This window comes from Rhinolophus ferrumequinum, chromosome 3, assembly GCF_004115265.2.
Source record: "Rhinolophus ferrumequinum isolate MPI-CBG mRhiFer1 chromosome 3, mRhiFer1_v1.p, whole genome shotgun sequence".
In the NCBI taxonomy this organism is placed as follows: Eukaryota; Metazoa; Chordata; class Mammalia; order Chiroptera; family Rhinolophidae; genus Rhinolophus; species Rhinolophus ferrumequinum.
Window position 1 is genome coordinate 71,047,085 of NC_046286.1, and position 72,089 is coordinate 71,119,173.

The 72,089-nt window shown below is 36.8% G+C and overlaps 1 long non-coding RNA gene across 1 annotated transcript; it reads right to left on the bottom strand.

Moving 5' to 3' along the window:
- Positions 1-17,966: 17,966 nt before the first annotated feature.
- Positions 17,967-34,416, bottom strand: LOC117020536 (uncharacterized). The gene is made up of 4 exons (XR_004422717.1): positions 34,338-34,416; positions 31,338-31,488; positions 25,504-25,661; positions 17,967-19,694 (listed from the first exon to the last, which is right to left on the bottom strand). It is a non-coding gene; the product is annotated as an uncharacterized LOC117020536 (long non-coding RNA).
- Positions 34,417-72,089: the final 37,673 nt, after the last annotated feature.

A 72,089-nucleotide genomic window follows, 5' to 3' on the forward strand; every position in this document is an offset into this window, starting at 1 on the left:
GGTTTTTACAAGGGTTATTCTAAGGTTTGGCAGACATAAAGGAATATTTTATAAAGCAAGGCTTGTAGTGGGCAAGACCTCAAATGAAATTTCTGGAGTATATCTAAAGTACCTTTAAATTGTTGTTCATTCTAAGGTGATTTAATGCTTTTTCCCCTTCCCCATTGATCATAGTCATCAGATTTAGAAGAGAAGTAAACTCTTTAAGCTAGGGTGCTATTACTACATTGTAATTTTAAGTTTTTTTTTTTTTTTTTTTTTTAAATCAAAGTACATTTTGTTGCTCCTTGAAACTTAACCAGCCTAAAGAATATTTAAGTTTATCTCATCGTTAGCAAGTATTTCTAAAACCTTGGAGTCAGAGCAATATCTAATCTTTGGAAAGTCCTCTCTCCACTGGCCAACCAAATCCTATAATATCATTTTTAATGGCTTGTAGTTAACACCCTGATGCTTATGAATGGGAGATTTCAGAAAGGTATGTTTGGGGAGATGCAGTGAAGTGCCAAGTGTCTACTAAGAATTAGTTCTTTATTCAAACATTATTATTTTATTGTTAGCTTCATTGGACATTTATACCTAACAGTTGTTACATAAATCTCAAAATTAATAAAACAGAACCTCAACACAAAAGAGCGATCACTTTATATGTCTTTGTTCTAAAGCTAATTTAATGTCCTTGGGTATATAAGAACCATTTTATGAGCAGACAACTTCTTCTATGGTCTATTTCCAATGACACCTAGTGTATTTTACACGTTAACATGCATCTGATTTAGAATGTCTCCACCTGATTAAACATCTTTAAAAAAAAAGGGTAGTTTAGGTTTGCTTCTCAGTCCCAATCCAGAAAAGTAAATAATTCCATTTAAAGGAATTGTAGCATATTAACATAAGTAAGTTTTAGAAGTCCAATCAATTTTGGGATGCTCTCTATAAGCTTATCATGGAATAAAGTTCAGTTTTTCGGAATTTATTAGAAATCGTGAAGCCTCTTCATCTGTGATAAAATAGAGATGAAAATGGCAACCCTACCCTACACATTTATATTTCTGAAAACTGCAATACACCTTCTATTTTATGACTAAAACCACAATTTAAGTATTTCCAAAGAGCTCCCCATTTGGAGGAATATTGATCAATACTCATGTAAAGAGTCACCTTTTGAGATACCTGTTTTATAAGATGATATTTTAGCAAAGCTGGATAAACTGTACTACAAAGTATTATTAATTTGCAATCGTGCAAAACAAAGCAATGAGCCGTAAATGATGAGTTTGAAATAACTGAATTATCAGGAAAAATTAATTGGTTTCCTTGATGAAAAAATTAAGGAAAACAAAAAACTGGTGATATTTGCAATTGACTCTTCAAGGCATAGTTTTCAATAAGCTGAGAAGGCTGCAAGAATATCTTAACACGTGAGAGCAAAATTTTTGTTCAAGAAATCGCTTTCATCTACTAATAGTTTCTATTTGCATATTTGCATAGCCATCTCCCTGTGCATAATTATAACACATTTTTCTTTTTGTAGTATCTCAAGAAATGGCTTCCAACACTTGGTGAGATTGTGAACCTTATTATCACCATGATGTCCTTTTTTATTCATTGACCTATACTTTGAGTTTTTCTTCTTAATACATTTGTGTTTTTCTTGTTGTAGATAAATAAATGTGAGATATAGGTAGTATCTCAGAATAAAAACAATTCCCAAGAATTAATGAGCTAGACCAGGGGTGTCCAAATTTTTTCAACGTTTTTCGACAAGGGCCATATGCGGTAAAATACACAAACAGCCGGGCCACTCACTCGAGGGGAAGTACGTATTGCCTCACCTGGTTTATTTAAGTAAACTAGATATATTTTTGGAATTTGCTGCGGGCCAATTAAATGGATCATGGGCCGCAGTTTGGACACCCCTGAGCTAAACTAACTTCATGGAAGATGGAATAGAATCTAGTGTCTGACTTTTTCTGTCCTTCCAAAATTTACCCTATTTATAACAATACTTCATCTATATAATGGTATAAATAGGATGAATAACTTTTATTAATATATTATAATATAATAAATATAAACTAATATACATATATAACTGTTTATTTTAAAAGAAGTGCTTTATTAGTGTGTGTGTGGTGTGTGTGTATGTTTTATAGCAACATTCTTAGGTCTGACACAATTCAGTCAAATTCTAAGGTGCTAGCCCTAGAGACATAGTTTGCCATTTACTCAAATGACAAGCATCTATAGTACATTGTCTATTCTGCATTTTCCCTTGCCAAGCTCTGTGGTTGTGAGTGGAGGTACCAATCAATATGCATGGACCTCACAATTGTGGAGCTCAATCTAGTGGGAGGTGGAAGTAGGGATGAGTAAAAATCTCCTAATTAACAACTATACTGCAACATAAAAATAACACACACACACACACACACACACACACAGGCACGCGCGTGTGCACACACGCACAAACACCAACATTAATAAAAGGAGTAGTTGGAGATATAAGGTAAAATGACGACTTATAAATGCCACAACTTAGTGAGACATCATACTCATCAATATACATTGTTAAAGTGAAAGGAGGGAAATTATATATTATCAAAATCTAAAAGCCATAGTGTTGTGACAAATCAAGCATGAAATAAAAATATAGTACAACAATAAAAAATATATATAAGGTTCAAGAATATAAATGGAGAGACTCCAGATGGTGGAGTAGATAAACACTGTGCCTGCTTCCTTCCGTGAACACATTAAAATTACAACTAAATATACTACAATCAACCTACAGAACCACCTGAAGTCTAGCAAACAGAAGTCATATAACTAAAAATATAAAGAAGAAGCCACAGTGAGGACTGGTAAGAGGGATGGAGACATAGAATGGGCCCCAACTTCCATGTGGCGGTTGTGAACCAGAAGGGATATACCGGCTGCAGAGGTTCCCCCTAGAGGAACGAGGGAACTCAGCCCAACACACCAGGCTCCACAGCCTGGATATTGGTACCAGGAGGAGCCCCCCACAACATCTAGTTGTGGAAAACAGTGGGTGAGATGGAAGGTTGTGGGAAAACCCAGGTGTCCTTTTAAATAGCCCGTGTGCAGATTCACTCGCTCATAGGCACTCACCTTGAGCTCCAGCGAAGAGACGGTGGCTCGGGGGAACCTCGGGTGCATGCGGTTGTGGGGTTGGGGAGGGGGCAGACTGAAGCCTGTGGCTTCACAGGGAGGACTAAAAGATTATCTGCACGTCCCCCATGAGTGTTCCTCCTCCTGTGCTGCTGGCAGGCAGGCGCCATCTTTCCTATATTGAGCCCATCCCCACAGGCCAAATCTGAATCTGATTGGTCTGGTGAGCTCTCTCAGCTCCGCCACTGCTGACTCAGCTGGGACCCCACCTCACTCAACTATCACACGGCTGGAGGCATTTTCTTTGGAGCAGTGAGCCCCCACCTGCATTACACTCTTTCTGAAAAACTAATCAGAGTCCAAAGGCCCCAAGCAGGCAGCAAACTGGCCTCCATATGCTCTGAGACGTTTTTGCGGGGTCATTTCAGGCTCAACACTGGCACCAAACCAGAGTGGGATATCAACCTGGTTGACCACAGCTCTTCCCATTCTAGTAATTCCCTGAGACCCTGCTTCCCCCAAGTCCGTGTATCACACAAGGCTTTATCATGGTGAAACTTAAGGGAACTGGCAGGTGGCAGCAGGCCTCTGGCTGTAATGGCTTTTTGCAAAGTTATTCCAGGCCTGGAACAGGTGGCAGCCATCCTCGGTTTCACAGCAGGGGGGCTCTCCCCGTGCCTCCAGGTGTAGCACAGGCAGTGAACAATTGCGGATTGCTTTGTACCTCCTAAACAGGTAGCCCTCGGCTTGTCACAGGCAAGTGGGTGCCCTGTGTCCTGCACCAGAGCCCCTCCCCTAATTAACCCCAGAATATATTTGGAGTTTGGGCTTCAGACCAACAGCAAAGCACTGCTTAATTAGCCTCACCAAGTGGCACACACAAAGGGGTGGCCTCAACAAGCAACTGAGGCCACTTGGGTGAATCCCTTCGGTGGGGTAAAGCTTTTTGCACAGCAGCCCATAAGCTCTAGACATGGCCATAACCCCACAGCCGTCAGTCTGAGGGTGAGTTTTTACCAACTGACATGCCAAAGCAATCAAGGCTCAACTATAACAGGAGAGCACATAGAAATCATACAAGGGACCACTCCTGGAGCACCTGGCTCAGGTGAACAGGAAGACTGCCACCAGACCCCACAGGACACCTACAATATAAGACCACCCAACCAACACTGGGAGACATAACAGATCTGCCTAACACATAGAGACCAGCAAAAGGAGGAAAACAAGAAAGCATCCCATATGAAAAGAACAAGAGAAAACTCCAGAAAAAGGACCTAAACAAAACGAAGGCAAGCAAACTACTAGATACAGAGTTCAAAACAATGGTTATAAGGATGCTCAAGGAACTTACTGAGAACTTCAACAAAGAGATTGTAAGCATAAAATAAGATGCATAAACCATAAAAAAAAAGTCAAAAGTGAAGAATATAAAAACTAAAACGAAGAATGCACTAGAAAGAATTAACAGCAGAATAGATGAAGCAGAGGACTGAATCAACAATTTAGGAAGACAGGGGTAGCAGAAAATACCCAATTGGAACAGCAAAAAAGAAAAAAGAAATTAAAAAAAAAAGGAGGACAATTTAAGAGACCTCAGGTACAACATCAAGTGTAACAACCCTTTGCATCACAGAGCTACCAGAAGGAGAAGAGAGAAAGCAAGAGATTGAGAACCTATTTGAAGAAATAATGACTGAAAACTTTACTAAACTGGGAAGAAAATAGACATACAAGTCCAAGAAGCACAGAGAGTCCAAGCAGGATGAACCCAAACAGGCCCACACCTAGACAATTATAATTAAAATGGCAAAGGGTTAAAGACAAAGAGTGAATCCTAACAGCAGCAAGAAAAAGGCAACTAGTAACTTATAAGGGAGCTCCCATAAGACGGTCAGCTGATTTCTCAACAAAACTTTGTATGCAGAAAGGATAAGCACAAAATATTCAACATGATGAAAAGTCAGGACCTATAAGCAATAGTACTCTACACAGCGAGGCTATTATTTAAAATCAAAGGACAGATAAAGAGCTTCCCAGACAAGAAAAAAGCTAAAGGAGTTCATCAGCATCAAACCAGTATTACATGGAATCTTAGAGGGACTTCTTTAAGACAGAGAAAAAAAAAATCAAAATATGAATAATAAAATAGCAACAGCTACATCTCTATCAACAATTAACTTTCAATGGTAAATAGATTAACGCTCAATCAAAAGACATAGGAAGGTTGAATGGATAAGAAAACAAAACCCTTACATATGCTGCCTACAAGAGACTCACTTCAGATTGAAAGACACACAGAGATGGAAAGGAAAAGGGTGGAAAAAGATATTTCATGAAAATGAAAATGAAAAAGAAAAATTTAAAAGCTGGGATAGCAATACTTATAACAGACAAAATAGACTTTAAACAAAGGCTATAAATACCCAGTAATCCCATTTCAGGATATTTATCTGAAGAAACCCAAAACATTACTTTGTGGGGACATGTGCATCTACATATTCATTGCAGCTTTGTTTACAATGGCCAAGATGTGGAGGCAGCTTGAGTGTCTGTTGATGGAAAAATGGATAAAGAGGAGGAGGTTGGTAACATGTATACTTTGAATATTGCTCAGCCATGGAAGAGAATGGGTTCTTGCCATCTGTGGCGGCATGGATGAACCTGGAGGGTGTTGTGCTGAGTGGAGTATGTCAGACAAAGACAGATGCTATGTGATTTTGCATATATGCGAAATCTAAGAACAAAATTAACAATCAAAACAAACTCACAGATGTAGAAAACATTTTGATGGTTGCCAGATGGGAGGGGTGGATGAAAGAAAGGGAAGGGATTAAGATGTACAAATGGTTGTTACAAAGTAGTTGTAGGGATATAGGGTATAGCATAATGGATATATTCAACAGTGTTATAATAACTATGTATAGTTTCAGATGGGTACTAGATTTGTTGGGGTGATAGATGAGAGGCTGGGTTAGGGGCAGAGTGAAAAGGGTGATGGGATTAAAAATCAGTAGTTACAAAATAGTCACAGGGATGTAAAGCATAGAGAATATAATCATGAAATGGTAATAACTATGTATAGTGGCCAGGTGGGTACTAGATTAGTCAGGAGGATAACTTCTTAAATTATATTAATGTCTAACTACTGTGCTGTACCCATGAAATATAAAATAATATTGAATGTCTACTGTGATTGATAAATTTAAAAGAGGGGAAAGGAGAAGGAGAATAAGAGGTCCAAACTTTCAGATATAAAAAAATAATTCATAGGGATGTGATGTACAGCATAGGGAATATAGTCAATAATATTGTGATAGAAATGGTACAACATTATGTGTGTCAGATGGGTCGCTGGACTTTTCATGGTAATCACATCTTTCTGTATGTAAATGTTGATAACTATGGTGTACCCCTGAAACTAACATAATATTATATGTTAGCTATATTTTTAATAGAAATCTTAAAAAAACTGCATAAAAATGAAATTCATTGATGCGCTCTCTGCAAGATTCACATTGCAAACGAAGTGACACTGAGAGGTTGAAAATAAAGGAATAGGAAATTTTATATTAGACTATCGCTAGCAAATAGGAAGGCAAGAATAACTAAAAGAATTTTGATAACAGAGAAAGACAATAGCATAGGATATCACTTAGACGTGGAATCTAAAAAATATGAACTCATAAGACAAAACAGTAGTATGGTGGTTACCAGGGGCTACAGGGTGGTGGAAATGGGGATAGGTTGAACAAAGAGTACAAACTTCCAGTTAGAAGATGACTAAGTTCTGGGGATCTATGCACACCATTGCAATTATAGTTAACAATACTGTATTATATAAACTTAAGTTGCCAAAAGAGTAGATCTTAAATATTCTCACCACTAAAAAGTTCTGTAATTATGTGGAGTGATGGAGGTAACTATGTGTCTATAGTGGTAATCGGAATACGATATATAAATGTATCACATCAAACACGTTGTACACCTTAAACATATACAAGGGTATATGTCAATTATATCCCAATAAAGCTGGAAGGAAAAAGAATATAAATGGAAATGGAACAATTAGAAACCATGAAGTAATCTTTCTATGAGATAAACTATTCATTATATTCAGTGTAGGTAAGGCTTTTATTATGCATTCATTATAGTCCCCTTAGGGTCTTACAACTTACGTGATATTTGGAGAACTTAAATGAGATATAAAGTGAAAACAATATAGGTACATTCAAATATGAGAAAATCTATTTGGTCAGGGATGCGTATATAATTTGCAATTACTTGTACTGGAGAAGGGACTAGTAGAATGAATACTGTAATTTAAAAACACATGAAAACTTGTAGAAAATAACAATTAGTTATCTCTAATATAGTTAGAACAGAGAAGAGAAGAAATCTTTTAGATGAGTGCAGAAGGTTATGCTAGTCATTAGAAAAAGTGTTCTGAGAGTGAGAGTTGAGAGTGACTGGAGAAGCACAATTTGAATAATTAAAGTTGAGAAATAGTCCTGGGAGAAAAGACTAAATAAAATGACAACACTGTTTCATCTGTGGGAGAGAAAGCTACACTTTGGTTTAAATGACTAAAGAGATCAGAAGACAGCTCATCTGTTGCCCTGTCTCTTCCTCCCTGCCAATTACATTACAGTGATATAAATGATAATGAAACAATTCTATACTGAGTCCAGATGTATCCCATTTAGACAGAATGACTTAACTATTTCAGATTCCAAATTTTCTCCAATGACAGAATTGTGGGAGTTGGGAGTGTGGAGAGCAGTTTCATTTGAGCTTCAGGGAGACATTCAATGTGTCTCAGTGATGATGATGTTATAGTTCTGTCCATATGGTTCCTCTGTTTTGCCAGACCTGGGAGGGATGAAGCAGACTAGGGCGTCCGTGGTTAAGCAGTAGAGTGGGTTGCCCTTGATATTACTAAGTTCTTTCTATATGTCGTTGGCCCTTTTCCCAACAGCAAAAGATTAGCCTGGTTTATGTGGAGAAAATATCAGGTCTTAAAAGAGGATGGATCCTTACTTAAAATTGACTCCATAAAAGTTTTCTAGACTTATGAAAAAGGAAATATTTTGGTAATGTGTAACCCTTGTCCACACATCAAGAGACAGAATATACCAAGTCTATAGGTGAAAGTTATGTTAACCTCAGGTGAGAACTTTCTATGTCTACGGACTGGAGAAAATGAGAATGAATTTACAAGAGATATTGTAAATCTGTTTCTCAAGAAACACTAATGATTAAAATGAAAACAAAAGAATTTACTTAGGATGGTTTAATTAGTTCTCACACAAATTACTTAAAAATTACTGGAGCTTGCTGAGTAATGGCAATGCTCTAAGTAAGGCCGGGTCTATGCAAAGGGCTAACTCCAAATCTCCTGTCCCTTCTTACAGAGATGGATGGACATAACTCAGCACCTGAGTTTGGGACCCTGAAGGAATGCTGGCCCAGGAACCTGAAACCTGAGACCTGGAATCTAAATTTTTATTTGAATTTGGATTTAAAAAAAGATTTGAGTTAAAATAAAAACACATTGTGTGTCAAACTAAAGATGTTTGCTGGGCCCAAGTCTGTTTTTCTGAGGGTATGATTTGTGATTTCTGGTTTAAATTCATTTCTGCTTAGAAGGACTGAATGCCTGGCTCCTCACAGGGCCGTGCAGTCTGATATGTTTCCACAACCAAAATCTCTTCTCATGTTTACTATATCTTTAGAGGTCATCAGCACCAGGGTTTTTCCTTCTCATGATTGAACTCTGCTGGGGGAAAAGGGAAAGAGAAGTTTGGTACCAGCACTCCCAGAGCTGAGCTGGTTTTCTTTCACAGGTGCATCACGCCTTGGCATCAGAGCAGAAATCCTGTGGGGAGAGTGAGCAAATGGGGTCCGAATACTAGGGAGTAAATTGGGAAAATGCCTGACTGCAGTCAAGAGGTTGGGTTAAATGGCTCCTGGGGTCTCTTTCCAGGCTAGGATTGCATGATTCTGAGCCATTTCAGATGATGTGTTTTACTGTCTCATTATAAATATTCTTTCCTTTCTTTAAAAACACTTTTCTTCTGCCTTTAAAAAAGAATTATTGTTTCCTTCTTCCAAAGCCTTAAAAAGTGAATACAAAGAAATGTTGCTACTCCTCCTAAATGGACAATGAATCTCAAATGTTTTGTCTACGGGTTTTTTAAATCATTGGATGACTAACATTCCCAAATGATGCAAGTCTCTACCACTAGAGGTTTAATTCATACTTAAAATGGTGCCATTATCTTGGGTAATGATATATAATTAAGTGTGCTGACTGTTCTCATGCTTTTCTATCAGTGATTCATGGCTGTTGTCAAAAGCACCCGCATATCAGAGCTCTTTTTGTTAAAGCCCTTGATTGAAATACCCAACAAACAGGGTTTTCTTGATTCATCCAGGTAGTTTATGTGCTTTTTTAAAAACCTGAATCTATGCCAGGTTCCATTTATATCCACTGCAACTTTCTTTGTTTTCCAAAAACGTTTATGATGCTACCATAAAGTATAAAAACAAAATAAGACTGGTTTACACTACATATATCTACTACTGTATATTCCACAAGCAACACTATAGAAAAAAAATAAGTTATGGGATCCAAAATCTTCTCTCCCTCAAAGATATGTGTTGGTATCCTCATAGCGACTCATTTCTCAGAGGACCTATCCATAGTGACTTGCTCCAGAGAAGTTGATCTTCCCAGCACTTTTGTAACTGGAGAATCGAGTAGTACGTGCCAGTTTCTCTGTACATATACTGCTAGAATAACTGATGTCTATTCCTTCAGTAACAAGCCAACTCATCAGATTAGAAGTCAAAAACCAAACTCAAACTCCGGTGTCCTCTCCCTTCCATGGCAGCAGCTGGGCCTCTAGAGGTGACAGCAAACCAGAGGGTTTGTTCTATGAAGAATGGATTTCTTAGCTAAGATCCTTGGTGTTGGATAAAAAGAAACCCAGATAGAGTTCAGATAACATAAACACTTTAAAAGGGTAATTTGACTCCTCACCATTTAATGTAATGGCATACAGAAAAAAAAAAAAGTAAAATAACTTTGTTCTTTTCAAAAGGGATTTTTCAACTTCAAAAAGTTCTCTCTGACTGTTCGATATGTATCTCACAAAACACAGCTGCTTTTTCAAATTACTGTCAGGGGCAAGACAGAGGTGTTTGTTTTCATAGCCCTGGAAATAGAAAGTAAGAAAGGAAAGAGTAAGGACTCACGTGGTTTTTCACTTGAGGGGGAAAAAAAAAATGAGTTTGATCATGAAAGAAGGATCTGTTTTCCCTAGACCCTGGATAATTTCTCTCAGCTTTGGCTTGATTTTTATAATGAATAGTTTAAACCCAAATTACAAGTTTGAATTAAGAGCTCTTATTCTAAAATCCTTTTAGTCCTCACAAGAAATAATTTAAGGGATTCATGTGCTGTTGAAATTACTACTCCGTATATTTTATTATGGTTAATCACAGCTACTATTAAAAGAGAGGTAATATATGTTTCCCTCTGCTAAGATCAGCTGGCGAAACTGTAGTTCTCACACAGTTGCAATGTTCTCGCTAATTATCTAATCATCGGGACAAAGACATACAGAACCAGGCAGGTTGAGACGGCTCCTAATGCAGGGTTCCCAGTCAAAGTAAAAGTTTTGTAGACAGTGTGACCTATTTATCATTAAATATGCTGAGTTATTCTAACTGGTGCCAGTTTTGAGAGTCAGTACTATTATTTCTCTGTTTGAATAACTGCTTTTTATGAAATACAGGCAACAACATTCTCAGGGATGGGAAATGATATTCATAAGCTTTCCCCTATAATCCTTTCTTTTATTACCCTCTCGTTGCATATAGCAACACAACAGACTGTCACTGAGTTAATCCTCACATTTCAAGAGCACTCAAGTATTATTTGCATTTTATAGATGAATAAAACAAGGTACTACTAAATCAAATGGAATCCTGTGAACATAACTAATTCAGTGGCATAAGCTAATTATTTTGTTTCTAAATGGTCCTCATTCTTAGGTGTGTGTAGTTCACATGACATCCTATTAGTTTATGTATTTCTGGACAGATCTCTGAATCTCTCACTGTCTTGGTATCTCTTTAGTTACTTCTCTCTTGTCTCATGGGAGTAAAACGTGGTCAGTGCAGTGATTCTCCGACAGTGCACAGGAGAACAACCTCAGGAGACTGTCAGAATGCAGATTCCAGGGCACCTATCTTCATTCAATGGACTGTGTTGGGACCCAGGAACTGGTAGTTTTTACGCATACCCCAGGGAGTTCACAGACAGTATCTTGATTCACCCTGATCTAGTTATAATCCTCAGTGAGGGATAATCATTGGGCTAATTTCTTTACTATTTGAGTTCCTGGAACTTAGTACACCACTTCAAGCTTTGGATCACTTTTTTTTCCCCATAAAATAGAAATTAGTTGAAATTCCTGTCTCAGAGAAGCCTTCTGAATTTATTGGTTGTAAAATACTTAGAGGCCCCTGAGTTTGAAAGGTTGTGATGATTTCTTAGAGCTGCAGACTCACACCATGGTTAGTATCTGGTTTGGCTCATGAAAACTTCAGTTTGAATGTTGTTAATGGAAGATACTTTCAGAGTATCCTCCTGTTAAGACCAACATAGAGTCTGGAAGGACACTGGAACAAGAATTGGAAGATCTGTCTATGTTTTAATTTTAATTGTGACCTTAGTTATAGCTAGTTTGTCTTTGCGTTTAGAAATTGGGAAAATATAAATCTACTCTGACAACCCTAAAGGATTCTAGTGTTTACCAAAGAAGATCTGTACATACAACTAATTTATAAATTTCACTTTGCTCTACAGTTATAATAATGACACATGGATACTAACCACTTGTAGAAGCACCTTATTTAAGACCGTATTTAGGGAGAGTCTCTACTTTTTAAGGACTTGTTGAACAGAGAGACTTGTCTTCCAGGAACACGTGGAAACCTGGTTGGGAAAAAGCTTCTCATAAACAGTCAGAAAGTAATTGACTATGTGGGAGCTTAGAAGTGTTTTTCTCTGAGTATTTCTCAGGAATAGACTAACAGAGTGTTTATATACCTAGTGAGAGTATGTTACTGGGAAAATGGCTGTGATATGTGATCATGACCTTCAGTTGGGAAAAACAAGAGGTAAGTAGAATCTATGACGTGATACTTCCATTCCTCTGTCTTGGGCCTCAGCCAAACTATAACTCTGGATTTACTCTTTTTCTTTTCATCTACCTGTAACCTGTGCTCTACTACACAGGTTAATTTGTGTCCCCTCCAAATTCACTTGTTGAAGCCTAACCCCCAAGGTGATGGTATTAGAGGTGGGGCCACTGGGGATGACTAGGTCCTGAGGGTAAGCGCTCATGCATGGGATGAGGGCCCATATGAAAAAAAAACCCAAAGAGCTCCCTTCCCCCACGTCTGTCATGTGAGGACACAGCAAAAAGACAGATGTCTATGCACCAGGAAGCAGGTCCTCACCAGATACTGAATCTGTCAGCACTTTGATCTTGGACTTCCCAGCCTCCAGAACTGTGAGAAATAAATTTCTGTTGTTTGTAAGCCACCCAGTCTGTAGTACTCTTTTATAGCAGAACCGGCTAAGACAATCTGCATGATGGAAATGCATGTTCCTGAGAAGAATGGCCTCTGGAACAGCACATAGTTTGTGTATCACTATAAACTGCCAGCCGTGCCATAATTTTGGCATATAGAACCTCTTGGCAGAAGTATCAGTAACCATGACTGTGATTGAGCACACATGGAAACAGCATCTTTGGATAATTTGAAGTTACTCAAATAAACTTTGAAAGCAGAAAAAAATGGATTGTACTAACCAGAAATATATAACACGCTGAGTGTAACTTTCCATTCCTAGGGAGAAGAAAAACAAAATTATGAGGCATAAATCTTTATTAATTTTGCTTTTGCTCTTAAGAGCTAAAACTTGTGGTACTTTACAGTATGATGATTTTATAATCATCTAAAACCTTTAAGTCAATGCTTTCAATGAAAATTTCGAATTAGGATGTTGATCTACTTACATTTTTTTGGTGCAGATTAACATTATACTAAACAGAATACATGCTAAATTATAGTTCAATTCAAGTTTGGCAGATATATACACAGAATGTTGAAACTGAACACACAATTCATTTGGATTTCTTTTCTTTTAAGAATTAAAAAAATGAAAATTAGCTAACAGACATGCCGAACTATCAAATAAGACAGGTGGTCTTTGATGTAGTTTTCTCTGGATGAAATAATACCACCGTGATAGCTAGGAGTGTATGATGAGAACGGCTGAGAAGTGTTCTATGTATTAAAATAGGAACTGGCATTGCAGACGAGGAGATTCATGTTTTACTGGAGAAACACTCTCCTTTCTGTAAAACAGTTGCTTAATTTTTGCCAACGTGCCTTTATTAGCCTGAAGAGCTTGAGGTTTAATTTCCAACCAATCTTTGATTACTCTTAAGAATTCCATTTCTGGAATAGGCTTAAAGGTATATCATGGGATGGAAATGCTCAGTTATTATAAATCACATTACTTGCTTCCTAAAATTGCTTGACTTTATTTTCTACACTTAATTTTTAAAGAGAAAAAGCACATAATGACAATGCAGTCACAGGTGGTGAATATTCTTGAAAAAATAATTTCCAAGGCATATTGTTGGGTCACTTGCAGTTTCAAGACACCTCCTTCAACAGAAAAACTGCATTAAAATTACTGCAAGAGATCATTGATATTTGGCAAGAGGACATAGTTTAAACCAAGAATCATTAAGAAAAGTTTGTCTTAGATTTTTGAAAGTAAGGAACTTGTCTTCCATTTTCCTTCATCATTTTCTATAGCCTTTCAGAGTTCTGTGTTTATAAGGAAACATCCTGATTATCTGCAACCAGGCTTTTGACCTTCAGGAGCATCAATCAGAGAAGTAGGACCACTAGAAAATATAAACATGTAAAATAAAAGAGTTATTATAGGGATTTGATGTGATAAAATTATTTGGCGAGCTCCTGTTTCTGTGTCGGGTGCTGAAGTCTGAAGTTTCCATGTCAAGCACTCAGGAGGGATGGATGAACATGAAGTTGAAAAAGCAAAGAGAAGTCAGAAGCTCAGAAGTCTGAGCTAAGCCAGAAACCATAAGGTAGGATTGGAATTCCTGTCAGTCTCTCTTTGCCTCCAAACTTCCAATTTCTAGCATGGGGCCATTCTGGAAGAGAAACTGGAGCACATTGTCTGGGAACTAAACAGGCACTTGGCCTAGAAGTGAGGGAGCTGAATCAGAAGACCCAGCAGGAGTTGGAGGTATTGAGGACCCAGCTGCTGCTTCCTGTCAACCATACAAGTAAGCAGGTAAGCAGCATTAAGTGTGAGATGCCACAGTGCCTTGTTCCTTTCACCAAATTCTTGAGGAATGTGTTTGCTTTTTCATTCCCATCTTCCAAATCTTGTGTAATATGTTTCCTGTGGTTCATGTTAACTATGAACTATGCAGAGAAGGGAGTTGTAATAACTGAAGTTTCAGCTTAATTAAACTGGCATAATACAAATCCATTTTAGTTTAACCTTTGTTAACTTGGTGTCCAAATACTCTTCTTCTTTTTTTTTTTTTTGTTGTTCCAATCTTCAAAGACATTCTTTTTATTTTTGTAAAGTTACATAGTTCCAGGTGTACAATTCTGTAATACATAATCTATATTATCACATTGTGTGTTCACCACCCAGAGTCAGTTCTCTTTCCATCACCATATATTTGATCTCCTTTACCCTCATCTACTACCCTCCTTGCTCCTTACCTTCTGGTAACCTCTAAACTATTGTCTGTGTCTATGAGTTTTTGTTTCTTCAATTGTTTGTCGTGTTCTTTTGTTGTTTTCAGTTTTATATACCACATATCAGTGAAACCATATGGTTCCCTCCTTTTTCTGTCTGACTTATTTCGTTTAACATTATAATCTCAAGATCTATTCATGTTGTCACAGATGGTACTATTTCATCTTTTCTTATGGCAGAATAGTATTCCATTGTGTATATATACCACAATTTTTTAAAATGCAATTACTTTTTTTTCCCTCTAATTTTATTGGGGAATATTGGGGAACAACATGCCTCTCCAGGGCCCACCAGCTCCAAGTCGTTGCCCTTCAATCCAGTCATGGAGAGCGCAGCTCAGCTCCAAGTACAGTCCCAATCTTTAGTTGCAAGGGATGCAGCCCACCATCCCATGTGGGAATTGAACCAACAACCCTACTGCTCAGGGCCTGCACTCCAACCAACTGAGCCATCCAGCCTCCCCATATCACAACTTCTTTATCCATTAATCTATCGAAGGACACTTTGGTTGTTTCCATGTCTTGGTCACCATAAATAAAGCTGCAATGAAAACTGGAGCACATATGTCTTTATGGATAAATGTTTTCAGATTTTTTGGGTAGATACCCGGGAGAGGGATTGCTGGGTCATATGGTAATTCCATTCGTAAGTTTTTGAGGAACCTCCACACTAACCGTACTTAATTTCCAAATAAAGAAAACAGGAAAATCTTATCTCCACCTAACATAACATAGTTACCCCTCATATAACTGAAAACACATTAACAATCCCCCCTAATAAAGATATAACATTCTTTGTCTATCTTTCGATGATTTTCATTCCTCTTCTAACTGAATCACATTTCCTCTTTGATTGAAAATAACTTAAATATTGAGCTATAATGTTAACTACTATTAATCTGTAAGGTTCTAGGCCCTAAGGAGTCTTTCTTACTATTGTTTTTTTTTTTATTTCATTGGAAGCTCTCAGAGGCATCGCAGATCTACATTTCAGACATTACTACTACCGTTCCCTTCATTGTATAGTGGTGACTCAATTTCCTTTTGATTTTAGGATCAATCATCTCATCTGATACTTGTTGATTTTTGATGTAAGAAATATAAAGAGTCCTGGTGAACTCTCATTTTCCAGTTTAATGAAACCATTGCTGTATCCCACTGGTAGAAGCTTCTCTCCCTTAGTAGTGAAGACCTTTAGACCAACAGAGCACAAAGTGCAAGGACAGGAAACATAAGTTTCGTTAGTGGATCACTAGTGGCAATCATTACAGCAGCCACTCCCTGTATAGAAAGCCCTAAATCCTGGGGAGGAGAGAAACAGTATCATATACTTGTCTCTGAATGAGGGTATGTACTCCATTCTGGATGCCAGTGCAGGCTTGAAAGGTGTTGCCACCTAGTTGGTGCCATAATCAGGTCTTCAAAAGTCCACTCCACTATTTGTCTAGCCAACCACTTGAGGGAAGATGGTGAAACCAGTGAAATCAATGAGCATAAGCCCACCACCATATTTCATAGACTATAAAATGAGTTTCTGAATCAGAACTAAAGCTGACAATAGGGTATTTTATATGTCTGAGGAGTGTGATCTTGGCAGAAGCATTGTGGGGAAGGAAAGCAAATTTATATACAGCATTAAGTGTTTATTCCAGTGTGAACAAAGCACTTCTCCTTCCATGATGGAAGTGGTTCCATGCAGTTAATCTGGTACTGGATGGCTGGATCACATGCCACCCCGACACCACCACTAAGTGAATGGTGCCATATTGGGGACTCAGCATTGGTTTCTATGCTATCCGATTGGGCATTCAGCAGTGGCTGTAGTCTGATCAGACTTAGTAAGTGAAAATTCATGTTGTTGAGTCCATGCATACCTCCATCCCTGCTGCCATAAGTACTTTTTTATGAGCTTATTGGTCAAGTGCAGGGATGGTTGGGGAAAGAGGCTGTTATGTTCATGGTGAGTAATTTGTCTCCTGCTTATTAAGAGCATCCTCCATTGAAATTTCTCTTCGGTCAGCATGGACATACATCTCCACATCCTGTGCACATCCAGAGAGGTCTAAACACAGGCCTTCATGTCATCAGCTTTTCAATTATGTTCTTTCCAACTGCCTGACAATTCAGCCAAATCAATATCTGCTGCCAGTGAGGCTGTATAGGTCCAGATTTCTGGCAATCTCTCTTTCCAGGTAAAACCAACAACCAGGTGTTACTCAAAATTCTGTTCACTGAGAATGTTCCTTCACCACTGTCTTTCAAGGCAGCTCAGATCGGAGTTGTAATGCTATAGTTGTCCACTGTCAGGTAAAGTCAGCCTATCATGCTGAAACCCAGAAACACCTGCAACCCAGGCCCAAATATTTCCTTCCCAATTAATCAATCAAACTACCCTACGGTCACAGGTGCAGGTTGAGAAGGAGGGGGCTATGTGGCAGAATATGGGTCATGAGCATCTATGCCAGTCACATACGTAACTTCTTTGTGTTTTCAGAACCTGATGAAGTCGGACCTTACATACACCACTTTCATATAATGAAAGTATTGCTATATGTGCCCAAATTTATGGTTTAGTAGGACAGAAAATCATAATAAGCACTCAGGTCTTATGGTAACTTTGTGGCTCTTGTCCAAGGGTTCCCGCCTCTATTAAGTTTCAGTAGCAAGTCAGAATCTTCTTTTCAAAAGAACAATAGTAGCAGTTGTTCATGTAAGAAACGTCCAGACCTGCAGGAAATTTTTATGAGTTTATTTGAGCCAAACTTATAACAATTGCTTGGAAGCAAAATCTCAACTCATTGAGACAATGCTGCAGAGAGTGGCAGTTTTGCAGCTTATTTTATATGTTAGAATCAAAGGAGGAGACATAAGGAGAGTTACATGAAATCCATTGGTGGTTGATTAAGGGGGCAGGAGAAAGCAACGCAAAAAAATCTCTAGGATTGGATAAAAAGTAAAACAGAGACACATACTTCATTTACATTGGTGGGTACAGGATAGTTAGTAATTAACATTTACAGCCCATAGAGATGGTGTTCAGGGATGGGTCTGTGGTCTCCCTGAGGGGTCTGGAAAAGATTACTCTGACATTTCAAAGGTATGTTATCTTAGATGAAAAAAAAAAATAGTCAAGCTCACTTAAGATAAATATTGATTTTTGTCAAGAAAGCTACAGGCCGAGGATGTGACTACCCGCCATGACCCTCTAGGTGGGATAATGTGGTCCCACAGTGCTAGGAACGCTCATTCCTAGGAAGTCTTTGTGTCCTCCTTTGTCTTGCTGCAATGGTGAACACTGCGGATGGGGCAAGATCTTAACCTTAGATGGAAGTCAAGGCCAAAATTTTCTTAAAAAGGAAAGACAGGTAAATGGGAGGCAGTCAGGTCATACGGACCTTCATTAAGAAAAAAAACACTGGATCATTTTTAACCTACAAACTAACATGATCCAAGTTGTGCTGTCTGTCTCACTTTTCTGTATTTTGCATCTATTATAACATTTACTTACAGTTTGAGGGCACACCATATACCTCTTTGGTTTTCACAATCTGGCCATGAGATGGGTTCCCATTTACTTGTATTATTAGTAGTAGTAGTAGTAATTATTACTTTAATATGGACCATCTACTTCCCATTGGAAGCACTCAAGTGTCATTCATTCAAATCTGATTCCTGCTAGTTACGCAATGGGGAACTGTAACTTTAAGGTTTAATCAGAGTCGAGGCTGTGAGAATACAGTGGTGTAAATTGCAATTACCATCTAAAAATTTCCAGATGACGGGAGGACAGTAAGAATTTCATAAGTAGATTTCCTGGGCCTTAGTAGCTGTTACAGAGGGTTAGTTTTTTTTTTTTTTTTAAAGCCACTTCAGCTTCCATCTAAATTAATATAGTTAGTCCTTGGTGGGTTAGGAGGTAAGCACATTTCCATAATTGCGTTCTAGTGTTTATACATAAAATTTCTTGCTTAATATTCCTTTTCCACTAACCTTCTACAACTGCTCTTGTCTTCCTTACTTTTCTCATTTTTATTCATCTGGAAATAACCAACTTATTAAGACAAACTGCTTCCTTTTAACTTCTCTTGAAACACACATCCCTTTCCTTCCTTCTGCGATAACATTCCTTCTAAATTTCAAAAGAGAAACCGTAAAAAGTGTATTATTGATAATATAAACACTATCTTATTCACCTTCAGCAATTATTAACAGCTGGACTATACAAGAACAAAGTTTGAGAAAAGCCCAAAGAACAAGTATAACTATTATTATGGCTAATATTTTCAGACAGGTAAAGACAATCAAACAAATGCTTCTTTTTTGTTTTAAGTTCAACATCAGTTATATAGGTATACAGGCCTTCTCAATAGCTGTCTATGTCTGATTTTGGCTTCTCATCCTCGAGGAGTCTTTGATGTCCACTGCAGGCGAGGCGAATGTCAGACAGGGGCACATGTCCACTCTGTTAGGCACTTTTTTTAAAAAAATAAGGAATGTGAATCTTTGAGTTAACAGCTTTAAGTTTAGCTGCACATGGATTAGTTAATAATACCCAATATGGTCCCTTCCAACAAGGTTGGAGAGAGTCTTTAATTGATGTCTTTTCCAATGGACAAAATCTCTTGTTTGTACCGTTGCAGTCTTTGAAGTCTTTGTCTCCTGGGAGCACACTATAAAATGAATCCATTATTAATTTATCAATTTCTTTAAACTGGTTAATAAGTTTTTGATCATGCAGAATGTCTCCTATTAGTAAGGCTGTTTCATATGTCCCTTCACCTAGATGCACAGGGTAACCAGTGACTATTTAATGAGGAGAAAAGCTATGTTTACCAAAAGGAGTAGATCGCAGGTTGAAGAGTACTACAGGGAGAGTTTTTGGTCAAGGGAATTAAAAGCTTCTGAAAATTTACCTAGTTGTTTTAATTGCACTGTTTGTACATTCCACTGTTCCAGAGGACTGGGGGTGATAAGCACAATGAAAATGCTGCAGAGTAGGTCAAATGTTACAGATGGATTGCATTATTTGCCCAGTGAAATGAGTCCCTCAGTCACTATGGAACTCAGAGGGAATTCCCCAATAGATAATTAAAAAATAAATAAATAATTTACCTACCATGAAGGCTATTGCTCTTCTGCAAGGGTACGCCTCAATCCAGTTATAAAACATACAAATCATAACTAACACATATCTGTCTCTTTGAGATAGTAGCATTTACATAAATGTTGACTACCATACCTCAAATGGACCTAAAGGAAGTGGGAAATGTGCTTGGGGACCCATGGAGTGATTTTCCAGGGTTATATTTTGAGCAGATAGAATATCTGCTATATGCTTTCTGAGCTACAGCAGGAGAAGTTTTCAAGTAATATTGTTTACTCCACAAAATCACCTTTTCAGGCCCCCAATGTGCTAGCTCATGTGCATGTTGAAGTATAAGTAATTGAGCCCCTATAGGTAAAATTGGTGTCTGATGGGGTCCAAACCATATCGATTTGGGTAAAAGTTTTCACCTTTTTGTAGCCATATCCTTTTTTCGTCTTCTGCAGCTGTCCATTGAAACTGTAAATGAGAATCTTTTGTTGATTTAATAAAGAAAAGAAATGTTCTCAAGTCTGGATAATTTGGCTGCTTATTGCTGTTCGTCTAGCTGCAGTGTCAGCTAAATTATTTTCTTTTGCTTCCATGGTGGCAGCTTTAGAATTTCCTGGAATTTTTGATAAATGCCAATTGTTTGGGTTGCCAATTATATGACATCTAATAATAATTCTGCAACCTGTTTTCCATTGGGTTGCCCTGAGGAAGTCAAGAAGCCTTGCTGCTTCCACAACATTCCAAAGTTGTAAGCTACACCAAAGGCATAGCCAATATCACTGTAAATATTGTCTATTTGATCTTTGGCTCATTGACAAGTTCGAGTTGGAGCAATTAATTCAACTCGTTGGGCAGATCTTATTCAGGTAAATAAGAACCCTCAGTTATGTTCATGATGGAATTTACTACAGAGCCAGCTCAGTAATTTCCCTGTTCAGCTTTCAGATAAGATCCATTTGTAAACCAAAGTCAGCATTATCAATACCCGTAGGAGTTTCCTGTAATCATTGCTAGAAACAAGAAGGTGGTCAGTAAGTAAAAGATAATCGTGGATATCTCCATCCCAAAGAAGATAACAATGTTGCTGGGTTAAGACTGTTACATCGAGTTAAAGTAATGTTAGGCGCAGAAAGCAAGAGTACTTCAAAGACGCCAGCTGACTGACGGAACTATTGAGTGTGATAAGAGTTCAGCGGAGTTTCAAGAAAATGAGGAACATAAATTAAGTAGAGTCCATATGATTTCTTCTGTTTGTTTGTATAACATGGTTATAGCAGAGATGGCTGTCATGCAGGGAGGGAGCCCTTTGTCTTCTGAGTTTAATTGCTGACTCTAGGGCTATGATGATCTGTTTTTGAGTTAAAACTCCTAAAGCATTTCTTTTATTTTCATTTATAAAAAAGAAGAAAGTTTATAATCAAGGTTTCCAGAGTGGGAGCTTTAGATTAAACATCCTCTAGAGCAGGGGTGTCCAAACTTTTTCCAACGTTTTTTACCAAGGGCCATATGCGGTAAAATACACAAGCATCCGGGCCACTCACTTGAGGTGAAGTACGTATTGCCTCACCTGGTTTATTTAAGTAAACTAAATATATTTTTGGAATTTGCTGTGGGCCAATTAAAAATGGATTGAGGACCGCAGTTGGCCCGTGGGCCACAGTTTGGACACCCCTGCTCTAGAGCTTCTTCAGCTTGTTTCCCATTGGGGTTCCATTGAATTTGATCAGGTCAATTTGATTTTAATAAGCCACATAGAGGCTGGGTCAGTAATAAACAATTTGGAAACCAGTTATGACAGTGTCCAGTCAGACCCAGGAATCCTAAAGCTGTTTTTTGTTCGTTGGTTTGTTTGTTTGTTTGTTTTTGGAAGAGGAAAGAATAAGATTCCTCTAAGCCTTTCTGGGTTAATTACTAGCCCATCTTCTTCTTCTTCTTCTTCTTCTTCTTTTAAAATTGGGGAATATTGGGGAACAGTGTGTTTTTTATCCCCAGGAACCCATCAGCTCCATGTCAAGTCATTGTTTTTCAATCTAGTTGTAGGGGGCGCAGCTCACTGGCGCATGTGGGACTCGAACCGGTGATCTTGGTGTTATGAGCACCGCGCTCTAACCACTGAACAAACCAGTCACCCTACTTGCCCATCTTTAGATATTAGATGACCAAAGTATTTAACCTGGGGTAAAAAAGAATCTAAGCTTGTCCTTCAAGACCTTATGTCTCTTTATGGCTAGCTGTTGTAATAGGTAAATTGTGTCCTCTTGGGAGTCTAATATGCCCTAAATTATAAAGGTAAATCTTCCGCATATTGGATTAGAGTGGAATTTTTGGGGAAGTCAACATCATTCAAATTAACTTCTAGTATCTGAGAGAAATGGGTGGGACTCTGTATATCACTGGGGCATTAGTGTCCAAGTAAACTGGTGATCTTCCCAGGTGAAAGCAAAGAGATATTTCCTGTCTTTCTTTTCTTTCTTTTTTTTTTTTTTTACAGGAATGTTGAAAAAGGCACTACATAAATCTATCACTGAAAAATATTGGCAGTCCAAAAGAATAGCTGATAATAGGATATGTGGATTTGGAACCACAGGATGTCTTTATTTATCCCTATGAGATCCTGTGTATATCTCCATTCTTTCCCATTTACTGGGTTTCTTTAGGGGAAGGATAGGAGAATTACAGGGGCTTATACATAGAATTCTAAGCCCTCTTATAAAGTGATCTTGTATAATGGGCTTAATTCCAGCTAGTGCATCAGGTCTTAAAGGATATTAGTAAATATTAGGCAGAGGCAAAGTATTGTCAATAGTTATTTTAATAGAAGTGTCTGACTTAGTCTTGCCAATATCTGTACAGGAAAAGTCCCAAAGTTGCATTGGAACCTCCTGTAACTAATGTTCAGTCAGTCTCCAGATTAGTTTTCTCTTGTGGAGGTTTCTTTAAAATCATTATTTTCCCGATTAATTGAGCATTTGCTTAATTTAATTCTAAAAACACTTCATCCTTCTGGGAAAAAGATATGCGGGGGTCATTGGTTCCAAGAAAGTCTCATCCTATCAGGTGAATTGGGGCAGATTTGACTAGTCAAAATATATGTTGGCCCGTGACAATCCCTAGCTGGAAGGGAACGGGTTCTAACTTGAAAACAAATATTAGTTACTTAGATGTCCTACCATTTGTACAGAAGCCTAATCTGAGAGAGAGGACAACTTCATTGGGCAGGGTTAAGCAACGATAAAGTAACCCCAGTATCTACAAGGGCCTTAGTAGTTTCCCCTTTATGGTACTTTCAATTTCTCCTAAAGTATTAGTAAAGAGAAGGGGCTATGCCCTCTCATAGTCTTCAGAGCAGCCCTATGCTTGTTACTGTTTCTTTGCTTTTTCTAAATCCCATTTCAGTTTTCTATAATCCTTCTTAAGGTGACCTGACTTTTTACAAGAAAAACAGACTCCTGTGCAGGAATTTCCCAGCAAACCTTGGTTAGTAATTCTGTTGCTTTGCGCTCAGAAAATGGTAGGTGTACTAATTAGAATAGGTAAGAATAGCCAGGGTCATATGTTCTAACAGTTAAATTCCTTTGGGAGTCCATCAGGGTCCTGGAGAGGGTCAGGGAAAACGTTAGTTAGATTCCTTAATTCTGTCCTATTACAAGGGGAGTTAGATTATGGCTGATTCTCCTTGTCCTGAAACTGGCTTTTCTCTAAAGGGAGCTGTTAGTTTTTGTTGTGTTGTTGTTCTAGTCTATCCTGGTCTGTTTTTTTTTATTCTGAGTGTCCCCTAGGTCAGTTGGGAGTTGTTGGAGGAGATGTAGAAGAGAAGAGGAGGAAAGGAGAGTAAGTTTGGACAACAAATAAATGGTGAAGCAGGGCAGCTGGAGAAGAGGGAAAAGTTGGGGCTTGGCATTAAGCAGCTTCAGAAACCTTTAGTTTTAGAGACAGTCTCTAAAATTTTCTTTGTAAATTCCTGGAGAGGAGAAAGTCTCTCTGTGCTGCATTTCAGAGGCCAAGTAAGGTAATTAAGCCTCTCGTTCATTCAGTTTGATTTTTTTTTTTTAATTGGGGAAGGGAAACGGCACTTTATTGGGGAACAGTGTGTACTTCCAGGACTTTTTTCTAAGTCAAGTTATTGTCCTTTCAATCTTAGTTGTGGAGGGTGCCATTCAGCTTCAAGTTGTTGTCCTTTCAGTCTTAGTTGTGGAGGGCGCAGCTCGGCTCCAGGTCCAGTTGCCTCCAGGTCCAGTTGCCGTTACTAGTTGCAGGGGGCGCAGCCCACTATCCCTTGCGGGAGTCAAACCGGCAACCTTGTGGTTGAGAGGATGCACTCCAACCAACTGAGCCCTTTGGGAGCTCAGCGGCAGCTCAGCTCAAGGTGCCGTGTTCAATCTTAGTTGCAGGGGGCGCTGCCCACCATCCCTTGCGGGACTCGAGAAATTGAACTGGCCACCTTGTCGTTGAGAGCCCACTGGCCCATGTGGGAATCGAACCAGCAGCCTTCGGAGTTAGGAGCATGGAGCTCTAACCGCCTGAGCCACCGGGCCGGCCCCCAGTTTGATTTTAGAGCCGGATTTTTTTCTATTATGCTTGCAAAAAATGAATTTAGGTGTCAAAAGCATTCCATTTTGGCCATGTTAAGTTGATATCATTTCTAATTAAATCTTCCCGTGTCTGTAAGTACTTGCAAATAAAGGCTCCCTAGGAATCATACATCTGCAGGAGTATTAATGGAGGCTTGGATCTGGGGGCTTGTAGGCCTTGGGGTGGTGGTTCCCCAAGCTAATGTTAATTTTTCTTTTGAGATCTGTAAAATCCGAAAAAATTTTATGGCAATTGTGTGGTGGGTTAAAATGTGCTATTTATGGGTTGAGCTCCAAGGTGCTGTCACCTCCCGAGTTGCTCCAACACTGTGATGTGTCTTAGTTTCTCTCCTTGGCTGTTTAATACAACTGTGAGTACTTGGAGCAGTAGGTAACCAGCCTTTATGTGTACCTCCTCGGATGAGTCCATTATTTCATTATAGTTGTGTTGGAATTCCCTATGCGGCCCTGCTTTGTCTTGAGGGGTACCCTCTAACACTTGCACATAGATTCTTAGTCACCTAATTATACCCAAAATTTGAGCCGGGGGAAGTAAATGCCCCTGATCTTTGGAGTTGAATGAGTTTAGACTCTTGTTTATCCAGCAAAAGGTTTGTTCAGACTCTCAGTAATTCCAATTGAAAAGCCAAAGTTAAAAACAGCCACCTGTTTGTTTTTTTTCCCTCTGTCCCTGAGTTATCTCAACCCTTATCCTTAGCCTGGGTTATCCCAATCCTTAACCTTTAGTACCACGTCAATTTATTTATCTATTTATTTTTAAAGAACAGCTCAAATAAAGTCAGGGTCTCTTACCTTAAAACAGGGTGGTCCAGAGTTCCAAGAAAAACTCACCCAAGTTCACCCGTTGTAAAATGGGGAGCTGGTAGAGCACAGTGAGCCTCTTCTGGTACCTAGCACCAGGTCCAGGTCCACAGGGTGGTCCTGGGTGGGCTTCTTTGGAATGCTGTTTGCTGTGCCAAGTAAATGTCAATGTAAGAAACGTCTAGACCTGTAGAGAATTTTTATGAGTTTATTTAAGCCAAACTGATGACAATTGTCAGGACGCAAAATGTCAATGAATTGAGAAAATGCTCTGGAGAATGGCAGTTTTGCAGCTTATTTTATACATTGGAATCAAAGGAGGAGATGTGAGGAGGATTACATGAAATCCATTGGTGGTAGATTAAGGGGCAGGAGAAAGAAAAGCAGGGAAATCTCTGGGATTGGATAAAAAGTAAAACAGAAAGACACACACTTCATTTACATTGGTGGGTACAGGACTGTTAATAATTAACATTTACAGCCCATAGAGATGGTGTTCAGGGAACAAGATAACAATGTGAAAAGGTTCTAAGATCTCGTGCTCTGGTTCAGTGCGTGTGCCCTGAGGGGTCTGGAAAAAGGTTACTCTGACATTTCAAAGGTCTGTTATCTTAGATGCAAAAAGACAACAGACAGACTTAGTTAAGGTGAAGATTGACCTTTATCAAGGAAGCTACAGGCCTAGGACGTGACTACCATCATGACCTGCTTTTAGTTAGGCAATTTTATGTTCAGACCATCCTAAAGTGGTTACTTTTGGTCTCTGAGTTTGTGAGGCCCACCGTGCTGGCCTCCCCTGAGCTTGTCAGGTTTAGTATGCGGCCCTTTTTTTGTCCACATAATTTTCTACTGAAGAAGGCTTGCTTTGTTCTGAAATCCTAGTGGATTGTGCTGTAATTCACCTATTGGGAACTGTCAAAGGACCCCTACAACATTCCCCAACCTCTGATGTCCTAAGATTTAACCTTCAGATCTGTAGGGTCATACAGTCGAAGTGACACTGTGGCTTGCATGGCAGCCTGGGCCTGGGAAAAATACTTCTGTTTTGGGCCCCACTAAAAACTGGTAGCTTTTCAGGTTTCTCAAAAGAAGTATATTCTGCCTTCAAAATCCAAAGAGGTCTAGTGGTATTTTGTCCCTTTCATAATGGTAGGGGGAACCAGACACAAGACCTTGCCATTCATTTTGGAAGGGTATGCCCCAGATGACTGACTCACAGAAATGTCACTGGATTCTTATAAGATTTATTTCTTACCTGCTGGCACACACAATTGTCTCACTCATGTGTCTGGGTCATCACTATTTCCTGCTCACTTGATCCAATCAGCATGAGACCCTCAATGCAATGGACCACAGTGAAATGGTAGATGAACAGGATCCCTGACATGTGGCCAAGCAGTTGATGTAGCCCTGAGTTAGGAGAGTGAAGGTATACTGTTTATCTTGTCATTACCTCCAAACTTCGGGCTTCCATTAATAGGCATTCTACAGGAGAAGCTGGTGCCCTTGGAATATGCTCCTGGCCTACGATTCAGAGAAGCTCTAGCAGGACACCCAGCAGAAGCGACAGATGCTGTTGGCCCAAGTGCTGCCCCTGCCAACCCACAAACCAGCAGATCAGCATGGATGTGACTAAGTGGCAACAGTGCCTGAGGCTCTGCACTGACCTCCTGAATGAAAAAGGAATAGGGTGGTCTTTCCCTTCTGGTTTCCTATGCCAATGATTCCTGTGGATCATGCAAACTAAGAACATGCAGGGAAGGGAAATCTGGGAAATGTACTGCCTGGTTAGCTAAGTTGATACAACTAAAACTCATTACACTGGAATAGCTTTGATCTCAAACAAGTACAACAAAAACCTCTGAGAGCAAGAAACTTCCTCCAAATCTCCCAAACAATGAAAATGTGTGCAAAAAGTAGAAAGCTTAAATAAGGATTTCTTCCCTTCTGTTTCACCAATGAAAAAGAAAGATTTACTATGGCAAACTGTAGAAGTTCACAAAATATGACCTTTGTGGGGTGAAAGGCAAGAGGGACAGGAGAAACAAATGAAGACAGAAGAACAAAGGGAAAAGGAAAGCGGAAAAAGTATGTGATGGCGATCAGTAGCAGGGGGTAGGGCCGAGCAGAGGCAGGCAAGCATGGTAGGCATGATAAACAATACCTGTCATCAGAGAAGAGCAGCAGCGACCAAAAGTTGGAAGAAAGCAGCGTTTGTCTAATGGGAAAAGGTCTGTCTGGGCCTCACGTGTTTGCTTATGAAGGGACAGGCACATAGCAGCTCCAGTCTTATAATTGTAACAGATATTTCAGGTGGCAAGTAGCTTTCAAGGAATAATAGTCAGGATCTTTGGAAAACACACAGCATTACTTAAAATAGCTAATCTAATCTTCCTATAAATTTTACTTGTATAGGAGTTCTTCCTCAATAATTTCAGTTTAAATATACTTGTTAAATTTTGTCTAATTTCAATTTGTTTTTTTCATATTTATTATTTAAAATAATAGCCACTAGGTTTTAATTATTGTCAAAAATTAGGACATAACTATACATGTCACATGATAAATGATATTTAAAATGCTGGATAGAATGGCTTTTACACAGTCTTTTGGTCCTATGTAAGTCAAACTCTCTCAAGAAACTAAAGTGGATTTGTACATCATGCTACAAATTTAGTGTATCTCCTTCAAAGAATCGAAGGAACTCAAAACATTAACTGACACATGGGTAATAATCCTTACTAACATTGCTTTATTAGGTATAATTTAAATGAAGCCTGAATCATTTCATTCAAAGAAAAACCATGCAGGAACCATCGGCAATATAATAAATCCCTTTATAGAAAATTATTACTTTATTTTCCTTGGAACCTGGGTTTAGTTAAGGCTCAGAGAGAAGAATGATTGATTTTTAACTGAGGAAGCAAAGGTCAGCTAGACCAGAGTTCTGATTCCAGGCACCCAGGAGTTTTGGAACTTTTGTCAAATATCTTAACTTCTCTTAACCCTATTATCTTTATCTGTTAAATAAAGGATCCTAATACTTATCTCATAGGATTGTTATGAAGATTAAATTAAGTATATACCTGGCCCATAGTTATGCAGTAAGTATTAAATGTTATTATTATTTGCACTGGATCATTGAGAAAATCTATAAAATCATAGTGAAGTAATGATGATAATAAACATTTTTATTCCAGTGCATAATACTCAAATTAGAAGATATATTTGAAGTCATTTTTCCTTAGGTTGTCTAATGAATTAAAAAGATTTTCATTTTAATTTGAGCCGTAAATATGTTTAATGGTACATAATTTAGATTATCAGAAATTTCATTTTCCCATTTTGTTAATAAACAAAATATGATTGCCCATACTTTAAGGCCAAAAAGAGTATAAATACTATTAAAAGGAAAAAAAAAGTTCTAATTATTTTAAGTGAGGTATTTAATATCTGGGAGAATTTACTGTTCTGCTTAGCTAAACTTGAAAGGAAACTCAACTGGTGTTGTTTAGAGTTAGTGGAAGATTTAGAGGAGATTAAAAAAAAGGTTGACGGACCTATACAGGAAGAGTTGGATTTACTTTTATGTCATTAATGACTAATCTTTTTATTAATGCTGTCTTTGTTATACATCCTTGATAGTCCCTATGCTCATATAAATTATTCTGAAAATTATTAATTATCCCAGAGACACATTTATGTATAATATATGCTATTGAAAACTCATACCATTTTCGAAAGACAATAATTAAACGTTTTAAAATGTGGTTTTTGGATGAACAAGGAGTGCTGTAATAAATCATAAATTCCTAACTGGGCAGGTCATGGTGGGTAGTCACACCCCGGGCTTTTAGACCTTCTTTAGTGAAAGGTTTTTAAGCAAACCCTGTCCATTGTTCTTGTGCATCTAGGCTAACACACCTTTGAAATGCCGGAAGCGATACCCCTCAAAAGCGTAACCACCCTCAAGAAAGCACATCATCTTAATCACCCTATAATCCAATCCCAGTCTTGCTTTCTCCTACCTTCACGCAAGCTTTCATTTAAATGCGTAAGAGAAACTACAAAACTCATTCTCTGGAGCATTTGACATCTTGCTTCGCAACATTGTCATCAATTTTGGCTCAAATACACTCGCACAAAAATTCTGTACACGTTTGGACATTTCTTGTGTCAACAGTTTAAAAAAATCTTATTTCTATAGTATTCCCTTAATTTAAGTTTCCTTTTCATGACTAAGTAGGTACATATCAGGGGGGTTCAAGAGTATATTTCCAGCAATGAACAAATTCACGAAATGACAGATTGTGTTCTGCAGAATGCTTATGATTCTTGACCCTGTACCAGACTGACATGTTTAATTCTGATTAAGCACAGTTTATCATGACCTTGTTTATAACATTTGTTTATAACACTTACTATGAAGAGTTTCATTAAAATGATACTTTTTTTGTCCTTGTTCTACATTAATGTAGTTACTGCCAGAGATCTGTGGAATTTACGGAAAACAGTTATCAAACTGATGTGTTCATGGGGCCCCTGCCAGAATCATTCACATTTATACTTATTTCAAGGATATCTGGACGAGTTTGAACAACTTAGTCCAAGGCCTGGGATTGTCATTGATACCTCTCTGTATTTCTTCTGGTGGTAGAAGTTAGAGAGCAGAGAAAACTTTTGATAAATTCTTGTTATCCATGACAGTGGAGTATTTTTCTGTTATTTATTTAACTTTTTATTCCTTTCTTTTTGCTTTAATAACTTTATGTTGAAAGAATTAAAATCCATGAAACATTAGTATCAAGGGAATGACACAATACATTTTAATGTGATAAGATTATTGGAATAGATTACAAATGAGGGTGTGATCAGTGAGCTAGCCCAAAATGCTTCTAGGTCAAAAAAACTGATTAACTCAAGGGCTAATGTGTCCAGTTGGACATCCTTACATGTACAATAAACCTGTAGTCGTCTGGTAAAATGGGGTATTCTATTATTCTGGATAGCTGTCTTTTCTGGATAGCTCCAAGTTAGTTATTACAAAGTTTTATTTCAAAAGACTATAGCTCTAAAATACTTTTTAATTGCATCTGTTTTGGTAAACAGTATGTTGAAGGCAATTTAATTTCTTTTTATTGAAGATATGGGATGATTATTCTATTTGTAGGAGAAAAATTATCTTAATAATTTTCTTATATAGGTGAACCCCACCAGATTGCTAATAAGTGAGATTAAAAAAATCAATCAGAAAAAATAAGACTCGGGTTATTGCAAGGCGGATGGAATGACAGTGCAGCTCTGGCTGCTTGGCTGGGAGTTTGGGAGCCTGATAAATAATGCCCAATTGCATTTTCCGTGGGATTTTGCATGACTGTAGGGGAGTATCATGCAGTTTTAGTCAATCTATTTTATTTTTGTTGTTGTATTGTTCATTTATCTTTTTTAAAAAGGGACGTGAAAGATGTTTAAGTCTATGATCTTTAAAGCAGTGGAAAACGGAATTTTTATATGCAAAATCTGATATAAACACTATCTTTTGTGGTCCTCAAGACTAGATTATGACCTGTGACTTAGCATCACACTTTTGAAGTTAGAAATGGAGCCAGAGAATTCATAAGTTTGCCCAAGGCAATGCAGAAATCCATTATTTCTCTGACAGTGAAGTCAGTGTCATGTCCATTACACTGCATTGGAAAGACAAAGCAGCTTTCTTCCCAGCCTTTCTCTCTGCTTGTGTAAAGTAGTCAACCTTAACACTGTTTACCTTTTTGTTTTCCGTTACCACAGCATCATCAATTACTGTTTTCCACGTCATTTTTTACCTGCTTTTAGCTCGCATTTGTGTGTTCTTTTTTAGTTCTATAGCTGTAGAAAGGAGAAAGTTGCATTTGCAGTGCCACACTCTCTACATTTCTTCTTATAGATCCCCATAGTATTTGTGTGTGTTACTTTACTTATAAAGACATAGATTACCTTAAAAAGAACATACACAAAAAAATGGTTAAAATGATTGTATTTTTGGGAGGGAAGCTGAGTGACAGAGTGAGAGACATACTTTTTTTTTAATTAAAGTTTATTGGGGTGACAATTGTTAGTAAAGTTAGATAGATTTCAGGTGAACAATTCTGTATTACATCATCTATAAATCCCATTGTGTGTTCACCACATAGTTTTCTTTATATAACTTTTTGTTCCTTTTGAATACGTATTGTACTATGTCTATATTTTACCAATTGAAAAATTTAGATTATCTCTTGATTGTGGACATTTGGGGTATGGCCATGAGAAACTGGTTGTATTTTTATGAATTCAAAACAAAAATGAAATATTTTAAATTGTGGCTGTGTTGTTTATTCATGAATTCACTGTGATACTAGAGTTCAGAAGATGCCAGATAATCTAAATGCTTTTGGTATTTGGAGTTGAAATTACAAAAGAACACACACGCAACAATAATTGCAGCATGGAATTTTAAAATTAGAAGGTATATTATAGACCATTTAGTCTAAACTCTTTACTTATTTATAAAGAAATTTCTAGTTGTGAATGGCAGAGCTGGGAAAGAAAGACATACCTTTGGACTGGAAATTCAACATGGCCTGTAATATGTAATATGGCAAAGACTGGCACGGTTAATTTATAGGAAAAAAGATCACTAGAAAACTGACTATTATAGTAAACTCTAAAGATCAGATATCTTTTGATGGCATTTAGATGAAGGAAGATTTGTATCAAGAAAATAATTTGCTTTATTTTTCTGAAGGTTTTGACTCTGGGAGTGCTCTATGTAACTGTCATGACACTCTAGGAGAAGATATTATTTAGTAGCAGCACTTATTTTTTTTATGTGATTATTATTATTGTCCAGTTAAATGTGTGCATGTGTGTGTATTTTAAAAGTTTACTATTCTACATGTGGCAACCACGGTAAGCAGTGCCATTATCATAATAAACTGACTGTGAAGAGTGATGTTCCTGATACATTGCCCAAGGTATAATACAGCAATGCCAGCTGAATATTCACTATTTTTTTTAAAGGTGTTTAGTGTCAAAGAATAAGCAAGTAGAAATGATTTACAGAGATAATAATCCAATCAATTATGTCACCTAGCTTAGGTTTTCTCTGGTTATATATGTGAAAATAAATACCTTGTAAATTTCTTTGGCATGAAATTTAAAAGCATCAAATATATGGAACAAAATATATGCAACCTTCTTTCTACATGTTGGCAATATTTCACTTTTTGGTAAGTTCTCTGACCATTTTCTCCTGTGTGCATCTTTCATGAATGAGTCATACCCACTGTAATAGACATAATATCATAAACAAGAAAATCATTGATAGATTCCTCTGAAAAGGCTGATTCACTTACTTGGAAAAGAAAAATGTATGTGTGCTATGATTACCACATTTGTAGATTCATAGATACTGGCACTAGGCAGCTCTTTCTCCCCAACAGTTCCCTGATTTTAAAATTATATATTTCTTTGCTATTTGAAGAAAACTCATCTTTGCCCACTGTTTTCCATTACTGGTATGTCACATGCTGAGTTTACTCACATCCTGGCTCAACTTTCAATCTGGTTTCTTTCTTTTTCTCCTCTCTCACTAGGGTATACTCTGACAGTTTTAACAAAGATATCCTAGAAACAATCCTCAACTTTTCTAAAACCATTTTTTTATGCAATTCAATTTAATTGACTTTAGAAATTTAGAGAAAAGGAGATTGCAGGAGAAATGAAACTTTGTATTTGCTCTCCATTTCTAAAGAGTAGGTTTTGATTCAGCTCAGCTCACATCTGTTGTTTGACTTTTCTCTTAGGTTAGCTCAGATGATAGCATATTAGTAGACTGTCATATTACTTTATCTACTAAAATAACCTTTTGAAAATGCCCTTGTAAGAACAGGATAATAGGGCCGGTCCTACATCAAGTTCTATACAGAATTTAGATACATACAATTTAATCATTTCAGCACCCAGAATTTTCTTTTAACATAGTGGCACTTTCAACTGCCTTTACCAATTCAAAAAAGAAAGTTAATTTGAGAAAACAGTTATTTGACACATCTGTGGTTTATTAAATAATGATTAATTAATGTCCAAAAGGAAAAAAAAAACATAAACAAAATTTGTGGTTAAGTCATGACGGCACTAGTTATTTTTATCAGGCTAAGTTTTCATACTTTGTTCTCGTTAGTAGAATATTCTCATTAGCCTGGTATGTTATTACACTATCCTCAGAGGTATCTTGGGTGGGCGTCCAGCAGATGATGTAACTTCTCCAAGAACTGCAGTGCTCCTGGTCATATATGACAACCTTATTTTAGAAAGTTCTTTTTCTAAGAAGTGTTTTTAAAGAATGACAGATTTGTTCACTTGGATCATGGCACGCCTCATTCAACCATAATGTGTTTGAAGAATTAACTGAGCCATGAAATTTTTGTGTTGTGGATTAAAGCTTTATTGAAAATATTTTCCTCTGTAATTGAACTCTTTTTGATGACACTTATGATAATTTTAGCAATTAAATAATCTTAATTGGTGTTTGGGCATCAATTTTTAAACATGCTATAAAATTCAGTGACATGCTATAAAATACTAGTATCCTCATTTTAGACTTCATTTATACTATCAAATCTAAATTATCTGATAATTAAGGAAATTCTTATTTAGACTTTATTAGTATAGAAAATTGACTTAAGTCTTTTTCATTTTTACAGAGTGAAATAGTACTAGTCTTCATTAAAAGAAAAAAATAATAATATGCACATGTATATTTATCTATCTGTTTACTTAATCATGATTTAATAGGTACCTACCATGTTTCAGTCATTGTACTTGGTGTTGGTAGCAGAAATATAAATAAGTGCTCGGTCTGCCCTCAGGTGACCCTCACAATCTAGAGGAGAGGGAGACACAAATATAACTCCATGGTAACAGTTTTTATTAAATTCTACAGGAGAGATGAGAATAAGGTGCAATAGGTGCATCTTGGGAAGTGGGGAGGAGGGTAGCAGGCATTTACCAAGGGAATGAAAAAGGTGTGAGGCTTTAAATTAAAGTCTGAACAAAAAGAACATTTCAAGCTGGAGGGGACACTGTGCTAAAGGGCAGAGAGATGTGAAACAACAAGAGACTTTCAAATGGTTCAAGATGGTGTAGGCATAGGTAAAGTGGAGCAATTTGGCCAAAGATTCATGACAAGTGGATTGGGGCACATTATAAATAATACAGAGTGTAACGCTAAAGGGTCCAGACTTTATTCAATAGGAATTGGGACTGTAAAGGTCTTTGAGAAGATTTATTCTTTATTTTGGAATAGCAATTTGAAAATTGCTTCTAGACTTAGAAGATCACCAATCCCACAAGTTAAGATTTGTCATTAAACAAATGTGGCACATGCTGCATTTCCCGTTACCTTCTTAGAGATTCACTGTGCACATGAACAGATTAAAGGCTCAGAAAAACTCTGCATTAAGTAAGCCTGAGAATATTATTCAGTCTGCTATTTCCTAAATGTATACCGTGTTTCCCTGAAAGTAAGACCTAGCCCGACCATCAGCTCTAATGCATCTTTTGGAGCAAAAATTAATATGACCCGGTCTTATTTTACTATAAGACCCAGTATAATATAATATAATTAATATAATATAAAATATAATGTAATGTAATGTAATGTAATATAATATAATATAATATAATATAATATAATATAATGTAATATAATGATATAAGACCGGGTCTCACATTAATTTTTGCTCCAAAAGACGCATTAGAGCTGATGGTCTGGCTAGGTCTTATTTTCAGGGAAACACGGTATGATCATGGAACTCTCTTTTCTTTTCCCAAGTCTCTTCCACAGCATGCTTTAGGAAAATTTTACTTTATAAAGAAAACTTGCATGTGGAGTGTGGATAAAATGGGAAGAGATTTGAGGCTGAGGGCCAATATGGAGAGATATAGATGAGATATAATTGTACTAATAACAACATCTATTTTCAAATTAATGTTCATTTTTAAACTATGGAATTTTTGATGGCCTTGTTTCAAACTTTTATGCAGACAAATTTTAATTTCCATTTAAATTTAACCAACACATTCAAATTTTGTGAAACTTTTTCTTAGATACCCGTTATAAAGACAATCAGAGAGATTCTTTAAATGACACATACTGATTTTTTTTCATTAATATGCACTTTAAAAGAGCTATGCAATTCTTGTTTTAAAAATCCTGGCAAAATACAGCTATGTTAGTTATAGTTACTGCTGTCAGTTTTTAAAGCAGTTATAGCTGTGAATAACATCAGTGAATGAAATCCATTTGCTGTCTGTGGCTGGAAATTCTACAGTTTTTGAAAGCTGGAATTACTTGGGAGTGGCCATTCAAATGTGTCATGGAGGAGATAATAACCTCACTGTTTCCCCTTAAAATCTGGCCACAAAAAATGCCAAAACACTTATAATATGTTCAAATTAAGTCTGATTTTGTAATAGTTTCTAAAATTGGAAAAGTAATAACATATTGTAAAATTTTCACAGACCTTATTATTCTCAATTAGATGAAACATTTGTAATAAATACAAAAACTCCATCATTCTCCCATGAATTCTGGAGTAACATATTAAAGATACTCATAGAAATCTCTTTTACTTTAGCTTAGAGAAATATCATTTTTGCTGGTTTCTCAAAACTCTCAATTTGCAGGTGACTGTAATATCAGGTCCAAATTCCTCTCCAAAACACAGAAAATGCTTTCATGTGGAACACTACACTAAAAATAGGAAAGCATTTCTGGCTTATAACTACTGAAAATTATAACATTTAAAGAGAAGAGTGAGTGAAATTGCTATGTTAGTTAAAAATCTTACCTTGCCTCTATACATCTGTTATATTTAACCTATAAGGATCTATTTTTATATTTCCTTAAATGAATTAAAAAGAAAGTGCTATTTTTTCTAACCCTTTGCATCATTTGGCATTAAATATTTATTTTTCATATTGTTCAAGAAAGATATTTCCTACAACTTAGTTACAACACATCATCTGTTTTAGTTCTTAGCTTTCTCAAGAGGCAGTCTTTTCGTTATTCACATGTCCTTGAGCTTTTAAAATGTTTAGTTCATTTCTTACCATATTGTCTTTTCATATACACTTCCATTTCTTATATTTTGATCATACAAGATTGTGATGAGAAATGTACCTATTATAGCTTTGGGCATATTTATCTCCATTTCTTCACCAGTTAGGATGGGTTCCTCTTTCTCTGTAGAATAACTGCTCGTGAATTGTCAACATGGACTTCCAATAGTCTCAGGAATATTGCACAAATATAAATTCAATCTTTAATGGATGGCACTTTTCATACCCTTATAAGAATCCTTAGGATGTAATCTTCAGCCTGGCAACCTGACATCCTTACATGTAATATAATTATTCAAATCCTTAACACAAGAAGCAGCCTGGTGAACAGCAGATCCCTAATAGGGGGACTTCCCCTTACGCAGGGGCAGAGACCCTCTAAAATGGATCAGTATTGGGGAAATTTTAAATTGTTCTTTGAGGATATTTAAACATAGCTGTAGATGAATGTCAAATTAGAATATACAAAAATAAAAAGTGGGCTAAAACAGTTGATACTGGAAGTCTGAACACACACATTTGGCTCAGAATTTCAATCAAATGCAATACTGGGCAAAAGCCCTACCTCTTACCTATTTAATGCATACGTGGGAGGAGAAATTTGGAGTTAATGAAAAACAAGCTCAACAAGATTTAAAGAGCCAAAGATTTAAATACTGTGTGAAACACTTGCTCTGAGTAACTCCAACGAGCTGTGAACGTGTCTGGATACACACACATCAACTACATTCCACATAGGTCAGACAAACTGACTCAGAGAAGCACAAGAACAGTGTTGGGATAGATTCTAACTCATTTGTTTTATGTACACTGGGGACTATTATAATGTATTAGTAAGGAAATTAACAGCCATAATAAAACAAAGAAATAAATGGTCAGACTGTCAACAATTTAAGCAGCTCCTCATTTGTCAATATTGCAAACAGAACCAAAGTACTGTTTTATGAAAACGTTCTTCAGAAATTTTATTGAATTCTGTTTTGATATAAAACAATCTTTGATGCTTATTAAAACTTATTTTAAGCCATTTAGAAGCCTGCATTTTAATGAAAACATTATTTTCAAGAATTCATGCAGAATCAACAATTCCATGATTTTTACTGCAGACTTCTTTTTATGTTAGTTTGCCCAGGAACCAGATCTGATATATTTGGGAAACTTTACTCTATATATAGACTAACAACATATCACATGTGTGATAATCTCTCTTTATTCTCATGAAGACTGAAAAATATTCCCATATTTTTGGCATCCTAAATACATAGCTATCAAGGACAATCCAAATTAGAGATTTGCTAGTATTCCCATCACCTCCAATTATTATTGAAACAATTGAATTATTATTAAATTCTCCTACCCCCACCACGTTTAAAAAAATAAAGTTCGTACATCTACATTGTTAGCACGTACAAGCCATTACTGAGTGTACTCGCTTCCTTTTACCCCTTACTTAGTCATAAAGTGTCAATGTCCCTCTAGACGTTTGTTGTCTGAAACTCATTCTCTAATAGATTCCTCAGGAAAGGCCATGGGGACGCTATGGGGATATTGAAGCAACCAACGTGCCCATTGATAGAAGAATGGATAAAGAAGATGTGGGACATAAATACAATGGAATATTACTCAGCAATAAAAACAGAACGAAATATTTCCATTTGCGGCAACATAGATGGACCTAGAGGGTATTACGCTAAGTGAAATAAGTCAGACAGAGAAAGACAAATACCATATGATTTCACTTATGTGTGAAATCTAAAAAAAAAAAAAAAAAAGACAAAAAAACCGAATGAACAAATAAAATAAAAATAGAGATCAAGCTGATGGTTGCCAGAGGGGAGGGCTGTAGGTGGATGAATGAAAACGGTAAAGGAGAACATAGTCAATAATACTGTGATGACTTTACTTGGGTATAGATTGTTACTAGATTTAGTGTGGTGATCACATTGTAAGGTATATAAATGTCTAGTCACTATATTGTACACCTGAAATTAACATAATATTGTATGCCAACTATACTTAAAAAAAGAGATGGAGGCAGAGATTGGAATGATGTGTCTATAAACTGAGGAACACCAAGGACTGCTGGCAACCACCAAAAGCTAGGAGAGAAACACAGGATGGCTTTTCCCTTAGGGTCTCTAAAACTGAAACAAAGCTGTTGACATTTTGATTTTGTATTTCTGGTGTCCTAAACTGTGAGAGTATACATTTCTGTTGTTTAAGCCACCAAGTTTGTGGTAATTTCTTATGGGAGCCCTAGTAAGTGAATATAATCTTTTTCTGTTGTTCCTTTATATGTGAAAACCATTTTCCTGAAATTTTAGAAGTAACCGTGGTTCAGAGTGGATTTTCTAACTTCACAAAGCTCCTGGTTCTGTTGTGTGTATATGTATGTATGTGTAAGTGTTCAAAAATGTGGCAGCTTAATTTCTGAGATTTCCTGGCTTTTATTTTTATCTTTCCTTCCCCTTATAGTCTGTTCAATTTTGATTTCTGGTTCCCTGTCCTTGAGGAGCCCTGGCTGCTCAGTTTTTCAAGTTCACGGAGCTGGCCTGCTTCAGCCTCTTCAGATCTCACTGTGGATCTCCTGCTCTCTCTTGCTTTTGGATTGGGAAACATTCTGTATTTTAGCTGCTGCGCTCAAATGGGCATACAACATTTTCCAACAAATACCTATTGGCTATTTGAGCAATTTTCTTTCTCCCACACTGATGCCAATAGCATGTAAGTCTTGTGGCTATTGGTTTTTTTGTCCCAACCCTCTTGTTCTGGAGTTTGTGGGGATACCTAATCACATAGTTTTAGATCAAATGTTGTCTGTTGGTTTTTGGTTCTGTTACATAATAGCTTTGTCTGATTCTGTGAAAGGGGATCCAGCAATACTTTAAAACTATATAATCAACTCACACCATCAATTTCCAAGAATCCTTTATGCCTAATTTAACTAAAAAAAACCCTCAGTTTGCATTACAGTACTTTCCATATAACTAAACTACATCTTTATGTATCATTTAATTATTAAATAATAACACCCCTTGCCCTGGATACTTTCTTGAATTGAAGGCATTTGATTTTTTAAAGTCATTCAGTTACAAATAGTTGATTATTTTAAATATTAAAACCAAAATATGCTTAAAAGTTGGGTTTGAGTTTTCCCTCTTTCTTTCCTCCTTCCCTTACTTTTTAAAAATACATTTTTTTCTCCTTATACATGTGAATTGTTTGAAAAATCAGTTTTATAAAGGCTAGTTAAATATCAGTAGCTACTTCTCTCTCTTCTATTTTGTCTACACCAGAAAAAATAATTTTTTGCTTTTTTTTAGCTGATTCTTCTCCTATTGATTTCCATGTCTCTAAATTGAATTCTTATATTGCTTCTTCCTGATATTTCAATTTTAGGCATTATTCCTGACTTTTTACTACATAAGTTACCACGTGATGAGCTTATCTCAACTCTCATACTTGCACTCTTTCTGTTCCTTCACTCTCCCTATTTAATTATATGATATATAATTATATCTATCTATATATATATATATATATATGTATATATATAATTTTTTTAAAATAAATTTTACTGGGGAACAGTGTGTTTCTCCAGGGCCCAAGTCATTGTCCTTCAATCTAATGGTGGAGGGTGCAGCTCAGCTCCAAGTCCAGTTGCCGTTTTCAATCTTCAGTTGCAGGAGGTGCAGCCTACCATCCCATGGGGGACTTGAACCAGCAACCTTGTTGAGAGCTCGTGCTCTAACCAACTGAGCCACTCAGCCACCCTATGTGATACTTTTGCTTCAAAGAAAATTTATTTCATTAGATCACTGTCTCCATGATTATGGCAATTTAAATGTTACTCACAATTTCCTCTCAAGAATTAATAATTGTTTTATTGTTTGTTTATTAGTTTTCTGTCCTTATCAATAATTGGAGCCAAGCTTCTCTGTCAGTTGTCTAATATGTTCAGATTCATCATATAGTTCATCAGTGTCATCTTGAAGACCTCTGACTTGGAGCCCTCTGGGCTTCTCCAGTTGTCATTGTTTGTCCTATATCAGTCCATTTGGGTGGCGATAACAAAATATCACAGACTGTGTCGCTTATATGTAGCATAAATGTATTGCTCATGGTTCTAGGCACTGGAAATCCAAGACCACGGTGCCTGCATGGTCAGAATCAAGTGAGGGCCTTCATCCAGGTTACAGTTCTTTTGTTTTTTTTTATGTGAATGTTCAAAGTTTTCTCTCTACCCTTGGCCATTTGGAACTTCACTTCTCCTTCCCTCTAACCTAGTGGTTTGTAGGAAAGGAAGAGACTTTCCTCTATCCTCTTAGATTCTTTTGGCTGGTCTAATAATTAAATCTACATGAGACAGATTAGATTAACAAGAGAAAATAACCAGATTTAATTACATACATCTGCATGGAACACCACATATATAAGAAAGTCAAAGCCTTTGTGTGCATGAGAGTTTCAGAGACAGAAAGGTAAAATGAGGTATATATGACATTCTGAGCTAAGGCAACTTGGGGGTGGCTTCAGATGGAAGGAGTGTCATTTGCAGGATGATAAGAAGAACAGATGTTCAGTAGTTAGAAGTTTACCTTGCCCTATAGATAGGTCATAAAAGTTATTTCTAGTTATGGGCAAGGTCCCTAAGTTTCTTGTGAGCCTGCAGGGTCTTGGTTGCCTTCAGCTCAAAGTAATCCACATGCCCAAGTGGCATATATTGGGGAGGCCTGTTCTGAATCCCGTCAGTTTCTGACCAAGGGCAGTTTTGCCCCCTAGAAGATATTTGACAATGTTTGCAGACACTTTTGGTATACTTTTTGTTGTATACCAACTGGATTGCTTCTGATATTTATTGGGTAGAGATCAGGGATGCTGCTAAATATTTCAAAGTGTACAATACAACACCTCAGAGCAAAAAACTATCTGGCTGAAAATATCAATAGTGCTGAGGTTGGGAAACCATGCTCTCAATCATGCATTTTCAACAAGGGTGATAATGCTCCCAAGGAGGCAAAAGTTGGTTCTTGAGGACTGGGATGGTGGGGGAGGTGTCTTAGCTATTATAATGGTTCATGGCCCTTCAAAGGGCCATAGTATATTGGACAAGGTATTCATAAACGATATATCTAATAAAGGGTTAATATCCAAACTGTATAAGTAACTCATTCAACTTAAGATCCTCCCCCTAAAAAATCCAATTAAAAAATTGGCAGAGGATCTGAAAAGACATTTGTCCAAAGAGGACACACAGATGGCCAACAGACATATGAAAAGGTGCTCGATATCTTTAATCATGAGGGAAATGCAAATTGAAACCACAATGAGATATCAGCTCAAAACTGTCAGAATGGCTATTGTCAAAAAGTCAACAAACAACAAATGCTGTTGAGGATGTAGAGAAAAGGGAATCATTGTACACTGTTGGTGGGAATGTAAATTAATGCAGCCACTATGGGAAACAGTATGGAGAGTCCTCAAAAAATTAAAAATAGAGCTGTCAGATGATCCAGCAATTCTACTTTTGGGTATTTATCTGAAGAAAACAAAAATACTAATTTGAAAAGATAAGTGCACATTTATGTTCATTGCAGCATTACTAGTAGTAGCCAAGAAATGGAAGCAACCTAGATGTCCATCAACAGATGAATGGATGAAGAAGATGTGATACACACACACACACACACACACACACACACAATCTAGTATTATTTAGCAATAATAAAGAATGAAATCTTGCCATTTGTGACCTAGAGGGCCATGGATGAACCTAGAGGGCATTACGCTAACTGAAATAAATCAGTAAGAGAAAGACAAATACCACCTTATCTCACTTATATGTGGAATCTAAAACAAACAAAGAAAAAAACCCCAAAACAGACCCATAGTAATAGAGAAAGAGCTGATGGTTGCCAAAGGGAAGGGGTAGGAATAATTTAAAAAAAAAGCTGGGTAACGCTATGTAAGTGCTAGCCATAATGGGGAGCATTAAAAAAAAGCAGAAGAAAAAGAAAAAGAAATAATCTAATAATCTCATGATCTATTTCTACTGTTTCCCGGAAAATAAGACCTAGCCAGACCATCAGTTCTAATGTGTCTTTTGGAGCAAAAATTAATATAAGACCCGGTCTTATTTTAATATAATATAAGACCAGGTCTTAATATAATATAATATAATATAATATAATATAATATAATATAATATAATATAATATAATATAAAGACTGGGTCTTATATAAGACCGGATCTTACATTAATTTTTGCTCCAAAAGATCCGTTAGAGCTGATGATCCAGCTAGGTCTTATTTTCGGGGAAACATGGTACATAACAGAAACAAAACAAAACATAACAAAACAAAAGGCCACAGTACAAAAACAAATATGTAGTATATCTGTATATTTGTGGTATTAAAATTTCATGGCAGGAACAACTGGGGGAAAAAACTGACTGAAAAGTTTTCTTAGAAGGGGAATAGTAAGAGAGAAAGAGAGAGAGAGAGAGAGAGAGAGAGAGAGAGAGACAGAGAGAGAGACAGAGAGAGAGAGAGAGAGAGAGAAACACTATTCCAAACTGAAGAAAATTGTGTTATTACCAGATACCTCTGATGGGACTGTATTTGTGATCCAGATTCAGGACGAAGAGAGAAAACAACACAGTGAAGATGTGGGACTAGTGAGAGTTTTTCTATACGATGGTAGAAAACAGAGGGACTGAAGGAATTGCAGCAGATGGATGGAGTAGAAAAGAGCAATATGAATTATTTGTAAGTGAATAATGTTCCCCCTTTCACAGTATCTGGGAGTAGAAATTATAATCCCTAATCTTTCAATAGAAATTATTTTGCCTATCAGTTCTTTCACAGACTCCACCCCAGTCTCCCCCTGAGAGAGTCACAGCCAGTTAGACTTGGAATAAATCTTCTCCAGCAATTACTAGCTATGCAGCCTTGGAGATGTCACTTGCTATCTCCGAGCTTAACTTTATTAATCTAAGAAGAAAGGGGATAAGAATCTTATCTTCTAGGGTTGTTGAGAGGATCAGAGATATGTACACAATGCCTAACTCAAAAGATGAGAGTTATAATAAACTATTTTAAATAAATCGTTCTTTATGTAAATTATATATAGACATAGTAACTTCATCAGGGCCAACTTACTGATGCACCCCAGTCACTTTTGGTCTAGTCGCATTGTACAATATGCTCTTGCTCGTTATTAGAGAATTCAATGGGACCACTGGGAGAGTTATGTACTTTGGTAAGTTGTGTGTATCTGAAAATTTATGTATGGCAGCAATGTGAGCAATGGGGATTGGTCTGCATTAATCTGTAATAGGGATACGGCAATGGGTATATTTGTTGATGCATCTGACGCATATAGAGATGATAATATGGTAGCTCCATAACTCTGTGTGAATATGATCAGTCTTCAAGTCTAAGTGTATTGATTCCAGTTCACTTCCACAACAGAATTTACACTTTTTTGTTGTTATTGTTGCCATGTTGAAGAAGCTCAAATTGAAGGTCATCTGTATTAATTTCAGTCTCACTGGAAGGACAGGGCAGAAATCAACCAACCACAAGGTATACTGTGCAACTATTTCCAAATGCTAATCTCAAGCCCTTGAAGCTGTGGTGCAGATGGACGGGACCTTGATAACTTGAGCACAATCTGATCACAACAAAACCCAAGGATATTTGGGTTAGCATTCCTTGAGAGGTTGTTATTACAATATGTTCTACTACATTTCATATTTCTGTGTTAAAAGCCTATCACAGTTGATAGTTAATTAGTAAAACCTCATGCATTGGAATGGAAAAAATCGTGCACAATAAAAGCTTTATGAGACCTCTTTGTTAAATGATTTGGTCTGTTCTAGATGTCATGAGATAAGTCAGCATATCTTTTAACAAATTATGGAAGCTAGAGTATTAGATAAAATGCATATCTTCTATCTTTTAGAGTGGGTATTCTGTTAAACATGCTAATTAACATTAATGCCTAGTCAGATTTTAGTGTTTCTGTAGCACGTAAAAGAGAATTGTAACCATGGCAGAATTCTTATTTAGTGAATTGTCATATCTCACTATGTATTCAATGTTGTCAGTTTCATTTCAAAGTGTAAGATAATGTGGCTCTAGAGTAAGGCCCAAAAGGCAGAGTAATAAGACATGAAGTTAAAGAGATAAGAAAGGACAGATCATGTAAGGCCCTCAGACAATTAAAAATGTTTGACTTTTATTACGCATATGCAAATATTAAAATTTACTTTTCTTTTTAATCTTTTGTCTGATAGCAGAATTATCCATGTAGCCACAAAAAGAATTTGGATTGTTTCAATAGAAATGCAAAGAAAAGAAAAATATATATATATATACATATATATATATATATACGTATATATATATATACACACACACATATATATAATTTATATATATATATATATACTTAAATCTTATTTTTTTTGGAAGGGGAGAATCTTCCAAGCTAGCAATAAAGCAGGAATGCAAAGAGAAAGTTAATATTCAGGGTTTTTTTCAATTTCAGAGGCTCTTGAGTATCAAAAGTAAAGACCCCGAGGGTTGGATACCTGGAGAGAAGGGGTCCAGACCAGATGCTTGGAAGAGGCTGGGTAGTAGGGCAAACAACCTGGTTATACTTTGTTAGGTAGAGCAGTAGGCTTACTCATGACCAGATGTTAATTTAATTTTAAAAATACTTATGAATATGAAAATATTAAAATTTTTCTTTTTGCTTTGATCTTCTCTCTGATAAGCAGATTCATCTGGGTAGACTTAAAAAGAAATAGGATTGTTACAGTAGGATTGCATGGAAAAAAAACAAACTATATTTTTTTGGGGGGAGTTATGGAATTTTTCGAAGAGTAATGAAGAAATGCAAAGAGAAAGAAATATCACTTCTATTGTATAACAAAATTAGTAGTTTAATTAGTGACTTAAAATATAGATAAGTTGTTTTTGCAGATATATTTGGACAGGACATTTATTTACATATGTAGGTAGAACAAACATGGTAACTTCTAGCTAGAGACTTTATTAGGAAGATTCCATTTCAGATATAAATGCCTTAGTAAAAAGGTTTTATTAACTTTCATTTTGTGCAGAAACAACTGAATAATAAAATAAATTAATTTATTAAATATATAATACCTACCATGTGCAAGAGCTTTAACAATGAAAAAAGAAAAGTGTTTACCCTCATAAAGCTTACACTTCAATAAATTAGTAGTGTTTAAATAAACATCTAGGCCCAAGATGGAGCAGCCTTTGCCTCGGGTACCACATCAGCAAACAGAAAGTTAGATACCTTTAGTGTCTCTGTAAATGTTCAACTCAACCAGAAATGCAGTATCCTGTCAGCCAATTCCTGAATGCAAAGCCAACTCTAGGTTCCATACATATGAGTATATTCTGTTCCTTCTCACCCCAAAAAAGGTTGATTATGAGGACCCAGCCAATCAAGTATTTTCTATTTTTCTCTTCTTTGTTCTTTATTCTTTATCTTATAAAAAGTTCCTGCCTTCTGCCCCATTTTGCAGTTCTTCAAAAGAAGATAGCTCATTTCATGAAATGTTAAAGTTTGCTTGCATCACCTAAATTGTTTTAATTATTTTTTTAATCAAGAGATAAATATCTAAATAAAATAATTACAGGATGAGCTTCATTCTATAAATTTTTAGTTAAGTAATACATTATCTAAACTATAGTTTTCAGATAAAAGCTAATCTAATTAATTTATGAATTCACAGACTAATCCAGTGGTCTGCAAATTACAGTTCATGGGCAAATCTGGCTATATAACTGTTTTGATAAATAAAGTTTTATTGGAACATGGCCACACCCATTAGTTTATGTATTGTCTGCTGCTGTTTTTGAGCTACAACAGCGGCATTGAGTAGTTATAGCAGACACCATTGGCCCACAAAGCCAAAAATATTTACTGTCTGGGGCTTTACAGGAACTGTTTGCTGATCCCTGGATAATCCAAATATAATTTGAGGCAGTGAAGTCTGAAAAATTTTGGATTGTACAAGCATCACCCTTTCCAAAGTTGTTTAAAACAGTGTAGGAGATTGAAAAAATCATATTTATGTATAAGAGTTTCCATTGTTTTTCTGATCAAAGCATCAAAAACTAAAAAGGCATGTAAATGTCTGTGATGACATGTATATTCAAAGCTTTGAGTTTTTCAACATTAAATAAATCTACAGCAAAAGTCATCGAACCATTAGTATTTTAAAAAGTGCATAATTTTTTTTCTCATTCTTAAATTGCATATGGTTCTTTCTCATTCATTGGATAGCTATGATAAACCTTAGTTTAAGCAATTATTGAAGACATATTTTGAGAGCAATAGCAGAGCATACAGTATTTAAGAACCAGAGCTCTAGATACCAGTCTGTTATCATTGCTTTTCTACCCCTTCAATCGAGTCCTACTGGTTCCCAGATGCTCATGAGGCTCCACTTCAGTGCATCTTCCAGTAGGTTCTCTGATTGCTTCATACTGAATATTATGCATGACTCCAATTGTTTACACTTCTTTTCTTTGTCTATCCCAAATATCTGTTCCTTTTTCCCCACATTTCTACGTTATAGTGTACATACCGCTATTACATGTTTGAAGAAAAGTAAAAAAGGGCTACTAACATTTCTACATTCCTGTGCCCTTTCACTCTGTTTTTATTCACATATGAAATTTTCTTTGAAATTTCGTGAACTTCTGACCTCTCTTTCACTCTGGTTCTATTGTCATTCTTCTGTGTCCTCCTTTTTTTCATTTCATTATGATATAGTTGCTCATGATCACAGCATGTCCTCTTAATACCCACGTAGTAGTTGCAGCACCCTTCATTTTGGTGACACCACACAAATGCTCCTAGTATATGATTAGGGAATAGAGGGTGGGGAGGGAGATCTTCTAAGATTACAAAGCCTTATTTTGTAATCTGCCTGACTCTGCAACCCTTCAATCCACACAGCTGAGGCTATTTAATTCCTATCTGTGAATTCAACTCAACCTCTTAGACCAATTTCCCTTAAGTGGTAGGAATTTAGAAAAACTTGGCCAATAATGTCATAATGTCACATCAAGCTGGCCTAGCTTTTTGTTCTCTGACTTTGTCCAACAAATTAAATAATCATTCTTGTGACCAAATTAGTCCCAAGAATTGGCTTCCCTTATTGAACTCTGTATGTACTCTGTTGTATCTCATTTCCCTTAAAATTGTGAGGGGTGTCTAACCTGGCCATTCATATCTTGTCTATTCACTCAATTCGATAGCTGAACTACAGCTTCTTGACCTCTGTTACCTGACCCTGCCTTCAGGAAGGAGAAACTTGATTAAATTGGGGGGGGGGGTTTGTCTTTAAAAGCAACAAATGTGTATTTACCCTGTTGGAATAAATCAATTACTTAGGGGGATGACTTTGGGGGGGGATCTTGAAATAAGCCAGCTATTACCTCTTCATATCTAGGTCTTAAGTTGGAGAATGTAACGAATTTACATTCTTCACATTTCTTTCTGATCTTTGAAGCTCTACTAGAGAAAACTAAAATGAAGCAAAACAAAAAATACTCAGGACAACTCATGCTCATTATATTTATAGTTAACCATTTCTACTGGGCCATTGGCATGCTGGAATCATGCATAACATTCAGTGTGAAGCGATTTTCTGTATTGCCTGAGCATGTTTGTCCTTTGGCTCTTTATTGTAGGTATTTCAAATCTAATTAATGCCCCTCAAACATCAGACTTCAGCTATTTTTTCTGTGCTTTTTATCTCATTTTCTACAGAGGAGCCCGGTGGAGAAAATAGAAGAAACTATTTTCTCAGATGGAAATTCTCTCAATGTTCCAGCATCACATCTACACACTGCTACACTACCCCCACCCCCACCTTTCTTTCCCCCTTTCCTCCAGTTTTAATGGAAAAAAATCTGCCTCTTCTTCTCTGAGGCATTCCCCCATCCCTGTACTCGATTTGAGAATTTTCCTCCTTTTCTTTCAGTCTCCAACCTGTCCCATTTTGCTCGCTCTTTCTCACACACTGGATTCAAGTACATGATATTTAAAAAAAAAAAAAAGAAAAAGAAAAAGGGAAGAAAAGGTGAACCGGAAGAAGGCAAGAATTCCAAACAGTCCTCCTGCCGGCATTGTATCTCTTTTTAGCTACTGACCTCTCTCTTGCTTTTTACAAACCAAATGCTTGAACAAGTTACTCATAGGTTTTTGTCTTTGCTTTCTAACCTGCTGATTTCTCAAAGCCTCATAATCTGCTTCTTCATCTATCACTGTCCTGAAACTTCTCTGTCAAGATCACAAGTGACATTCACATCCTTAGATCTGCACTTGAGTTGCTTGTTCCTTCAAACGAACCTGACACCTTTGATTCCTTCCTCCTTTGAAAAAAAGACCCTCTCTAAATGATTTCTAAGAAAATGCACTCTTGTGATTTTTCTCTTAAGTCTCAGGCCACTTGCCTTCAGTCTTCTTTGTTGGCTCTACTCCTTTTTCCAGTCACAAAAAGGCTGGTTTCTCTCCGGGGTATGGTTTTGGTCTCCTTTACTCACTACTCTTTCCACTGTCCCTAAGTAATCTTCATCCCCTCTCACAGCTTCTGTCATTTATATTCTGAAAATGCTTCCCGAAATCTCTAAGTCAAATCTCTTTGCCAACCTCCAGGCCTAAAAATCTAACAGAAGGCTTTACACATTCATTTTGCTGGCTTGCAAAGCATTGCCAATCCAACTTGTCCAAATCTGAATTTATCAAATTCTGTTCCCACCCCCCACAAAAATTCTGCTCCTCTCCCTATGCTTCCTGTCACCTTACACACTGACTTGCTGCTTAAAACAGCGACATAAAGCATCTTCCTTGACTATTAATTATCCTCAACCTTCATCATATTAATCTTGAGGGGACATTTAATTTGACCACTCAGATCTTTTCCATTAATCCAGTTTGGTACCTGAGATCCTACTACTCAGATCAAGATCTATGTGATCTGACCCTGCCTTCAGGTAGAAGCAACTTGATTTGGTTGAGAGGAGTCTTTAAAAGTGACAAAACTGTTCTTACCCTGCTGAAATTAATTAGTTATTCATGAGGATTGCTTTAGAATTGATCTTGTTGAAATAAGCTAGACATTACCTCCCTCTTCACTTTGAAGTCTTAGTTAAGAGAAAGTAGGAACCTACGTTCGTCACATTTCTCTCTGAGCCTCTGAGCACTTCAGAAATTTCTAACAATTCTAAAATCTCTTATGACAGTGGAAGAGGCAAAATTGACAGACTTCTTTCTGTGCCACTGCCATTAACTTAGTTCCGCCACTTCCTCAATTCCAGAGCTCCTAGTATTTCTCTCTACCCTCTCACTTTGATTTATAATTTCCAGTGTAGGAGAATTTTTTTAGTTAGGAACTGTCATTTATTCATCTTTGAATTTCTAGCTAGTTAACCAATTTCAGTGCCTGGAGCTCAGAAGGGAATGAATAAACAAACAAGTACGGAAAGGAATTCCCTAATATTCAGCCACCTGCCTCCCCTAAACTCCACCTGCTGCTTCCTTTTGAAAAACAGAGGACTGCCTGCCCACCTCATTTCCATGCCACAAGTAAACTTGGTCTAAATTACCTGGATGCCTGGACTGACAATCATGCAGATGACAGTAAATCTCAGCTCAATTTTGCTAACACGTACAATTTGTAGTTCAGACTCTCAAACAGGGTGCCCATGACACATATCGCTATGCATGTGAAGCCACAGGACATGCTATCTTCTTAGAATATCAGTCTGGGTCACTGAATTCTTTGAGACATAATATTTATATTAAAACAGGGACATATTATGCAAATTCAAAATTTGCAGTACTTTAAAAAATAAAATATAACGTTTCGAGACATGAAAATTCACAGAAATGTCATGGTGGGGTGGTTTAGTCTCTGTTAAATCCTCATATTCCTGGGGATATACCTTTGGCTTTTCTCTTTTGGGATACTGACCTTCAGATGTTAAATCTGAAACATTTTAGGCATGTTGTGGCAAAGTGTGTGTGTGTGTATGTGTTGAAAAAAGCTTCGTCCATGAAGATTCTACAGAAAGAATTTTTGATGCAAACAAACAAAAACAACATTGCACTAAAGAAAATACGAAAGTTTTCCAGAGTTTAGTATAGCAGGGCAAGCACTAAACAACCCAGTTTACTTCTGAATTCTGGAATTTCTAATATAAAGTTACAACACTTTTAATAAAGAAAGATGAAGTTTCTTAAATTTTCCTTCCCAGCAGCCAGTGTATAGTTAAACATCTCACTGTCTTACTTATTAGATTGCTTGTAATGAGAATATGAGAGTAATGTGTCGCATATGGAGCTAGAAATCTCTCTTGGTATGTCTAGATTTAAGACAATAGGATTTGAATGTTACTATATTAACAAACAAGTAAAACCAATAGAGCATCACAAAATTAACATTAGCAATTTGGCTTAAGGAATTTCCATGAGGATTTAAAAATCCCTTTAGAAAAGCTATAAGGCATGCTTCTGTGTTTTCTGTCATAGCAAACCACAACAAAGATGGCATGTGTTCCTTAATTTTTACCAAAAGGAACAGATGGAGACCTGAATTTTGAGCACTTTGCGTTTAAAGGAGTCCCTGCTAGGCAAATTATTTAGATACTTATTAAAAGTAATCATTTTCCTTCCACATAAAACTAACTTATCGTGAATTTAGCTGCTCCTTCAATTGTGGGACAGAAGTCTTTTAGATCTATTCAGTCTGTATAAGGAAGAAGTTTGCGAGCGGTCAATAGAATCCAGAGAGCACTGACTAGCTGAGTGATCCTGGAAAACTCCTTTGAGCTCTCCTTGGTTTCTGTATCCATAAAAGAATGGGACCATGCACAAATCTCCAAGCTCTTCCTCCCTTAAATAGGCGGTGAAATTATTGTAATAAACAAGTGTCTGGGCTTAGGCTTTCTAAATGCAGGTCAGAGAAACAGGTGACAGCTCTTGCTTCTCGATTGTTCAGCAAAGTTTACATCGTAGGTTGGACATAAACTTATCCAGTGAGACTATGTCAATGTAAGATGATTCGGGATAACCTCTGCATTTTTGGGTAGTTTCTCTTTTTAAAAATCTTCATTCATAAAATGGAAAAAGAAGAAAGGATGTGAAATGAATATGGTCTTTAGATCCTAGATTCGTTGAACAAAACAGAGCAAAAGTGTTAGGAAAATCTTTTGGCTTATTTGTTGGCTATCACAAGTTAGTGATTTACTTGAAGTCAGCTTTGTGTTCTTATTTTGTTGTGTCTAGACAGCCAAATTCTTTACTGCAATTCAAGGAATGTGTAGCCAGTGTTGATGGCAGAGTGATGGAGGGAGAACAATTATAGTAAATTCCCAGTTTATGCCTTTTAATCTCATTGGAAAAAAAAAATGAGTCTAGGAATGATTTTCATATATAGTACACTCACTTCTTCGGCAATATGTCCAGAGTATTTTAACGTATGAAAAACAATTGTAGGCTGCAATCTGAAAGCCACGGAGGATTTTATTTTACATAATTTTGAAATGAATGTGTGCACACAAAACATTTCTATGATTGAATAATCACATTAAAATAGTAATACTTCAGCACTAGCAATGGGCTCAGATTGTTGATTTGAGTTTTATGGATTACACCAAAAATTCTTGGTAAAAAACATCAGTGTATTATTATAAATAGAAAGATGAAAATAGAAAAGCACTATCTGAGCAAGAGTTATATATTTGGGAAATAAGAATATTTTAAGTTGCATAAAAACAACAGATGACATTTAAAAATCTATTTAAGAAGAAAACTTACTGGAAAAATGTTATTTGAAAAATATTGATGGTATAGATAAGAATTTTCCTGCAATGATCCAGCAGGTATATCATCTGTGACTTACATCAGATAGAACAAGGCAATTTGAGTAACCTGCAAGGCAAAGATCTTAGTTCAAGTTCTGAGAAAGCAGCCTGTTAAATTAACCTTTATGTTGACAAATCTCTTTCTGAGAAGTCATGCTCCTAGTCTATATAAGGTGACCTGTGACTTTTTTGCCTCAAGTCATGATTCTTGAAGGGAGTCCCTAAAGGAAGTTCACCCTTCCTTAATCTTCTGGTTTAATTATAGAGAGAAAAGATAAGGACATTCTGTTCCTTTGTATGTTTTGTAAGGTTCCCTGAGGCCACAGTGGAGAATTGGGCTAAGGTCAGTGATGAGTAGCAGAGGCAAGTGTTAAAATAATGGTGGTTGTAGTAAACAGCAATCCTTCCCAAATCTCAGACTATTTCCCAATGAAGGACAACATTTCAGTCATCCTCATATTAAACATTTAAATTTGAAATTATTTATAGGGAATGGTTCATTGAGTTTTTGTTTTCAGTTACTTGTTGAGCCCCAAAGGCTAGGAATTTGTGCTTCTAATGAAAATATCAATCCCCCTCCCTAGAGGGATCAACTTGGGGACTAATAGAGGTGGGCACAAGGACAGAGACAAATACAAGATTAAAGATCAGAGTCACATAGCCCAAAATATACAGTGACCTGCACTGATTGTAGCTTACTAAACAGGTAGGCAGCCAAACATATTTGTTTGTTTCATTTCGAACACATTAGGTTGGTGCAAAAGTAATTACGGTTTTTCTAAACCTCAACTACTTTTGCATCAACCTAATATTAGTAAAATATCAACATGCCACATAGAAATATTTCTATAACTTTTCTACTATGAAATTTTCAAACCTGTACGAAAATAGAGAATAGTATAAAAAGTCCTCACGTATTCACTACCCAGATTCAATCATTATCTTGGACATTTTACCGTATTCTCAGTAAATATTTCAATCTGTAACTCTAAAATATAAACTCTAGAAAATAACCATCATCACACTGAAAACTTTAAAAATAGTTCAAATGAAAGTATTTGAAGCGTCTTAACTTGAGGTACTTCATTTGGCATGGAAACATTTAGAGGAAAGCATGAATATGAAATAACACAGTTTTCTTAGTTCTTTCTTAGTTCCTAGTTCTTTTCTTAGGCTCACTCAGTCCAATTGCACAGAGAAACAAACTGGGACACTCTAATAAAACAGCCATTTTGTTTTGTGTCTTTTTTAGGGTTCCAGGTATGTAAATGCAAGTGTTGAAGAGTCAAAATGATAATTTGTGTATGATTTGGCTTTCCTGAGATTAAACATATTGATCATTCACACTTTTCTGGAGGGATGAATGGTAGCATACAACATTGGAAAGAAACTACAGGGATTATGGTCAATGATGAAAGGAAGTCACCTTTGGCAGCAAACTCTAACAAAGCTTTAACCACTCTGAATCATATTACCAATTCAAATTGTAATCTTAGGAAAATAAAAGGGAATATAGAATGCGTTTATATAATCATAGACTTTATAGAACTATTTGATCCGAAAAAAAGGATGAAATAGCTAGAAAGGAAATCTTTAAAATTACAACATGCAAGAAGGGAGACTATATAATACAAATAAATTATATAGAGAAGATAATATTGTCTACACTAGTGTCACTCACTTTAGGGTACAGTGAGGATTTTGGTGGTTAATTTTAGCTGTCAGGTTGACCTGGCTGTGGTACCCAGATGTATGATGAAGTATCAGTCTCACTATTGCTGTGAAGGTATTTTTTAGATGTGACTAACTAACATTAAATCAGTAGACTGAGTAAAGCTGATTATTCTCCATATGGTGGGTAGGTCTCATCCAATCAGTTGAAGCCCTTAAGAGAAAAGAGTGATATCCCATGAAAAAGAAAGGATTCTGCCTCTAAAGTACCTTCAGACTCAAGATTGCAATATTACCTCTTTCCTGGATCTCCCAGCCTACCCTGCAGATTTCAGATTTATCAGGTTCCACAATTGTGAGAGCCAATTCCTTAGGGAATGGATGAAGAACTGAGTTGAGTTTGTGAGTTTTGTTAAGAAGGATGAACATGTTTTTCACAGACCTAGTCACCCGGGAAAAACAGGGAGGCAGGGTTATGATTCTGTGCAACACCGAGGTGGAGAGTAGGTTATTATCAGGTAGAGAGTGACAAAAATGATTAAACTTGGGTCTAAAGGACTTCATAGCTCAGTCATAAAGCAGCAACAATGAAAGCGTAGTCATAGTTATTTCAAAATATGTTGAAACTGCTTTATGGAGGGCTGCCATAACAAAGTACCACTGACTGGATGTCTTAACCAACAGCAGTTTATTTTCTCACAGCCTGGGGCTGGAAGTCCAAGACCAAGGTGTCGCTAGGGTTGGTTTCTTCTGAGAACTCTCTCCTTGCCTTGTAGACGGCTGTCTTCTGTCTTTGTCTTAATCATGACTTTTTTGCTTCTATGCATGTCTGTATCTTAATCTACTCTTCTTATAAGGACGCCAGTCATATTGGATTAGTACCCTCCCTGTGACCCCCCTGCAACATCATTTTTACTTTAATTATCTTTTTAAAAGCCCTGTATCCAAATGAAGTCACACTCTCAGGTACTAGGGGTTGTGACTTTAACATATGAATTTTACAGTGGGGCAGGTAGAGGGACATGATTCAGCCCCTAACAGGAAGAACGACAGTCAACAACACACAAATAAAAGAATTCCACTTCTTTATTTTCTTAAGATGAACATGTTGCAGAGAGTAGGGCTTACACAGATTTGTTGTATGTGGTAAGCAGAATAGTGGCCCCCAAAGATGTCCACATCCTAATCCCTGGAAATTGAATATGTTACTTTGATACAGGAAAGAGGACTTTCAGATGTGCTTTAGTTAATGATTATAAAATGGCAAGATAATCCTAGATAATCCTGGTGGGCCCAAACTAATCACATTGTCCCTAAAAAGTGGAGCTCCTTTCCTCACTGAGGTTAAGTTTAGAGGGAGATGTGATTCTGGAAGAATGATCACAGAGATGCAACACTGCTAACTTTGAAGATGGAGGAAGGGAGCCAGGAGCCAAGGAATGCAGGTGCCTTCTAAAAACTAGAAAGAGCAAGGAAAACAATTCTCCCCTAGAGCCTGGAGAATGGAATTCAGCCTTGTCAACACCTTGATTTTAGACCAGTGAGGTCTGTGTTGCACTTCCGATCCAGAAAACATTATCAATTTGTATTAAGTCACTAAGCTTGTGATACTTTTAACCACAGAAAAATAGAAAAGTACCCTGGTGTGTATAGGAATCGCCTGGAGGTCTATGTAAAATGCTGCTTCTGGTTCAGTAGGTCTGGCTGGGGCCACCACGCCTGCATTCTTAACAAGCTGCCAGGTGATACTTGCGCTGCTAGACTGTGGACTACACTTTTAGTAAGGCTTGAGAAATCACATATTCCAACCTCCTCATCGTATAGATAAAGGAATTGAGGTTTAATAAGTATTTATGGCTACTGGCAGAGATGTCTTCAACTCCCAGCCTACTTTCTCATTGCACCTTGTACCAATACTGGAAAAAAAAAAAAAAAAGGAGCTGGTCAGGGAATAGCAGGCATTGAGATGTGCCAGTGTTTGGAAAATTTGGTTCCTGAGCTTTTGTGTGTTTATGGTGACTGTGAGGTGTCCTGGTTGACACTTAGCTGATACAAAATGTTAATTACCAACAGTTGTTTGCTACCGTATGTGCAACAGGTTGGTAACCCTCTGGGTTCCCAGGGGATTCTAACTTCCTAGGTGTCAATAAGTTCAAGAGAAAAATTTCAGGGCAAATGGGCATTTTGTTGGGACGGTTTAGTGGGGTAATTTCCTGGAGGCTCAAAAGCTGTAGATAATCTGTAGATAATCAGAACTGTAAACATGGAGGGAGTGTTTCTAGTGACCTGAAGAATATGTTTTATGTTTATCTCATTGCCTGAGGCACTCTCTAATTATGTGAGAGCAGAATGTCATCTGATCTCTTTGTGGATGATTCTGGCAAAAGGGTTTCAGGAAAACTATCGGGCTTATTTAAAAGGATAAACAGTTTCCACCTGAGATGTAACAAAAATCTAAGTAACAAAAATCTAAGGTGAAAATCAGAAAGAATAAGGATTCCAAGAAGGTAGCAGGGACTTGTGAGGAGAATTGGTGAACAGAAGATTATGAGGAGGAATGAGGAGAAAGTGCCCGACCAAAGCCACAGGGGAACCTCTAACTCCACAGAACAATAAGGAAAATTTCCAGGCACTAGAACAGTGGTTCTCAAATAACTTAGTACACGAGCATCACGTGAGGACCCTGTAAATGCACATTCCTCAGATCCTACCCCAGAGGTTCTTTTCAATTTTTATTATGGAAACTTGCAAACATACAACGGTAGAAAGCATAGTATATTGAACCCCTGCACACCCTTCCCCAGACTCAGTAACGGTCATCTCCTCGCCAACGTTCCTTCATATTCCATCTGCTTAATGGCTTCCTGCTCATCGTTCCTTTTTTCACTAGACTATACTTATGCCAATGCCAGTCGTCAGGAAAAAGCATTTCAGGTGGAGAGGACAGTAAGTACAAACAGCCCACGACCGACAGAGGGTTCCTGGTATGTGTGAGCAAGTAAAGAGGTCTACGCAAGGCGGGTCAAGGGAGTGACCGGGAGGTTTGTAGGAGATGAGAACAGAGACATCACAGGGCGAACAGACACACTGTATAGGTTCTTGCAACTCATTGCAAAAGCTTTGGTTTTTAGTCAGAGGGGATTTTAGAGCAGAAGGGACCCACAATAATTGTGGGAAGCTAAAATCGAAAAGGCAAAGGGGACAACATAGTATCGCTGAAGCCCCCTAGAAGAGGAGCTGCCTGGTAGGAGCTATAGTAATAGAGTCAAGAATGAAGCTATGGCTATGAACTGCGCCAAATTTGGGAGGGAGTAGAAGAATCATCACCCTGATTTCCATGGTAACAGGAATCAATCTCCCTGATGAGTAGAGAGAGTCACCTCCGTCTGTGCCTCTCGGTTCAGTGCTAGGGGAAGTCTGAATGGTCAGAGGGCTTCCAGTTAAATGGCACATGATTATGTTCCGCACTGGAGGCATTTTTTCCATTGGTAACTAGGACCTTCAAATCACCACGCCCAAAGCTGTGGGGACAGACACCTACAATTTCTTCAGTGGATTAAGAGAAATAGTGAAAGGGATTCCTCTCACCACCACCCACTTGTTCCTGGATTTATGTAATCTGGAGATAGAGACACTCATTCTGTCTTGGTTCCTATTCTATAGGCCTAGGCAGAAATTTTAGGGGGTGTGGGGGATGAGTAGAAAATGGCTCTTGATTTTGTTTCCACGACTTGTTGGGCTTATCATTTACCCTGTTGTTAAACCGAAGGTTGGTTTCCCTTAGGAGAGGAAACCAGAAAATTTCAGAGCAATCCTGTACACATCTTCATGAAGCTACGGGATCCCTGTAAAGCACCACCTTTCCTGTATGCATTGGTCAGCAGTTCAGCTTTATCTGTTACAAGGCTCTGAAATGAGTCAGAATCTGGTATTAATTACATTAACGTAAAGGCCATGCTATACTCTAGACCAGTGGTTCTCTATCAGGGGGATTTTTCTATTAGAGGATACTTGGCAATGTGTGGAGACATTTTCAGTTGTCACAACTGGGGTGGGGTGGTGGGAAGATGGAGTTCCTGATATCTAGTGGGGAGGCCAGGCATGCTGCTAAACGTCCTACAGTGCACAGGACAGCCCCCACAAAAGAATTATCTGCTCAAAATGTCCATAGGGCTAAGGATGGGAAATCCTGCTCTCGGCTGAAGAATTCATCATTTATTTGATTTTTCCCCCCTTTCTTCCACCTCCCCCACTACTCCAGTTCAAGCCATTGTTTCTCAGTCTAGTTGTGTAGGACACAGCTCCCTGGCCCATGCTGGTAGTATGAGCCTTGCGCTCCCCCCGGCTGAGGCAGTTGGTCGCAGGTCGGCCACTCACAACAGCTCACGGCAGCTCTGGCTCACGATGGCTGCCAGCCACTCACGCTGGCCACCGGCCCCTCCTGGAGGCACAGAGTATCCCAAGGGAGCACACAGCAGCCCACGGTGGTTGCCGGGCCACTGACACTGGCCACCAGCCACTCATGGAAGCCCCGTCAGCACCCAACAGGCCACGGCAGCCCACGCCGACCTCCGGCTGCTCACAGCTCCCCATCTCCAGGGAGAGCTGCTGTTCACAATCTTAGCTGTAGCGGGTGCAGCTCACTGGCCCGTGTGGGAATTAAACTGGCGACCTCGGCGTTAGGAGCAGGACACTCCAACCACCTGAGCCACCAGGCCGGCCCTTATTTGATTTCTTTTCTTAAATTTTGCCTAGCCATGCTGCCCAGTATAATTTATCTGAGACTAGGTAATGAGCCTGAATGATAGAATAAAGTTTAAGTAAGACAATGCCAGCAATATAAGTCTGCTTCAAGTTTGAACAATATAACTCCTCCTCCTATTATTGTATTTTCAAGGAGAAATTAATGTCTACAATTATTTTCTGCTCTGTTGCAGCCAGACAGGTGCTAGGCAGATGCATGTGTATGTCTGGGATTCCTTTTGCAACCGAAGCCTGAAGCATCTTTCTCTAGGTATATAGTTCTCTCAGTATATCAGCTGAAATTAATTGCATCAGTCCAACCTTACACTTCACATGTTCCCTCTTCATAAAGAGTAAGAAGAGTTAATAAGTCCTATTTAAATCTATCACAGCCCCAGCCCCACATCTATAAATCCCAGCAAGTCTCTAGTATCCAATAAATGATAAAGATTCATCAGGCTCTTATGGCCATCCAAGGACCTCCATGGACATAATTACTAGTTTCTAAGTGGAAGCAAGACTATCAGAAACTGAAAATCTTGGTTTCCTTCTCAACAGTACCCTACTTGATTTATGCTAGTTGTCCCAAATCCTCAAACTGTGACTTGAAATTTGATAGGAAAACATCTCTCTTGAAGATGTTAACTATAGCATTATATTTATCTTGAGGAAACAATCCCCTCTTCCAACCATCCTTCTTTCTTTCTTTTTCTTTTTCTTTTTTTTTTTTTTTGAGTGCCATGTGAGAGAAATTAAAACTCACATAGGAATCTCGGCGCTACCCTGATCCACCAGAATGTTATCTAAAGTTTCTTCTTCCCCATTCTGCATATTTAAAAATCTCTATTTCCAGGTTTTCTTTGAACCTTGTGTCCCTGGACTTTCTGAACTGAAATTCAACTGTTTAGTGGTACAATCTCCACACTCTTTGGGAGCAGGTTGCCACCCCTCCTTTGTAGCATATTTCATTCTCAGACATTCTTCACCTCTAGTTTCTGTATGTCTCCATGCTCTCTGCTGCTATTACCTATTTCTCTGGAAATCCTCAGAATAGTGCTACACACCTTCCCAGAACAGCTTCCCATGTACCACAGGCCATCACACAAAAGTGTTGGTATCTCTGAGGGGCCAAAGACACGTTCTGTATTTTTTCGGAGTTTCTTTCCTCTTAAATTTCAACATTTGACATTTTTGCAGAAACTTCATCTTCTATCTGTTCTAAACACATGAATATTATTATGTTACTTTGGAAGTCTTTGCTTATGATTTTTCTAATGCGTCCCCCCACCCTCCAACCTGCTTTAGCATAATGACACATTTTGACATGCCCTTGATATTGAAATCTTATTTTGCTGGCTTAGAACATACATGGAACTTTGCAACTTGTTAAGGCTCAGATTTCTCTTTGACTGTATTCTATCAGTTCCACCCCAATGAGATACTTACAGACATGCAGTTTAAAACTACAGGCTTGGAACAAGAAATTGATGTTGGTTGGGGTGAATTTCTAAATGTCAGATTAAATTTGTAGCAAGAATTTATTGGAATTAACCCTTGCCATGGACACGTTGTAGGAGAGATGCAAATAAGGAAGGTTCAAGAGTGACATTTATTGTAGCTAATATTTTACAGGAACAGTATTGTCTTGCTATTTTGATATATTTGTATAAACAGAGGAGGGCACAGCATTTAAAATAAGGAGAATAGAGACTTGTATACTGATTTTACCACCCAAGTTAATTTAATGTCACACTGAAAACTACTTGTGAGAACCTCAAAGCTTCTGCTTATTCAACGACTTCTTGGCTCATCTGAATATCCTGTTGATTTGAGGAAAATGTTCACTGCTAAAACAATAGGTCATGAGTAATCTACTGAGGACGAGATTATTTTTTAATGCATTTTTTAAGGAGTGGATGGGTCATCTTTACTTGCACCTTCCTTTTTAGTGGAATACATAGTTTTATTTGCTTACCACATTAAAGCTGCCTTATGCCTTGTACTTAGGTACATTGGTACAGAAGCTATTTTGAGAGAGAGAGAGAGAGAGAGAGAGAGAGAGAGAGAGAGAGAGAGAGAGAGAGAGAGAGAGAGAATAATTTTCATTGTAGAACTAAACAGGAGACGTAGACATTTGCTTGTAGCTCTTTGAGAACCAACACTAATCTTGTAACTTTGGTTCTTGGTGTGATGTGGGAAAAATAAAGAGGGAGAGAAGGACTAATAGTTTCTCAGTTAGGATGCTTTTGGTTGGAAGTATCTTAATATCAATTTAATCTGACTAAACAATAAAGGATTTTATTGGCTCATATAACTATAAATTCTGAGTCTGGATTTAGGCATAATTTAATTAGCATTTTAGCAATGTTTCTCCAGTTTTTCTCTCAGCTTTGCATTGTAGATGTCAGATTTGTCCTTAGGCTGTCAAGCCTCATGCACTCAAGATGGCTGCCAGTAACCACTGGGGCAACATTCTTCAAGTTCACATTCTATGGGAAGTAGAGAGAATAGTTTTCCATTATTGCCTTTAAAAGTAAAGAAGGATCTTTTACAGAAGTGTCCAGCAACCTTCTCGTCACGTTTGAATGACCAGAATCAGCTCATTCTGAACCATTCACTGGCAAGGAAAATAGAATTATCCTTCGCTGGAGCAGATGAATCTCTTGAGGTAAGGATAATTCCCCCCCACTACTCACTGGAGCTACTCACTAGAGCTAAGCTAAAATGGATGATAAGGAGTCAATTGCAATATTTACTAAAAACGTGAACTATGGCATCGAATTCTAAAAGGACTAATTTTTAACCTAGGAAAGATCTTCATTGAAAAAAGCAACTACTTCCCTATGAGTCTATAGAAGAGAAGCACAAGCTCAGAGTTAATTTACTCCTATTGGTAATTTCAGTTTTCTAGCCTCCAAGGGAAATGGTATTCAGTCTTAATGATCTGAATACAATCTTTAGCCTGCCTGAAAACTGAGAAGTCAGATCCGACATGGTAGCCAGGGAGTCCTTAGGGTCCACTGTTTCATGAGTCCAAGAAATGGAGAGGTCTACTGCTTACTGAGAGAGAGTGCACCGTTCTGGGAGTTGGGGATCTGTTGTGATAGATAATGTGATTGTTCCCACTTGTCTGCTAAGCTACTTGTAACAAGACCATACACCTCTATTCCACTGAGTCAGATCTTGCCATGTAGGTTGCAAAATATATGGTAATAGAATGTGAATGGAAGTGATATACGCCATATCTAAGCAGAAGCTTTAAGAGGCATTGCATAGTTCTGTAAAATCTCTTTTCTCTGTGCCATGAAAATGGCGTGCTCCAAATGGGGCTTCTTTTTCAACTTAGGTTTTAGAATGAGCAGACACATGTTACACAACAGCAGCCAATCAAAGTTGTCAGCATGTAAAGCATATGAGAAAAAAACCTTTGCTGTTGCAAACCACAGAGATTTCGGGGAGGTTGTGTGCATAATTTGCTGTACATAAAATGCTGTAACATAATTTACGAAAGCTTTTTACTATTAGTTTGGCTATAAGAAAAACAATCTGTGTTATCTTGGATTAGTTACTAAGCCTCTCAAGCATAGTTTTCATCTATAAAATTAAAAAACAGAGGTCTTAGACTATATCTATGATGTTTAACATTTTGACTACTAAAGTCTCTAAAAGCTTTGTCAACTGATTAAATAGCATATTGTAGGTAATAATAATGTATTTTCATTTTAAAATAATTAAAGTCATCTGTAACTTTGAATCAGCATGAGATAAGTCATGATCTCATAATCAATTGTACGATTTTGCCCAAAGAAGCATTTTACTTTACCTAAACTGCCCCTTTACAGTTTTTCTTTGAGTCTTTTTAATATACAGAAAATAACTCAATCTTTTTAGACATCCTACTGGAGTCTAAAAATGAGTCTTTTCTAACACTTATATTCTATTTTGTATTATAACATTTTTATCTTTTGCCTATTTTAAGTACATGATCTGATAAATAGTTTAATTTAAATGTAAGGATTAAATTGCTACAATTCCAGATAATTTGTTAAGAAGAGACTTTTCATTTTCTAGCTTTATCTCACAAAAGAAGGAGAAATGGAATTCTTTCTGAAAACAAACCACATATTTACAAAGTACTTGTACCAGTGCACCACATGTACTATACATTCCCCACTACCATGCATCCAAAACTTTTTGTTAATGGGTCTTCCACTGATCTTGTCTTGTAGTTATGTTTTGAGAATCTTCATTTCCTATAGTGATTTTTTAAAAAGTATTTAATGGAGAGAAAATTAACCTGTGAAAACCGATTCTAAATGATATATGAATTAAGACTTTATCTTGATTAGGGTATACGAGAAGCTGCTATTCCTGCTCCTACATCAGGTAATATGAAAGTACCAGGGCCTCATAGCGTGGCTCTGGGTATTAGAGGAATGACCACTAATGAATAAATTATTTATAATTTAAGGAAATTTTAATTGTTTTCTTTTAGTTTTATCGTTGACGCAGTAATAGATACAGGCAGTTTAAATGCCCTTGTATCATAAGCAAAGGATATTTTATATACTAAGCTCCAACTCATTTTATTTACATATATTTAAGTCGTAAAATATTTAAAGTGCTAGAGATGATGATCAAACTCATCATCTCATTTTTATTGCCCTAACTACTCCAACACAAGAAAATGCGGGTTTGTGTTTGATCTACACATGGCAAGAATGAGGGATGGGAAACAGTGGAGGGACAGCTGTAGGGAAGTAATTCTATTAAATTTTGCATTAACAAACCAGGAAATCCTGATAATAAATATCTCTACCAATGTAAATTTATGTCCCTATTTTCCCCAGTGGTATTTTAAGCATCTAACATCTGTACAGTGAGCAACATTTAGACAAGTTAAACTTAACTAATATCAACATTTATATAACTATGTCCAGTCTCAAGAACAGCAAAGAAGTTGGAAGTAGCAATGCGATGATATTCAAGAGCTTATGACATCACTATTCATACACGTGGGTACAGAGATGGGGGATTACAAAAGCTTTTGCTCAAAGCATCGCAGGATTGGGCCCTGAGACTCTGAAGATCTAATACAGTTAAGGAGGGAATCTGGAGTTGAAAGTCAAGCAGTTATTCCAGCCAGAGGGTCAATCGCTAGAACATGAGCACAAAAAGAGAAACTGAACGCGAGGCAATGGAGTGAATCAAAGGAATGGAGGCCAAACAAGGAGTTCCTGGCAATGTTCCATTACTTGGGTGCTGGTATTTATAACCTTTGACTCCTCTATAAGTGATGAGGAAGCCAGCTGTTCAGGGGCCATGATGATTCATTATAAACCAGAGGCTGCAAAAAGGCAAGTTTTGCTTGACGTAGTACTTACCCACAGAGTAGTTTAAAAGAAATTTGCATTAATTGTCAATATTTAATACTAAAGACATTTTATCTACAAATCTCGATTTACAGCTTTTCTGAAATGATCAGAAGAGGTAGAATTATCAACCTTGCTGTCAACACAGTATGGATAGCATTGTGCTGAGTCATTCCTGCCTCTTACAATGGGCATGCCATCTCTTGTCTGCCACAGACCCATCAATCCCCAGTGTCCCCAACCCAATGGATGGGAGACAGTTGCCTTTTGCCAACATACTCATTTTGTTGCTTAGACTGAAGTAGAATTAAGACAAAACTTATTTCTTATATCCATTCTGTATATTTTTAATTTCAGATTTTTTTTTCAAATTTTAATAGGCTTCTATTATAAAACATTCCAAACATATAGAAAAGTAGTAGAACATTTAAGTAACTCCCCATGACTTTTAAAGCTATTTCATGGCTTTAACTGACATTATCAAGTCCAATCTTGTTTCATCTATATCCCTACCCACTTCCGTCTGCTATATTATTTAAAAGCCCTGTTATCTGTAAATATTTCAGCATGTAACAATAAAAAATAGGGACCCTTTTTGTAAGACAAGCACATAACCATATCATAATTACCCATTAACATTAACAATTCATCATCAAATACCCAATGGGTTCAAATTTCCAATTGTCTCAAATATATGTTCCAGTTTGCTTAAATCAAGATTAAAATAAGACCCACATAAAATAATTGATTGATGTCTTTTAAATCTCTTCCAATTTACAGTGTCTCTCTCTTTCTGTTTCTCTCTCTCTCTCTCTCTCTCTCTCTCTCTCTCTCTCTCTGCCTCTGTCTCTTTCTTCTGGCTATTTATTTGTTGAGTAAACCTGGTTGATTGCTTTGTAGAATTTCTCACAGTCTAAAATTTACTGATTTACCATGGTAAAATTTAGCATGCTCCTCTATTGCCTGTATTTCCTGTAAATTGGCTTGAATTTTTTGAAAATAATATTTTATAGGTGGTAGTTTATCCCATTAGGAGGCATTGGCATATAGTGTTAGGTTCTCTCTCTCTGTCCTTTCTCTCATTAGCACTGTTTAGTCCATCAGTTCATTAAAGTTTGCAAAATGTTGATAATCTAATTAAACTAATCTGTTTTCACTTAATACCTGGAAAACTTCTATTAAGAAAAACATCCTCTTGCTACTATTTGTTTCCATAGTAATACAGGTTTTATAGGAAAGGCTGAACAGATGCTCAATTATTTTCCTCTATTTACAAGTTTCTCCAAATAATTGGCACCCTCCATTTCAAATTTGTATTTTTTTAGTATTACGAACGCATATATTTAAACACTTACTGGGTTTTAATCCATTGAGTTATTAGCCTTATGGACATTTGTATTTTTCTATCTTTTGTTCAGTTTGGCTTGACCTTAGTAAACTTTGAACATTTCTTTGCTATCTGTTGGAGAAAATGTACCTAGCTCATCATGTACATTTCCAACCCAGACATAGAACCAGCCATTTTTGGAATCCTGGCTCCTTTCTGTGGGAACTGATATTTAAAGAGTATAATCTGGGAACTATTCTCTATCAAATTGAAAAAGTTAAAGTTAGCTTAGAGAACTATGTGTTATTTATTTATTTTTCATTAAACCTGGTCCACTTATTTATAACGCTTCTCTGCTTCTCGTTAGCATTTTAGTTTGCGGTCCTTGATCTAAACCAACTCTAAACTATCAATATATGGTTCTAAATGCAGAAGTATTCTACGACAGAGTAAAAGGTAAAGCATCTGCACTACTTTACAATAAGGGAAATAAAATGAGGAGGAAATTATTAAAAGTTACAAATGATTTTATTTACAAATCTCAGTCTGAACTCCTATTTATAAATAGCAGAACCCTGTAGACACTGTTTATTCACTTGTGAAATAAACCATGCTCTTGATGTCCAGGACTAATTGCTTTATTTACTTTGAATTTCAAAGGATCCTCCTCTTGAGATTATCCATGTGGAAATATCCTATCAAACTGGTTAAAACTAAGTGATGCTGTATTTAACTGACATTTTTTATTTCAGGCTCTGAAAACAGAAAAGGAAACTAACATTTATTGTATACAACATGCTATGGTTTTTCAAATACTTTCTCATAATCACTCTCTAAGGTTGTGTTATCTCCATTTTTTTTTTTTACAGAATGATATAAAATACGGAATTGCCAAAGTTACAGGAAAAAAATTCCCAAACATTTTCCACTGAAATTTTTTGAAAGCCTAGAAGTAAGGGGTGATATGTAAGAAGGGGGGAAAATGTTTTCTTAGTCATCAAAACAAATATTGCAGAATTTCTGGGTCCATTTTTAATGAGAAAATACAACCCAAAAATTGACTTTTATTTATTCTCAAAAAAATATATTACCTAAAATAGAAGGGGTTTATAGATATTCTATTAGCCAAGAGGGGCTAGGCTTTGTGGAATAACATAGGGTTTGTTTGTCCCTCACCACTGCATAATCAATGTAGGTCAATAAGGGGGAAGATGGGGAAGGTTTTGTTCCCTACAGTTACCCAGATGACCAGCCCTCATGCCTCCTAGCTACATCATCTGGAACAGGTGACATGTGAGGTGTCAGCAGAAGAAGAGAGACTGTGAAGAATTCACACACACAATTAAATATCTAGGATTGGAAATGACATGTATCAGTTAAACTCACAGCCCACTGGCTAGAATTAGTCTGAGATGAAGATTTGTATGCAGTCAAAGTTTACTGGGAATGCTCTCAGAAACACAGGTAAGAGAAAGAAGGAAGCAAGTTTGGAGAAAGGGAGAGCATGAACCGTGCTGCAGTTGCAACAGAGACCAGAGGTGATGTTTTAGGGAGGTTGGCATATAACATGGCCCTTCAGAGTTGTCCTGAGTTAAGACAACATGGCCAGGCCCTTGTATCCAGCATCCCAGTCTTTGGATACTGGATGCCTTTAGCTTGAAGTTTAATGAATATGTACTTTCTCCCCTGATGGACTACTACCTATGAAGCCTATTGGATAGGTGAAGTCATATTAATCTTAATATCAGAGTAGTCTAATCTATTATAAGATTGATATTTGTCTCCTCATTTAGTGAGAAATTTGGGAACTATAACCATATTTTCTTTAAGTTACTAAGGAATTACAGAACAAAACTTCTTTGTACAAATTTTATTACATATGTTGCAGAAGAGACTTTAGGTTTATGATCATTACTCTTTTAGGTAAGTTTTATTCTCTAGAGAAAGATCAATGGTTATTTCTAAACTTAGGAATTCCGACTTTGCCAGAAGACTTAAAACAACAGAAGAGAAATTATATCTTAAAACAACAGAGAAATGATATCAACTAATACATTGCCAGCATTTGTCTTTCTACTTTTATTTCTAGGGTGTGCTGTGATACTAGCATTGAGAAGTATGTTATCATACCAGAGGTTTATAAGAGAAAAACAATAAAAATGCAGAAAAAAAATGCCACAAATCTAATAAAACATTTCTTAAAGTTTGGAAGAAAAAAAATTTTTTTTCCTTTCCGTAAGCACTGTTATGTACATAGCTGTGTTACAGTAAAAAGAGTAGGGGGAGACAAGAATTATAGTTTTAAAAAACGTGATAAATGTGATTTATAGGTCCTTATTCCATATTCACCTGTCAAATAGATTATTTTCCACTCCCAGGAATAATAATAAGAACCTTATTAGAATATATATTTTAAAATATATAAAACTTTTAGATAAATATTTTTTGGTCAAGAGATTTACTGTAAAGTAGTTACAACTTATAATTCTCCTACAAAATTATTTTTTCTTTTACTATATTTGCTTTATACTTCTGCTTAAAATGAATATCGCAGCAAGTGCATTTATATAAAGGTCTTATATGAAGATCTTATATGAAGATCTTATAAACTAGATCTTATATGAAAATTTAGTCAAGTAGTCAACAGCTACACATCAGTATCTAACATGTGAAATGTGGTGAATCTGAAATGGGATGTGCTTTAAGTGGGAAATACCCACTAGACTGTGAAGACTTATTATGAAAAAGAACATAAAATATTTCAATAAATTTTTTATTGAGTAAATGTTGAAAATAATACTTGACTGCATTGAATTAAATAAATACATTATTAATGTTAACTTTACATGTTTCTTTTTCTGTTTTTTTTAATGTGGATACAGAAAATTTAACATTCTATTTGTGACTCAAATGTGTGGCTCTCATTACATTTCTATTAGACGGTGTGATCTAGATTATTTTTTTCTCCAATATTTAATTGTGAACGTTTTCAAATAAAGAATAGAAAAGTTGAAACAATTTTACAGTGAATATCTATGTTTTCTACAATCAACATTTTATTATACTTGTTTTATCTCATATCTAGCCATCTATTCAGTTTTTTTTCTATTTTTCCACCAATCCATTTTATTTTCTTATTCATTTCTGAGTAAGTATCACTCTATGTTTCTCCAGATACTTCAGCATGTGGAAGTTTTCGTTTTGGACTTTACTAAAAATTGGAAATCCCTTTAGCCATGTCCCTACTTCTTTAGATTTGATTGTGTTGGTGTACAGAGGCATAAACAGACTAACTGTATCAAACTGGGTTTAATAAATCTTCTGAGTAAAAGGAACATTTAATCTCTGTTGACATTAAAATACAGATCTAGATTTCTCAACAAATATTTGGAAAACTTATAACATTAGATACTGATAAGAAAAAAAATTTCGACCTTCTTCTGAGCAAGTGGCAGAAAGTCCAAGCCGTATTCCATGCCAACTGTGTGACCATGGGCAGTCATACAATGTCTTTGAGCCATGCTCTCAATATACTGCTTAGCTCTCAAGATTATAGCGACTTGAGGATATAACATGTGGGACTGACTTAGTGGATATTTTTGTATGTACCAACTTTTAAAAGTAGGCTTAACTGGAAGTAAGTATAAAATATTTGAAGTATTTTTGTCTGGCAGGTAGATCAGGGGATCTATTGGCAATGTTGAAATATCTCTAAAAAGGAAAATGAACATTCTTACAGATGGTTTATCATTTACAAATATACTCAGAAAGGCACAGTACCCTCAAAACAAATGGACATTTGTTTTCTCCTGGTTTTACTTATAAATACCTCATAGAAATATTCGAAGCTCCTGTCGACATTTACCAGATTGAACCTCCTAAACAGTTTGGACTTGTGTCTGTGCTGAGATTGGAGACTTTAGGAGAAAATGTGTTTATGCAATTGTTGGTGATTCACTAACAGATGACGTACTGGTTGAAAGGCCAGCACAGTCAAGGAACTGATAGAAAATAGGAGTTTAGCTGTGTTGTGTTCTACTTTCTGTGTATGGCTATATGGTCAAACTATATTAAATATCCTTTAATGTTTTTATTGTATTGAACATTTTTTATTGCTATCAAAGTAACACATGCACTTAATTTTTAAAAAGCTTAACAAACAAATAAAAAACAGAGGTTCCCTCCTTTAATAGTTTTCTTACCCTTATTACTACTTCTTAAAGGCAACCATTTTTAATTTTTAAACTATTTTCGGGTTTTTGCTTACATATTTCTAAATACTGTCAAAGTATTGACAACTTTTGGTTTATTCAGTTTAGATATTTTATATTTAGTTCTTTTACATTACCCTTATCGTTCTCATACTTACCTAAAACAGTTATAACTCAATTTCAAAATTCATATTTAGAATTATCATTACGACTATGTAACATTTTTTTTATTGCTGAGCTAAATGGTACCACTGTGATGTTGTTTATTTTAAACTTCTGTTGTTGTTTATAAATAACAATCTTTTAATCATGATAAAGAATTACAAAGAGAACAAAAATAGAGAAAGAAACCATGAAGAAATGGGCCAGGTAAGAGAAAATAAAAATTTTGCTTCAGGTAATTTCCAAATACTGAACATTGCTTTCTAATGACAGTCTGAAAACTGCAAAGAATGCACAGACCCAAAAGCTATGAAATTACTGGGCATTAACAGCTGCAGAATTTAAATACAGCACAACGTTATTTGGGCTGCTCTTCCATTAGAATAAAATAAAAAACAAATAAAACAAAATGTGCCTCATAGAATCAAATGCATATTTGAAACACCATTGACTGATTCCACCTTATATACAATGTCATAGACTACATTATTTTAAAATCCATAAATATTTATTAACCTATACCTAATGCCTGACCCAAAGTTGACTCTGAAAAAATGTTGGTTTTTTTTTTTTTTTAGGAAATGCATAACATTTTTAATGGCAATAGACTTTGAAAATATAATAGTTGGTCTGTACTCAAAAAGATCTTATAACTAGTTGGGAAGATAAATCAACACATGAAAATGTGGAATTTGAAAATAAGAATATAGAGAAGTCAGAGAAGCCAGTGGCCAGTGGGGCATGGACCTATGAGAAACAATTCATGCAGAAAGATTTGAGATGCCTTAAAGCTAAGTAGAATTATTATTGTTTATCTTAATGGATTGAAGAAGTAGAGGTACCATAGATGGGAACAATAGCAGGAGCAAAAGTTGAGAGAAGATATTGGACATGATTTTTCTGAAAATAGTATGGAATTAGAAGACTAATTGAACACATATTTAGGGACAAAGCTACAAGAGCTCTCATGGGATAAGCAGATATCAAATAAGTATTTATAACTGTGACAAATAATTTACAAAGCTGAACTTGTAATTGGCACACTGGAGTGTAATTGACACATTGAACATATAAAAAAAAATGGGCGCACATGCAATGTACTTTTATGTTGTTTCCCGTTATCCCTTTGTAATTGGTGAAAGGTGATCTTTTCCAACCCAATGAAAATTCTGATAGTGTCATTTTTCTCTCATGGCCACTTCAAATTGCAAATACTTTCTAAATCAGATATCAGAGTGCTCATCCCTTGTAGTAGTCAAAGTTTCCAAGTCCAGCCAATATAAAAACTATCCCCATTCCCCAGTTAGGCTTTTGAAGGCAGAGAGGTGTAGTTGTCCCCTTCTCTCTTTGTCATTCATCTCCTTACTCTTAGTTATTGTTTCTGACTTTTCTGGGGGAAACACGGAGAGGAAAGGGAAACAGAAAAATTCTTATTTGACTAGGACTGTCCTAAACTGACTTCTTGGTTTCTGGGCCTGGACCATCTCTAAAGCTAACTCTTGGGAGGATGCTTGTATGTGTTTTTACTAGGGCCTCTAGCCGGTGCTTTCCTTGCATAAGGTGATGTATTCTCCATTTGCACATCACATACTCCTTCTTTATGCCCTACAATTTTAGGTTACTTTAGCTTCTTTCCACTGAGGCTTTCTACCCCCACCCCAGACTCAGATGACCCTGTTAGACAGGACCTAAGTCCATTCCACATCTGCTTTCTGTTGTACATGTCCCACAACTGGCCTTGGGGACCCTTACACAACCTTTAACCCTACAGATTCTAGGAGTGCAGGCTGAGTCCAAAGCAGCCCCCTCTCTTTCAGCTCATCTTTTAGCATATAGACCATCGCTCATCACTTTTGATTTTCTGGACAGCATGTCAAATACCAGTTCCTTGTGCTTTTCTAACTAGAGGTGATAAATAGTGAGCCCTTTAAAAGGTCTCCTTGAATTTCCTTTCACTAGGTTTGAGGTATGGATGGAGACATTATCTCTGTTGATGAACGTTGGTCTCACAGCCCAGCTATTCCC